The 67,518-nt window shown below is 38.8% G+C and overlaps 2 protein-coding genes and 1 long non-coding RNA gene across 3 annotated transcripts; 1 reads left to right on the forward strand and 2 right to left on the reverse strand.

Annotated features, from left to right (window-relative positions):
• Positions 1-3,209: 3,209 nt before the first annotated feature.
• On the reverse strand, positions 3,210-33,403 carry NUP133 (nucleoporin 133). Its single transcript, XM_023923860.2, has 26 exons — positions 33,052-33,403; positions 31,854-31,972; positions 30,980-31,083; positions 29,823-29,930; positions 28,300-28,431; positions 27,722-27,892; positions 26,947-27,102; positions 26,783-26,853; positions 26,065-26,212; positions 25,082-25,229; positions 24,274-24,431; positions 23,444-23,535; positions 20,998-21,161; positions 19,439-19,533; positions 19,099-19,323; positions 17,988-18,110; positions 17,441-17,540; positions 16,228-16,470; positions 14,966-15,099; positions 13,131-13,289; positions 11,572-11,707; positions 9,663-9,781; positions 8,119-8,199; positions 7,025-7,089; positions 4,579-4,667; positions 3,210-3,567 (listed from the first exon to the last, which is right to left on the reverse strand). Exons 1-26 carry the CDS (start codon positions 33,234-33,236, stop codon positions 3,431-3,433), a joined length of 3,462 nt encoding a protein of 1,153 aa, XP_023779628.2. The 5' UTR covers positions 33,237-33,403; the 3' UTR covers positions 3,210-3,430.
• A 61-nt stretch (positions 33,404-33,464) lies between these two features.
• Positions 33,465-56,984, forward strand: LOC111926889 (uncharacterized). The gene is made up of 3 exons (XR_002863253.2): positions 33,465-33,554; positions 40,138-40,236; positions 56,392-56,984. It is a non-coding gene; the product is annotated as an uncharacterized LOC111926889 (long non-coding RNA).
• Positions 35,647-59,164, reverse strand: ABCB10 (ATP binding cassette subfamily B member 10). Its single transcript, XM_023923635.2, has 13 exons — positions 58,684-59,164; positions 51,232-51,432; positions 50,667-50,869; positions 48,921-49,055; positions 47,380-47,526; positions 46,483-46,618; positions 43,988-44,083; positions 41,343-41,552; positions 41,058-41,137; positions 39,182-39,362; positions 38,901-38,944; positions 37,355-37,389; positions 35,647-36,810 (listed from the first exon to the last, which is right to left on the reverse strand). Exons 1-13 carry the CDS (start codon positions 59,147-59,149, stop codon positions 36,519-36,521), a joined length of 2,226 nt encoding a protein of 741 aa, XP_023779403.2. The 5' UTR covers positions 59,150-59,164; the 3' UTR covers positions 35,647-36,518.
• Positions 59,165-67,518: the final 8,354 nt, after the last annotated feature.

Raw genomic sequence — 67,518 nt, forward strand, 5'->3', positions numbered from 1 at the left:
AGCACACTCTCACACACAAGTCATCTCTGACGAGCTGAAGGTACTATGCAAGTGAAAAGGAACAGTTCATCTCCTTCAGCTACGGGTATTTAACAGAGATTCCATGTGGGACACTCGGAAGATTTTACAGATGCTTGGTTTCCAACTGAAAGAAGAGGCAGTAATGCAAGCGGATTTGCAGCCCCGACACTATGTTGATGCAAATCAACCTTCAAGATCTTCTCTGAAGGCACAATTGGTCAAGTGTAAATCCTTTGAAAGTGTAGGGAGTCGGGCAAGAAAGAATAGTAGGCTAGAAGCACTGTGCTGTGAGGAGTCTCCTTCGAGCAAGCGAGGGTATTTCCTCCACTGCATGGCAGAGCAGCCAGCTCAACAGAGAAGCAACTTTCCTTCTCCTCTGTTTAACTTCTGCATCCTCCAGGTTGGCAGCACTCCTCTTTACCTCTGGCAGCCATTTAATTCCTTCTGCTATAGATTTTGAATTCTTGTCAAATTATTGAATTAAAATGTGCTCTTCTCTTGCTCTGTTCCTCAACTTGTATTATCCTTCAGTTCTGTCATCAAAAATTGGGCAGCACAAAAATCAGAAGCCTGAAAGCACTTAAAGGCATCACAGCCACCAAATCTATTTACAGAACTTTAGTGTTTCACTGTGGTTTCCAAAATACGGTCGGTTGTGTTGAATCAGAAATCAAGTAACAGAAACCCTAACGTCGCTGAAAGATAAACATCCTTAATCCTGCAATGAAACATGATGCAAGCAAAAACCCTCTCTATCCCCCCTGTTCCCTTTTATTTTCTCTCTACCCCAATCTAGTTTACAGCAAAGTGCCCAAATGGCAATGTTAAATCCTCCCACTTCTGAGTGAAATATCATTTTCTGCAGGTAGATCTGATGCTAATCTGGAGTCACTAAATGAATGTGGTTTTTGTCTCGTCAGAAGGCAGCTGGAGTTAGTTTTCAATACAGGGCACAAAGAACTCACTATCCACCATGCATAGCTCCTGAAATCGATCACAAATGACAACTTGTAAACTTTCCTGCTGCTCTAGCGACAGCAAAGGATGCAAACATGTACCTCTATGTGCCTCTCATACTTCTGTGTGCTCCCATTACTGAGAAAAATAACTATTATGGAAACAACGTAGATCCTTATTCAAGAGGAGCTATCCATCCCCCTTAGGCAGTTTTAACCCTCATCTTCTTGTCACAAGTTTGTTTTTGTTACACTTAGAAACAACCTAGAGCTGCGGCATTTGCCACCTTCCATATGCAGTGGTAAATGAAGGCATCCTCCTGGAGCAGTAATCTGAGACAGAGTTCTGCACCAGCACAGCTTATTACATAATGAAGCAGAGGACAAAGAGGAGGAACAGCCCTGAATCCCAGACTCTTCAAACTTTCCAACAGAATAGAGAACCAGTTCAACATTACTAGTACAAGGACATTAAACATCTGTTTCGACATGGAAGTTATTTTAATGAGGCTTTGTTTAAGTAAACTCATTGCAAGTAGCCTTCTGTTTTGGCAATAGTCAGATGGAAAGCCATTGTATAAATGCCAACTGCCTCCCAACCCAGCAGTGAAGCAGTTGAAAATCCTACACAGCTCCTCCTTCCCCAAAAACCTGGAGAATGCTTTTACACCAACCATTAAAAACATCACCAGCAGAGAAGGCAGGTATTTTGAAACAATGGATAAGGGCGATCAGAACCGCCTGCACCTGGAGCAAGCTTTCCAGGGCTTGCCCTACCACTCCTGACAGAACACAGATCTGGCCAACAGCCTAGGAAGATGTGAGATATCCCCAAAGTGATTTATGGTGGACAGTCAGTTAATGAGATTCCTCTTCTATCAAAACTTAAGAGTCTAGGAAAAGTTAAGGCAGAACATGCTTTGGCAGGGGCAAGCAATCATTTATTCTATTAGTCCCTTTCTCCCAAAACTCTGGTAAGTTTATCGGTGTGGAACCACCCCCAAAGTGCCACTGAGGCGAACAAGTGGAACTCCTCCAAGGCATTAAACGAGCAACTCCTTTGAAGCCAGAGCTGGGAGTTATGCTCACACTTCTCAGCCATGCAAGACTGCAGAAGAGCAAAGTTCGCTGCTTAGAACAATCTTAGAAGATGACTGCTAGTGCATTTCTTTCCCATATTAGTTTGAACCTCTACATAAATCTATTCTTCCAAACATGTTCAGACTCTCAGCCCAGCTTACTGTATTAGTACAGGGAGGAGGGGAAGCCACGGAAGGGGAGCTGTGCTTTTAAAACTAGAAACTGGATTCTCTTCAACCAATTTAACTTCTGACCTTCTCAGCTGTTAGATCAAGTTGTTGCAGCAGGCATGGAGCCAGACAAGTAAAACATAAGGGCGTGCAAAGTTGCTCTGCAGTTTCTGGCTCTTGAGCTACATGCAAAAGAAAGGTGCAACACATCGGATTGCAGTAACTTTTATTGAAATACTAAATTCTGCTGTTAATCAGGACAATTGAGAAACTGATTTTTTTTATTATTATTATTCCCACATCAGAGATAACTAACTGAGGCAGTGGGGTTAAAAAGGAAAGTAGCGCCTACCAGCAGAGACCAAGGCATGGAAGGAAGATCATGCTGTACTCCCACACTTTCCTAACTGCTTTCGAGGTTTCTTCTGAGCCTAGGCACAAGCAGTTGTGAATGACTGCATGGTGAGCTGCTAATCCCATTTTACATGTATGCTAGAAATAGCTTGAAGGGAAGTTAAATGGATACAATACGAAAATGCTTGGAAAAAGTTTAATTCAACAGACAGGAACTGAAAGAACGGAGTTATTTACTGGACCAGAAGGCTTTGAATGAGAGCTGCGCTTTATTCCTTTCTGTCACAGACAAGCTGAAGGATCAGTGACAAGCCAGTTACTGTTTTTGTGCTAGTAACCTTTAATGCAAAAACTGAAATAACCTAGTTTCTACAGCAGGAAGTGTTGAACAAAGAAAGAGTGAAGGTACCTGATAGAATAACCTGTTTCTTAAGTAATGAATGCAGTCACCCCGCATTAGTGTGCTCAGTATTCTCTCTCAACTGAAAGCACAGCCCCAGTGGTGACAACACAAGTCTCCCACCCTCTGCAGGAGAGGGTCCCGGCATTTATTTCACCCTGTGTGTCTGCATAGCTTTGAGTCTCAGACAGGAAATGTTCTAAGCAAAATACAGAACAAAACAACAAGTTTATGAAAAGCACAGAAAATGAAAACTTTATTTTTACTTTGCCTGAAAACACAACTTTGTGTCCCCTGACTAAAGCATCAATGTCTATACATTTAAGACCAAGTATTTTACTCATACAGACTTTATCACAAAGTTTTAGCAGAAAACCAAATGGAATATAAAAAAGTAAACATGAATTTAACAGTTCTTTAAAAAAAGTATTTTAAAACCCCAGTGAGAATCATGCTTGTCCCTGAACGTAGAGTTCATAGTTTGCTTTTAACACAAATTCAAAGTAAGCGTTGTACTTCAAGTTGCCGAGTTCATTTGCTTGAAGCAAGTCCTTCACCTCTGGTAAATACTCACTTAACTGAACTCCTACAAAACAAAACCATTTATTACAACACTGATTAAGGTACTTTGCATTAGCAGTTAATACATTTTTAAGTAAGCACCTATGCCTGCCTCACAGCTAAATTACTCTTTTGGAATTGGGAAGCATTGATTCTATTATAAACGTCAAGAAATACAAAAAAGCTTAAGTTGCCTGTAAAACAGAGTTAATATTTTTTTATCCAGAGCTCAGTAATTTAATGATTAAACCAAAAATTCAAGTCTTTAAATAACACTTCACCAAAATAAAAATAAATATTAAATAAAAGAAAGAGAAAAGAAAGCTCAGTTCTACAATAACTATTATCAGTTGCAACAGTTCCAGCGTAGGGTGTGCAAGTCTTAAAAATGCAAGGAAATTAATAGGATCGAACACACAAAAATGGAACTGTTGAGAAAAACTTAAGTTTTATCTTTTTCACATGAAACCTTATGTGATCTGCAAAAAGTTCCTATGCAGTAGTATTTAAACCAGGCTTTGACCCTCAGTTGCTTCCCTTCTCTCCCTCCCTCCTCCAGCTGTAAATTCTATGGCCATAACTACCCACTAGCTGTAAGTGGAGAATGGGAGGTGCATTTTTTTGTTTTGGCTTCTGGAGAGGAAAAACAAAAGAAAAAAAAATGCCTAGAACAGATTAAGTTCTACTGAACGACAGTCAATTAGTTATTATCCTGTATCTTACAGAAGAGACACATTTACCACCAGAAGACCTACTTTACTGTACAGTAAGCAACTGCTAAAAATCTGTTGAGTGCCCCACTGAGCAAATAACTTAAGGATACTAAGATTATAACCAAAAAATCTGCTAATCTCTTATTCCTCTGAACAGTTTACAGAGATAGAATTAGCTCCAGATGATTTTAACTGCCTAATGGAATGATTTTCTTATTACTCTGAGAATTTAATAATGCTAATTTTTATATGTTGATGTTCATCTTAAGCAGCTTTTGAAACATCAGTTTCAAGACATTTAATTATATTTAAGTACACTTTACCTTCTTTCAACAGCTTTTGTAGTATTTTCACAAATATACTATCTTTAGATGCTTCAATTGGATCGTCTCTACCATCTGAACAGGACCATCTGCAAGTCAAAGAATAATTTTGGGAAAGAATTACACAGACAAAATAACAGGAAAACTATCAAGGAAAAAAAAAACACAGGAAGATTAGATAAATTATTAAAGGTGATTAATACATGTCCTTATGGAAGCATTATGTGCTTGGTTATAGCTCAAAGCAAGAGGTTTTTTTCTACCTTGTGTTCATTAGTCTTTATTCCAAAGGCAAAACTGGAATGAAACTGCACTACTATAATGTACTCTAGTTAGGAAGAGAACAGCAATGTTTCCCATCTTCTGAATGGTTAACAATCCCAACCAAACAACATTATTTCTTTGATAAAATAGAAGTATTATCCACTGAGATAAGAACTACCTATTCTCAGCAATTACATTTTACAACTGAGGTGATGAAAGTGTAGATTTAGTTTTTTGGTAGAATAAAGCAAGAGAAGAAATGCTCTAAGGTGGAAAAAAATCAAAACAAAAATCAAATACTGAGAAAAGAAATGGGGAAAAAATTTGCAAAATCTAAGTTGCAGGCCTGTAACAGCACACACAGTCACAAAACAAAAAGTTTATCTACTTTGTGATTTAATGTGAAGACTTATGAATATCAGTCTCATCTGTGATACCAAAAAAAAAAATCCCAAACAGATTTTCTTAAGAGGATGATTGTTTTAAATGACAATTTTTCATCCTTGCAGAGCTTTATATTCACCAGTTTAAAGTCAACACCAATCTAACTTATTTTGCTGTGGTTCTAACCTTTCAGTTGTTAAAATTTCCTGTTCCATGTGCTAAGCTGTCAGACAAAACTGGTTCTCATATCACTCCCTAAACTGCCACGGGCCCGTGGGACATACTTGTAACAGATCTGGACCTAGATCCAGAAGCTATTATTGACAAATCCTCTGTACATCACTGGTTTTACCCTGGATGTCTCTTCAGCTCCTAAATGTCTAGGATTACATCTTTGATTCCACTGAGAAAAATGTGAGGAAAGGAGGGAGGGAAGGGGGATTTTCTCTTTGGCACAGAGGAGGATAGTGAGGACACTAGCAGAGCATCAGGAGCACACTCAGCCAGACTCTCCATCCTACCTAAGAACTTTATCACCATCTGTAGCCCTAAAGTTAGAAACCACAGGTCATCCTAAAAGTAACTTCTGTCACATCTTGAATGTTTACTTTTGCACACAGATGAAAGTTAACACCACCTCTCTGTAAGCCTTTGTGAGCCTTGCTGGACTGGAAATTCAGCTGGGATATCAAGATTTCTACCCACTATTCAGTGTAAACTGTGCATCTCAAATTGCCCCTGGTTAGTGACCAAAATCTTATCAGCATTGTACGTGTCTGAACTGTTAAAATGCCAAATTCAAAATCCCGTGCTTGTCCAGGGTAGATAGATCATAAACCAGTAACTGGACAGGTGCCATGTAGGAGTTCTGAATTCTTCTGTCTTTAAAATAACAGGAAGGGAAAACACTTGGAATAGTGTGAACCACTTTCTGCTTATTATTTGTGTTATATGTGGACATAACTTAGTCATGCAATTAGGAATTACTTCCTAGACACCACAGCCATTTGGAATCTATCCTATGCGTCAGCGTTAATCCAAATGCTGCTTATTTCCATTCTAATCACAAATGGCATAGTGCACTTGGAATGTACTCTCTCCTCATCTTTTTTCCCTTAGGTCCCTCTTGGAACATAGGTGGGAGTTAGGAAAGCCTGAAGACTTCTGAAAGTTAGAAAGGAAAGGGAGGAAATGCCATTTGCATTATTTAACCTGGGAAAGACCAGCATCACTGATGAGAAGATTCTTGTGACCAACTGGATTCTGCCTCTATTTGGTTCTGAACATCCATAAGAGTGGCTCTTCTAAGCACTATTTAGGCTTTGATCTCTTACAGCCAAGAATGAAGTTTTAACTCAAAAAGGTGATGAAATTGCCAGTGTGGTTCAATGGCAAAACCCAAGTGAAATAAAAGCTGGCAGGAGTGACCTCTGCCTATGTTATCTTATTAAAAAGCTTCTATTTGAGATGCTTCAAAGGAGAAAAAAAAAAAAAAAGTTCAGCATTGGTCACTTCTTTCACCTCAGGAAAGGGTACAAGAACAAAAGCTGCATGGGTTCACTTCTGTGTCAGATGCCAGGACTGCATAGTAGGTTGCCAGTGAGATAAACCAACAAAGTACTGCAGATTTTTTTTGCTGTGGTTCACTTTACAAATAAGAATACATGTTCTGATCAGACACATTATACTTTACTAACCTTATCCTGTGAAATTAATGTGGTTTTGATGAATTAGAGAATAGTACACTAAAATATAGTTCTGGAAAAGCTGTGTCTCAGTAACTTGTATTTATACTTACCCATCTCTTTGGAGAGCCTTGCAGAGAATTTTAAGTTTAAGATCATTTACATCCACTTCTTCTTCCTTCAATTCATATAAGGAGAAAATATAGGCAAATTAAAATTTTTTTACAAAAAAATAATAATGACTCTGTCACACAGATTGCACCAATGAATTGGATTCTTCAATCATCAAACATTATTTTAACACATGCTGTTTTAACAGATGATCTGATTGGACAGTTGAAAGACCAAACACTACTTGTTTCCATCTGAAATCATGGATTCAGATGTTCTACATCACCACTTGGCTGCTGAAGACCAACTAACACAGTTTGTAAAAGGGCACATTTTAAAATACCAACTTTTAAACCATTGTATTCTAGGCAAATTTTATTTTACCATGTGCTAAATGATGACTGGAGTCAAAGCTCTTTTTTCAGTATGGCCAAGCTAACTAATGTGCATTAGTAGCCATGTTAGGATATATGTTTTATGAATGTATCAGTAAATGTTTTCAAAGATATACATTTGATTTGAAAAGGGCAGTTTCGTCATTGCATAGAAACTACCACCTCCAACTTGTGCTGAATGGTTCTATACAAGTTGTTAGAAACTTTAATATCTGTGGGGAAAAAAAAAAATTAAATTGCATGGGCTTAGGGTAACATTCATTTTATCGAGACAAAAAAAAATACAGTTGAAAAAAAAGTAGATGGTAAATCTGTGGTTCAAAGCTATTTACATGTTAGAAAGTGGTGACTATCCCACAGTGACAATTACTGAAACTGTCAAAAGGAAAGACACAAGAACTAAACTACTAAAACAAATTGATCTTTGTCCTGTTTGGAGACAGTCTGTAGAGAAGCAGAGCCCTAAAAAGAAACTATAGACTGTAAATGGGAAGTGAAGAGTGTAATTTTTCTTAAATTATCTAAACCACATTTGGTATTACGTTTCCAGTGACTTAAAAGCAAACTGACAAAATACATCAGAGGTTGCTTTAATTACCATACACTAAGCTAATGTGTCAATTAATTACACATGCACTACTCTAGCTTAAATAATAATAAAAAAGTCTCTAGATTAGAAATCCTTTAAAAAGTTTTTCTACCTCATCAATATATTCCAGCAGATCAAGTGCTTTCTTGAAGTCATATTCATTGGCTCTTCTGTTCTCATCACATATGAACATCTATGAAATCAGAGATTAACATGGAGAATTATTTTTAGCCTACAAACTAATGTAACTGGTATCAGGGACAACCCACTATGGGAAGACCACCACGTACTTTCTATTTACATGACCTTCTCATGAAAATATGTCTTGATTCAAATGCTAGTATTTTTATAGTAAGGAATATACTTAAGGTTTTAGAGCAGCATTCCACCTACGTGACAATGGTCTGTGGACAAATGATACTGGATACAAGGCTGTTGGGTTTCAAATTTAAGTGCCATTTAAGGCTGTAACATTCCTGGACTACTGTAGCCAGAGCTCAGCTCCACAAATAAGCTCTCTGAATTATTTCGGTAATTAAGCTCAAAGCAGGACTTTAGCACGTGTGCTGCCTTTCACTCCTTAAAAACAACAAGTTTGTTGGGGATATTTAATATCCCCCAATTAGAAATTGGTACTTCAAAGAAAAATTATCATTAACACTCTTTTAATTTATACTTTCTGAATTTCATTTTTGCATTACAAGTAGCAAATATTATCACTAGTTTGACAATAAGTGAGAATTCCAAAGGAAAACTGTTGTGGTGCCAGCACTTGCCAAGTCATGACTGACACTTCCTACCCTTCCCTAATCCTACAGACAGCCTTACTTAAAGAGACACAGGTAAGAACTTCACAATCTGCTATTAGCACAGTTCTAAGAAAATGATGAGAATGTAAACAAGCATGCTTGTTTACATGCTAGCTTTTGATTTTCCACAGGATTACAGAAAATTACAGAAAAATTGACACCCAGACTTTTTTTACAATGTATTGCTGTTATTCATGGAGTATTTTTTGTGTGCATCACTGGATGGTAAAAAAATGGGGCAAACAAGGCAGAATCAGTAAGGCTACTGGTTCCTGGCTGATACCAGAAAGGAGTGGGGAAAATGGAGTCAGCACTAGTACTTATCCTAATACTGGAACAGTTCAAATTTTTGTTTCTTTACAGGTTGGATTTTTGCAAAAGAGAACAGAAGTAGAAAGACTTCTGGTGCCTCTTTGCAACAGGTGACCAAAAGCCTCTTCCTGCTTCTAGTACTTCCTTCTTCTATGTTGCAGCATCCTTCTGCATTAAGGTAGAATTGTTTATTCATTCTGCCTTCCAAGTTCTGCCCTACCAAGAGTGTAAAGGAAGGTAAAAACTATCTCACATCCAAAAACTGGTTTAGACCAATAAATCAACTTCTGGCACTGATCTGATCTGCTTTTTCTCACAGCAGCACTCCAACAGAAAAAACTAGGACTAAACCCATCATTCTGATGTTTGCTGGTAGAAACTAAGTGAAGTTAAACTCATATGTCAGATCTTTAGGTGCTTAGCAAGTCATATAAGGGATAAAGGCAGCTGTGACCTTCTCCTTTATTTTATCACAAAGGGGCAGAAAATATACTGGAAGTTTACCTGTGTAACGAAGAAAACATGAGACACTTACATCAATGAGCTGAGATGCAGACAGCACTGGCATATCGTTGAGGTTCAACTGTTTCTCTGCCAGGAGCTGTTCGGGAAGAGTCTCCTGATGTAACAAAAAGCGCTCCTGCTCTGATATTTCTTGTAGTCATTTAAGGAAATGAATGTTTCATGTTATTAAAATGTAATAATAAATTTTGTGGCACAACAATAACTGTCAAGTCACAGTATTATTCAAGCCTACAAGCGTTTGTTGTGAAGCATTCTATTTAGGCTCTCATCCACGTTCCCAAAGCACAGAAATACTTCCACTTCAGTACTGCCATCCCAGGGAACCAGTTACTTACTCTCCACTCATGTTCCCGGTGTAATGAAAACACATAACTTATTTTGCCCCAGAACTTCAAAATTAATAGAGAGGATTAGATGGAAGCTGTTGCACTGTGCAGGAAAATGAGTTGGTTGCAACTTTAAGGAGCTGTGCCACGGACATGCTCCATCTTGTGAACTGTTCAATTTTTGACTGTTTTATACTTGCCAGTATGAGCTGCTTTAGGATGAGAAATTTTGCTAGTCTGAGACATTCAAAATGGAATAATATCAACCACACTTTATGAACCCTGCCCTTCCCAACAACTTCCATTGCATATTAGAATAGGGAAAATAATTCTGTGGAGCATTTTATCTGTTTAGAGAAATAAGCAAAATGTGGCAGAAATAATTAGTCTTTCCTTATCAATAGGAAAGTGATACACAAAGATTTTAAGTTTTAAAAACTACATCATGTGCCACACAGAAATGTGTGGCAGAACAAAGTCCAGAACAGTTTTGACAGTCCTCTAGCCATTGTAATAAAGCTTTGATTATCTCATTTGTCATTTTTAAATTTTCCTATTGAAAGGTGAGATTCTTCACATCAGCAAAGGCATTTTCACAGTGATAAAAAACAAATTTAAACTTCAAGATTTCATGCAATGCTATATAAGTTAAAAGGCAGATAATACACTATTATCATGAGCTAAAAATAATTTTTAAAGCCTACTTAGTTAACCTAATTATTAGCAGGCTTTTTCAATAGGACTTAAGAACGATTCATTACACAGATGGATAAATACACAGATAAACAGAAGTAAGCTTGAGCAGCAACCCTGAGTCATATTCCAAAGCTTCCCCCTGGTGGCCAGAATCCTTTAACCAGTTTTCTCAAACCCACAGCACTTGCGCTGCACAGTGTTTTCCAAAGGGACAGGAATGGCAGAGCAGTGGAACCATTGCATTTGGTAATGAGGCAGGCTAGATATTTGTACTTTTCCTGTTCACATAATTTCAGATAGAGTACAAGGAAACACTGTCTTGGTAATCTTCTTAGATACAGAAAGTAAAATCCTGAGAAAGAACTTCTTGATCACGGCTGTATTTATTTGCAGCTACATTACTGCACTACAACACAATTACCAGATTTCCTTGTACAGCCTAAGAGCCTCATGACTAGAGAAGAATTCAACAGTGAAAGCAATTCTATAAATGGGCCCTAAGAAATTAATTAATTTTTACCTTGCATCTGAAATATAAAATGCAGATTCATTATAATAAATTCAGTGTGAATAGTTGACAACTTTCAGCCACTTCTCAAAGTACAGGTGCAGCTTGTTATTTTTGACAATATTTTACATGTTAGTAGAAAAAGTGGAAAGGTACAAATTTGCCATGCTCATAGTCCTAATTCACATGTGAAAGTGAATACTGAGGTTAGCATCTCATGCTGTCTTCTTTGTGCTTCCTAAAATGAGCAAAATCATCAGCCTATTTATTCTTACCACACTAAGTCAGCACCCTCAACATAAAAAAACAACAATCTCCAAAATCAATGACATTCCAATTCTTTAATTTAGTAAGTCTTTTCTTCACTTTGCCCTGTTTTTATTTCTCACCTTCTATTTTCTCTTGTAGTATGTCTTCTGAAAAGTCTGATGCTAGTGCAGCTAATTTGCTCAAGCCAAGAAGTGTTTTCTTCTTTGCAAAATATCGTGTCTCCATATTTGCTAAAGTCTGCAACGTTCTGTGAGCCTAAAATTAATAAAGATGCTAGAAATCAGTTCTGTAAATTAGGATCAGAAGGTTAACAGACAAGAATTTTATCTGAACAGAAGTCTCACAGCTATTTGTAATACTATAACCCTTAATTTTAAAAGCTGTAGAATTTGCACAGTAAAACTCTGCATTACACTCCTCAAGAAGAGGCTCTCTACTTAAACAATATATTTTAAAAATCTTTACATTGCTAATCAAAAAAACCTACCTCATTCTCAAAGGATAAATTGCAACTTCACCCATTGTGTCTTTAGGATCTAATTCAATACTTTGCAGTAAAAGCCAGGCAAATATGTTTTGACAGAACACTTCTGCATGCAGGTTGATTTACCGGTTAATTCAGGAATTTGAAAAAAGAGAATTGTGTATACCTGCTGCAGTAACCAAATACAGAGGCAAGAATTGGTTTATCAGACAAAGGAACAGTTTCTGAGCACTTACTCAGAAATGAACCATCTACACTGAATTAACTGTGTATTTTAGAATCCCTACCCCCTCTTCAAAGTGCTTTGCCACAACACAGAAAACCTCAATTACCACAAATGGAATAATACAATATTCTCAGAGTGGTTTTTGTTTGTTTTGGTTGGGGTTGGTGGGTGGGACTTTTTTGTTTGTTTAACAATATGGCATTGTAAACCTAGAATCTGCAGTAAGAGAAATGTTTCCATGGTTTTCATTCTTAGCAAACAAGTATGTGGATTGAAAGAAGCCATTTCTGATTTGAAATACTTTTAACTGTTAAATGAAACGCATTTTTAAGTCTAGCAGAAGGATGGAAAGACTGACCAGCAAGAAGAAGGGATGTAACTGGAAAGCCCAGAAGGCAACAAATAATTATGTTTAAAAACAATGTCACATTAATCTATCCACATACACATTTGCTACTAAAAACACTTCAAACTATGAATGTAAGCAATAAATGTTATCAATAGCTTTTTTACTTTCACGATACCACCAAATTCTGTAGCTTTAAGGTGTTAGTCTTGAAAGAGAAGTTTCATTTTTCCCCTGGTGGGATAACATTAAAATGCTATTGATATTCACTATAAATCCACATATATTCCAATTCAATTTAAATTCCAAAAGAGTAGTGATCATGTAGGCAAACCAAACTTCCTCAATAAAAAGTACCAGCCACCAGCCAGGGATGAAAAACAGCCCTGATTTCCATTATGTGGTGCAGCGGCTTACCTGAGATACCAGATGGTGCCTGAAGGGAGGCAGCTTTTGGTACTCCAAAAGTACCAAATTAATTACCTGCCACCCTTTCCCCTAACTCACTTGGATAAGCTGTCTTTTGACAAGTAAGAGTCATAACTCAGTAAATTACCTACTTGAACATGTACCTGACCTGCTCAACATGTGTTCCCACTTGGCTGTATTTAAGAAACCCTACCTTTTGCAAATCCTGGCTGTTGATGTCATGTAACCAGCTCAGATGTTCATGTGCTTGCAAGAAACTAGCCAGCTGTCCATGCTGAGCAATAGGCTGAGATAACAGCTTTCCTCGCTTTCCTTTTTCCAAATACCAGCGAAACAGGAAATCTGAGAAGTTCTGAACATAACAGAAATATGAACAAATTTTAAAAGTTACATTGGAGTATCTGGTTTGCCTTCTAAGTGCTTTCTAAAATAATAAAATAAATAAATTTATAAAATTTAATTTATAAATTTATAAAATATAAAATACAGTTGGTAAGAAAATAGTAAAAACCTGCTTGAGAAAGCCAGACACCCACCCACATGACACAAAATAGTGTTGATAAAAATCCCAATAAGAATCCTGGTAGGAAGTGTTTAAAACATTCATGAGCTCTCTACAACAGATGCTGATAAACACAGAATCCTTCAGTTAAAGTGATGGAAATGCCAAAAGTAAATTCTTCACTTCATAACACAAGAACAAGAATCACATCAATCACAATTTTTCTCATCTCATTTTCAAACCTGTTCCTTTGCCCCCACACTCAAAACTCCATGCTTACTATTTCCTTTCATAAACAAGTTTACTTCAGCTGTCACTGTTTTTGAAACATTCCCTCCTACCTGCAAGTTAACCTGCAACTTTCCTTCTCTCAGACATTGTTTAAAAAAACCTGTCTTTTTATGAGAAAAACCACCCTATTTTATCCTCAAAAACTTGAATGTGAAGTAACTAATCAGGACTTCTGTTTGAGATTTAATTTGGTCTTTTCAGGACAATATTAGAGTAACATTAAATTTTAATTGCATTAACAATTTAAAAAATGAAGTCTGAAGAAGCCATCAGTCTACCCATTAGACTAATATATTCAGCTCTACATTTGCCAGAGTAACTTCTTTTTGGGAAGTTTTACATTTCCCCTTTAAAATAAAGCATGTGAAGATGGGAAAAAAAAAAAGAAGAGATAATTTATCCCCTTTGACAGCCAGGCTGAGCATTTAAGAGGCACTATTTAAAAAGCTTGCTATAATTTCTGTCTATTACTGATACTTCTGTTCATTTGTTATTAAAACAACATTTATGTATTCTCTTTACTAGGAAACATGTAGACTGCAGGATTTCTCTATCCCCAAAAGTTGTGGAAAGCTAAACAAATTCATCTCACCAATTGTCAAATTAAGACCCTTTTGTTCCAGTCCCACACATTTCAAGTAATCTCTACCACCTTTTCCTTAAGCTTTCTAATATTCCAGTACACCTAGTTATTACATTAGATTTTAACAGACAGTGGGAAAACTGTCCAACATATGTGTAGCAGGGCAATGCAAAAAACCCCAAAGTAACAGCCCTACCTTCCTACTCTTCCTAACTACTTTTCTATTTATACACTTAACAATATCATCTCCTTTGGAAATTATCCTCCATTTTATATTATGTTACTTTAATGAAACAAGAATGTGATGACAACAGCACCTGAGTGAAGAAGTCAGAAAATGCTGAAAAATGTTAAGAGTGAGATAACATTCTGGAGCACAAAAAGATCCCATGAAAAGGCACTGTCTATACAGGTAGCACCTTTATTTCTGCTGGCTAGCTTTGCCTTCCTAATGTAAAATGTTCCATTGAATACTTTACAGTGAATAACAGCTTCAATTTTCCATGTTGCCCCTGTATGTATACATAATTACATATGCATTAAAAAAAAAAAAAAGGGGAAAAGAAACCCCAGAAAGAAATAATAAACTTTGCAACATTTCAGGTGCAAACTTACAATAAAACACTATCTAAAATAAACAGAAGAGACTTGCCTGGTCTGCAAACTGAGTCATGTAGCGTTGTAATCTGGACTGGTTGTCTGTCTGCTCACACATTTGCACCAGGATATCAAAATCGCAGTATTTCTCTGCTAAAGCAGCTGCCAACTGGTACTGTCCCAGGGAAACTGAGAACCAAGCAAAAGAAGTTTTATTGAACAAGTTCACCTTCGTCTGAGACCAGAAAAATGAAAGCAAGTGTCAAGTGCTGCCATCAAGGAGATACTCACACACTCCCAAAGGAACATTCCCCTCCTGCATACATCTCACACACACTCACAGAACTACCTCCTCTGTCCTACAGCACAAGAGGGAAAAAGTGAATACTAAATGGCATCATATTTTCTATTTCCTCTGGAACTTAGCATCATCTGCTATTTGCACTGGGGGAGGGAATTCCACCCATGACTTAACCTCTACAATAGCAGTCACTTAAATAAAACCAAGCAAAAAAGCAGTAGGACAAATAAGGACAACTGGGCTTGCATTAAAGAGAAACTACTGAAAATCTTCCTTTTCGTTCAGTTAAGTATGTAAGAGTCAGTAGAAGACTTAGTTTTGTTTGTAAGGAATATGAACCTTAGGTAGAACATAATGATACGAAATGTATTTATAAGCTAACAGGGCCCATGAATGTCAGGAAAATGGACAATGATAATTTTAGCTTTTTCTAAGAATGCTCAAAAATTATCATTAGATTATTCTACTTATATAATTTACTTAAGTAAAAAAATTAAACTTTCCAAAGTTACTAAAATGCATTTACACCAACTCATTTCCATTTTAAAAGGGAGTTTTTCTACGGCTTACTCATTCAGGACTTGACCACTTCCAACACGTTAAACAACAGGTACAGTTACTAAATAATTGGGATTCAAAAAGTAACTATTCACTGATAAACACCAAACAAGCTTTCAGGCAAACAGGTTTATCTCAACTTGCAACAATATAAACATTTAGAATCCATTTACAGGCTGCTTTCAGCCAGGCAGTGCAAGATAAAATCTGCTAACAAGTTAGCAGTAGACACAAATTCAAGCGCGCACATGGAGTGTGGTCCTGGATGTTAACTTGTAACCTGCTTTTAATTTGTAATTATCTCATTAGATCATACACCAGTCATTTGTACTCCGAAAGCAGCTGGGTAAAGCAAGCACAATTCATACACAGATGCCATTTACTTTATCAAATCGGTGTCATTTCCTCATTGAACAGACCATTTAAACTTTGAGCTAAAGAACACGGAGAGCACTCACGGAGAGGGGACAAGAGCTCCGATCTTTTCTGGACGTATTCCATTTCCACGCTGCTGTACCGCTCCTGATCAGCCAGACGATCCACAGACTTCAGCTGAGCCACGTAGCCATCCAGGAAGCAATCCAGGAGCGCCACCAGCTGCTCGGCCACGATGCTGCGGAGGTTGCTGTCCACCTGGGGATACACCACCTTCAGGATGACACCGTGCTGACGCGCTATTGCCGCGCGGACGCCACTGGAGGCTTGGGAAAACAACACAGGGAACGTTAAAGCAATACTCCAATCACCGCAGCAATCTATGGCAAAGTGTAAGAAAAACATTATTGTGTATAAATTAAAAAATAAAAAAATACAAGGGAAAAAAGCTAAAGAATGTTTTTGTTTTGAAAATCAAAGTAAGAACTCCACCTCTGCAATAAATGACTACTCTCATCTACTTTTACATAGTAAACTGGGCCAAGACATGGTAAACAAAAAGCCTGAGCAATGCAGATCTATGCTGCCAACTACCAACATCAGCTCTTTTTCCAGAAGAAAATAATTACTTGCACCATTTCTGGGCAAAGTAAGAGAATACACACAAGGAAAAAGTAACTTCTGTTAAGGTGATGTAAATACTTTGATATGGTCATCAAAACACAAGAGCAAAAGAGTTTGCATGGGTCCTGCTTTTGTGAGGAGGAATATAGATTGGAAGATTTTTGTCTTGGAACCACTGAACAAATGCATTTTACATGTAGAGGCTACAAGGAAGCTTAAACACCAACTGGAAAGTGCTTGCTTCTAAGAACATTTGTTCTGATAGTTTTTCACACTATTAAACCATCAAAACAAAACACATTTAAGCAAGTTAGGAATCATCAGTCCTTTTAAAACAGCTACTGGTCATATTTGATGATTTATTTTAATATTATGTACCCCACAGATCTGCCAACCAGAACCAATGCATTAAAAAAAATTAAAAAAATTCTAAAATTAGTTTCCCAAACTTGTGATTTTATAGCCAAGTTTGCAATGCAAGTTTTAAAAAGCCATCATCAGTACTGGACAAACTAAGTTTCATTGATTCATCCCATTTCACTCCCCCAATGAAAACCTCATTTTCACTTACTCTCACTGACAACCCTGTGGCAGCTTTTAACAGTGAGTTTAAAATTCCAACTTAAATTCATGTGTTCTGAAGCTTATGAACTTGTAATAGTATTTTCTCACCTGTCCATGGAATATATTCAGGTTCTCTTTCTGGAAGTTCTCCTGTTTTATATAAAGAGGCTCTAGACTGACGATACTGACAGGCAGCTTGTAGCATATCCTATTGAAAGGTAAGGATGTGAGAATTTTAAAGTCTACCTCAGTATACACCGACCACAAAAGATGCTGTCTTTTGTAATTCTGAAACCTTCTTTTAATATCCACACACTTTCTACACCACTTTCTCAGTTGGACAGAAGGAACATTCTGACTGAGGAAGAAACCTCAGTGCTCAAACACAAGCACTTAACATTTTGCTACATATTCATGACTTCACAACTTCCAACAAAGCTGCAACTTCTCAATTACCTTTAACAGTGGCACAGGAGGAAAAGGAATGTCCCTAATTCTGCCCAAGGCTGTCTTTTCTTTCCTACTGTATTTGGACATGTGAAAACACATTCACTTTTCTTCTCATGTCAGTAACTCGGATGTGCTACACTTGTTCTGTGCTTTTTAATGTTTATTTTCCCCTCCCACAAACATCTTGGTGAAGACAGTTCTGTACCTTAATGATGTTGTTCACATTGACAACTATCTGGGCCCACTCAATTGATTCAATAGGCATATCTTTCAGGATTTGTTCCTCCTCTTCTAATAAGCATTCAAAGATGGAATCTATCTGGGATACCTTGAAGACAGAAAGAAAAGTTACACTGAACACAAACATGTCCATTATCAGCTGATACCTAAAAGCCAAGAGCTGTATAGAAAAATAAGAACATTAGTATAAACCACATAAATAGCAAAAAATATAAAAAAGCTAGCAACTACCTTAATGCATAATGAGATCATCAGCTTATGGTTCATACAATACTTAAAACTACAAACAAATACCTTCTTTCTGGACTTAAAACTAAAAGGGGAAAAAAAAAAATCCTCATTACTGGAGACAACTCCATACACTCCATTAAGCATATTCCTCTATAATTTTCTGGAATATTTGGCAGTAGAATCTTTGTTAGATAAACTATACTGGATAAAAAATCTGCTTTAAAATAGCAGACTATTATTTCTGTTTTCTTTTATATTTATCTTTCTCCCTTAGCAACTATTGTTCTCTGCAGTAAAAAACCTCCTAAGAATAAATGTTTTGTGCATAGTTCTTCTTAAGAAGGAAGAAAGAAATAAAGACGGAGCACTTGACTGGAACGCAGCATAAACTGAGAACTAACTTAGCTTGACTAATGCTAGAGAAGACAAAAATTAGAAGCGACTGAATTAATGTAATTCCATCCAGGATAGCTCATCAAAGCAGCTCTCCTATCTGGAAAGCTTCATACTCTTCAGTAAATCCCTTAAAAATTATAGTTTAGCATGCATCTTCTTATGTGTCGGAGAATTTTAGTTGTCTTTTCCATCGCTCATCCATGTTGGGTAGTTGGAAATTGTAACAACTTTACTTCTACTAAAATTTGTCGAAATTCATGTTTCAGCTGCAGACACCAAAAAGTGAGGACAACACTATCACATTAACCGTATTTAAAGGGTAGTTGTGTAAAGTTGAATTGATTTTTACAGTTCCACAGGGAAAAGTTTCAAAGTACACTTCAAAGCATTGTAATGTTTACCACATGCAAGGCTATACAGTAGTAATTCAGGAAGGACAGGTTTCTTACCTCCCTGAAGAACACATCCGCAGGGGTAAGGCTTGGTGGAATATCACATTCCCTTTTGTTTAATGCAATCAGAATAGCAGCATTCACCAGCTCAGGCAGCCTGGAGTGGTGATTCTTGAGAACAATAGCTGCTGCCAGTTTCTCTGCATGCTCACAGAGCAACAGTCGAGTGGCCATCGGCATCCCTCGCACTGGAAAACTGCCCAGACGTTCAAATACACCAACCTTTTATTAAAAAAAACAAAACAAAATACCCCGTGCACTTTAAACAGTGTCCTAGAGGAATCAAGACAAAGTAATAAACTATGTGTGTTAATACCAACAGAACAGTAGGATTTACCTGATGAAGAAACTCAATGAAGAAGGAGTGCGCTTTTGTCTTATCCTCTAGCTGATGAAGAAGAATTAGAGATGTGTTGCTGAAACCAGCTGCTTCTGAAAAAAGTAAAATCTTAGGTCAGAGCACTTGATATCTTCATTTCTGGACAACTGTATTTTTTGCCTCTGAGGTGTCAGTTTTTACAGTGGTATCACACTGGTACCTTTTACAGTAGATGCACACATTTATATACTGCTTACCACGCTATTTTTAATCAGGTTTTTTCAACTCTATCATGGCTGAGGTAAAGCTTTTAGAAGAAATAAAGTATCTTTAGATTAGTACTATTCTGAAATACCCAATATGCTGTTAAAATAGCAGCTCATGAGCATATTCTAGTTTTAGTAGGATTCAGACTCATATTTCTATCCTCATAGTGGACTAGCTATTGTTAAATTTATTATGCCCTAGACCACAGCTACCAGAAACTAGTAACTAGCGTTAACAGGAATTTGTATCTAATTAACTCTGCATCCAGATTTTTTTTTATAAACTGTGTGCTTATAATATCAAGATAAAAAACTTGGAAGAACTACCACTGAGCAAAATTAGCAAGACAATTTCCAAGAAGCTATCAATTTTCATTTCTGGCTTTAGTCAGAAATAAACACAGACAGGCTGCCAAATTAAAAATAAAGTTGATTCAGAAAATAGTAAGGATGTGATGCCTGACAATTTCCAACTGGCTGCCCCACACAAACAACAACAGGAAACATCATCCATCTGCAACTATTTACATGAATTTTCGAATTAGGCCTCTACTCTAACTGGCAACTACCACCTAGAGGCTCAAGGCCAATTTCAAATTAAAACTGGTAAGAGACACCAAAGCTTGAACAAAGAAGTTTCTTGCTGAAAACATGCCTGCTTTAATCCTTTATGTACAACAAATACTTGTAAACCAACTTCTCTAGTTCTTTTTTAGGCAGACATAAATACCAAAGCCCCACAGGAACACCAGCTCACTCTACCCAGGAGCCAAGGTGAGCAGAACCTGTGCAGTTACACTGACAAAAGGGCTAAGAATGAACAAAAAAGCTCTCTCTTAACACATCTATTTTTTGGAAAATGATTCAAAACTACTCAAGGGATCTTGGAAATACTGAAGTGATCTGATCCTTGCACAAAGTACTCTTCTCAGAAATATATTTTCCTTGTTGTTTGTGCTTACCATATGAAGTTAAGAACTAATCACAGCAGACTGCAAGTTTATCTGGTAATATCATAATTAATCATCTTTAAGTCTTTCTGGAAATGTATCTAGTGGTGACAGAGGGCAAGGGACACCTATTCCTTCTTTGCAAAGCTTAAAGTATAATGTTATTTAGAATATTATAGATACTGTTTTCAGGAAAAAAAAACAACAAAACCAACCAATCCCCGCACCAAAAAAACCCCAAAACAACAACAACAAAAAACAAAACACCCAAAACCCTAACCCACAACCAAGCAAACAAAAAACCCAAACAAACAAACCAAAAAAACCCCAAAAAGCTCAAAACCCAACAAATTACATTTACCTTCAGGTACAGATTCAGCCCATCTTGGATCAGAGGCAGGGTAATCATCCATTAAGTCCACACTGATCTGAGTCACTGCTCTATCCAGTTCAGCATCAGAATCCATATCTGCATTACTTGGAAAGACCTCAATTACCATGCTTTGTGCATTGACAATATCTTTTCTGAAATAAATGAAACACAGTATGCTAAATAAAATCAACTGACAAGATTATTGAAAAAAGAAGCCCTTAGTTAATCAGGATTTTCTGATACACTTTTTGTGAAGTGCTTTAGATTATACACATCAAACATTTTTTGCACTCTCTCTCTAAACTAAGTGTGGATAAAAAGCATTCCAATTCTTTAAAAGCAAGCAGGCTGCACAACTTTTAAATCAAAAGAGCATAAGCCAGGAGTCAAGGCACATTTTTTTTTATTACCTCTATTATTATTAAAGAGAAAAGACTCATCACACAAAGCTAAGCCTGGATGTATCTGGTAGTTAAGTCACTAAATTTCTACTGCTTGCTTTAAAATTTTCTCCATTTTCTCAATCACCCCCACTAATGTACTAATGGCACGCTTGGGGACGCTTGTAAAAGCTCTCAGGAAAATGCTTCAGCCAGTAAAATGCATTATTTTTATTTCCTATAAATTCAAAGAATCCTCTCTTATTCATATCAATAAGTAAAAGAGCAAGAAGCAAGCAAATACAGATCTCCAAGGCATGAACTTGTACTTCTATGTAAGAATTACGCAATATACACAAAACCCAGAGATTTGATTTTGTGACTAAAATGTTACAGTATTCTGACTAAGAAGGGGTATTGTGAGTCCAATACTGGAAGTATTTATATTTTTCCTGAAACTTTCAGTTTGAATGCTCACATGACTAAGATGTCTACAAATTAAAAAAAAGCAACCCAGCAGTGCATCCAAAAATTGCACAAAGATAACTAAAGCAAAGGATACTCTTGAAAAACTGGAATATACTGGATCTTCTGTTGAAAATGAAAGTCCCATCTTTACTACACAACAGGATGTGTTTCCAAGGAAATTACATGGGACTTTATTAGCTCCTTCAAATCACGAAGCACCCTCAAAAAGGGTCAACTTGATCTTTCCATAGAACTTCCTACCCCCTCTAAAGACCCCTAAAGCTCTAAAGTAAAGCTGCCACAGCTACTGTACAGCTGGAACACTTGGCACACTTTACACTTCCAGTGGCTGCACAACCTTCCATTATTTGGTCTGCATCAACTCACTGGCCATCTGGATAGGCCACTGCTACACCTGTTCTGTGCAAGACTGCTCCATTCATTTTACCAGACTATTTTTTTCTGAAAAATAATTCAGAATAACTATTATATACATAAAATTATTATTTTCTTCTAGTTTCATAAATATAACCCAGATTTTTATTGAAATAATTTCCAACTCTCATACTATTTCACGCTGTTTTCCTTACTACCTCCCACTTCCTTTTGTTTTCAGTTCCCTTGTACACATCCTCAGTGAGATCATGTTTGTTAGCTGTGCTCTCAGACCACAGCTATTCCAGCCATCTTCAGCAGCACTTCTGTTTAATGACACTTCTGAACACATGCAGAATTTGTCTAAATTCTGTGCCTGTTTACAGATCTTGTATTGGCATCCTCTATTCTCTGTGCCTAATCCCTTTCATTATCTTTTACCTCTATGGCAAAAGGCATCTTGTTATCTTAAACCTGTTCCTTCCAATTTTTAAGACCATTTTAGGAGATTAGTCCTAAAGAGGGTTTGGGGGTTGCTTGTTTCATTTTCTAAACACAAAAATAATGAAAACAATCCTGTCTAAATATAATTAGTCTAAGCCTACAGATCTGTTTATCTTCTTTCTCCTTCTCCTCCTTTGTTTACATCACTCAACATCAAACCTTGCAGGAGCATTGCATGCCTCCCCACACTCCAACTGTTTTAATCAGGATAGTTTGACAAACAGGGTATTTTTTTCCACTCATTCTTCCATATCAGCCAATCTGAAAAAAAATATCATCCTGCCCAAAATCTGCCATAGCAGTTAATCTTCATGGCCATAAGTATATTCAAAAGTAATACTGAAAACAACTAGGCAAATAAAAATGAGGATGAAAGTTTTTTCAACAACAAAACACTACTTACTAAAGAATAAAGAAGACAAAATGAAAAGGTGAAAGTTGTTTCACTGGCACAAATGTACACACAGAATTTACACAGAGTAAGTGACAAATGATTGAAATTACAGAAGTCTGCTTCTTTCTAGCACATCTCCCTTCTTCACTAGCCCAAGGTGTATTTAACACTTTCCTAATAAAGATGTGTGTCATTAAAATAGCTACAACTAAAATAACACAGGAATATCCTACCCAAGACAATCTCTTACTCAAATGCAACAGTGCCTTGAAAAACAGCACACAAAGTGTCAAAAACAAAGTGCAATTTCTACCTGCAGTATTGTAGAAAAGCAGCTTTCAGTAATTTGGTTTTATCTTCTTGAGCTATGATTTCTAGCCTACCAGCTGCATCAAATGCAGGACTCTGAAAACACAAAATAAAAACATCAGCTAAAAGACAAATACTAATCTTCATTACAAAATGAAAATAAAATTTTTAAGTAGTAATGCCACAGATTTAAAATAAAATCACCACCAGGAAGCAGTTGTGTTTATTAAGTCAAACACAAACCTCTAAGATACATTACAGTCAAAGTCACACAGAGGTTTGACCAAAATTCACACCATCTGCAAAGGAACTTACACCAACTTTTTCTGCCCATCAGATTTTTTAATGATAGTTATTTGAAGATTCAAACACACCATTTTTGATAGGATTTTAAAGGTATTCCTGAATACTATCATCCACTAAAACGGTTTAACTGCAGACAAATTTAACTAGAAATGAGTTTGTTAAGAAAAACAGTTTAATCAGAGCAATCACACAAAGGCCTTCCACTAAAATCCTAGTTAATAATAACAACTGATTATAGTGTTATATTAGGCCTAGTGATAGACAGCAACACACCCACAAGGAAAAAAATTCATGGAAACCTCAACTGTGAAACAAAGGAAAGCAAAAAAAGCTACCCAGACTGGCAGATGTAAAAAATTTTCTCTTGAAAACTACCTTCATTACAAGTGTTTGAGTCTCTATTTAAAAAAAACCCCAAAACTTTAAAACCCAAACAAGCCAGGATTTCCACAGTGATAATTCAAAAGTGACATAAAAAACCACTTTTCTTGTACCTTGTTTTCAACCAGGCAAGCAAATAACCATTACCTCACTTCTTGGTCCAGCAATAGAAGAGGACAGGGCATCTTCAAGGTCTTCAGGAAGCACAGAAATATTTTCCCTTGACAAGATAGTGAGAAGTCCACTTTTTTTGGCAAAGAAGATGGGAAGGCTATTACAGGAACCTGCTCCTAAAATACTATCTCCTAAAATAAGGAGAGGGAAAAAAAGCAAGCACATAAATACCACTACATTTTAAACCCAAAACTTAAGAATTTCATAGACAATTATTGACTTTTGTCATTAATCAATCAACAGGAATGGATAACTGGACCTGACTTGGAAAAATTGTGGAACTATTTGCTACTCTAGATGTAGACTTCCAGATACTGCAAGTGTTAAAGAAAAAAGAAAAAGGAAAAAGAATAAAAAATTGAAGATCTGGTTAATTCAAATTCTACCTAAGGACCAATGTTCCTGCCATACTTGAAAACACCTTTGAAGGTCATGGATGACGTACTTAGAGACATCTGGCACTGAGTTAATTTCAAGGAAAAAAATCAACCTACAGTGAATGTTGGAAAAGAGAAAAAGCAAGGAAAAAGCCCCACAAGCAAAATTCCCCATTTTTCACATATCAAGAACAGGGATCTGTTTCATTTTCATTTGAAACACTGTAGAGTAACAATAATGGATGTCACATCAACACTTCTTCATGCACTTAAGAGAAATTCCCAACTTGAAACATTTAATAAAAGAGCACAAGTATGACACTGCTCTCTGAGATATCTAAATACTGTAAAATACTGAATTAGGAGGTACCAACAAAATGTGACTTCCCTCCACAGCAAGTTACCTTGTAGGCCAAATATGATTTTTTCCTGTGGTAAGGAAATTCTGCCAGTTCCAGTGGAACAAGCAAACACTTCATCTTCCTTATAAAGGTAAGCAGCATGGCTGAAGTAATCTGGGACTACCAGGCAGCACAACACTTCATCTTCTGACTGAAAGTGTTGAATACAAACAATATCACATATATAATCAACTCCTTAAACATTTAAAAATTTTAAATGCTAATCCATGTTGCCTGAACTTGTTTTAATTTTTAACAGTGAGGTATGGATGCAACTTAAAACCTAAAAAAACTAATAAAATCGTTTTTAATTTGCCCTAAAATTTTAGATCCTGGGGTTTTTTCCCCCCTTCCATATGCATTATATTCTTTCTAATTTCACAAGGAGCAATAAGTAAACAGATCAATTATTCAACAGTTTTCACATTCTTCTTCCACCTTTGAGCTTTAAGATGCCATTACAGGCAGTGGGGAGAGGGGGAAGAGTGGAAGAAGTTTACCAAAGAAATCTAATCCCCAGCTTTATGCTTCCAGAAGACACAGCACAGGCAATCAATGTGTCCTCCCCTCCCAGTAAGCCAGCTGTCTAGCAAGGACCAAAAAACAGATCTCTTAATTCCTTGTCCTGCAATAAGTCTCAGAGTTTGAGATCTGTTCTAAATGGATTACAAGAGCATACAATAAAATCACTCTGTAGAAACTTTCACAGACAGCACAAAAATGAAAATAAATCAGCAGGAGTTAGATTAGACTTATTTTTGGGGGTTTTTTTCTTACACCTTAAAAAGCAAAGCATAAACTTTACATACAGTTGGTACTAAACATTAAGAGATGCTGGTACATATTTTCCTCAGAGTATTACAAATACATACTTGCAAGGGAAACTGATTTTCCTTTAGACAAAAACCTGACATATGATTTATGTACAGGAATACTCTGAAACACTGAACTTTCCTAAGCTGGTATCTGAACCTCCATTAGCATACCTGAAAAGATGGATTATACTGTGTGACCTCCACAACAACATCATCAGACATCTGACAGCCTTTATCTTCTACTGTTATCAGAGTGTAGTAGACAAGACATGGACGATCTCCAGGATGCCATGCTGCAGCAAGTATGACCAGTCCATCACTATTCAACAACAGATATCACACCATTGAGAGATGATTATTACATATTTTACTTGCTCAAACACTAGCACTCAAAAGAAAGATACCTTACTACAGTCTCAACTAGATATTGGTCAATCTTTAATTTTTTTAGAAAGAAAAACTGCTATTGGTCTTTCAAGTTACTTTATTAACAGTATTCATATTGCAGTACAAAACTGAACCAGGGCAGCTGTAATTTCATGCAATTAAATCAAATGCAAGAGATTCTAAATTCTCTGCATCTGCTGGAACAAGTTACCGTGCTTATTTTTTGTCTTTGTAAAATCAAGACTAAACAAATACACAATCCTGATAAAATGACACTAAAAAAAGTAAAAGGAATTATTATCAGGTAAAGGATTTGTAATGCTAAACAGATGATAGCATGAAATATAGGATAACCTAATCACCTAATATAAGGTGCTTACTTTATCAACAGTTCCACTCTAGCAAAATTAAACTGCAATTGCTTACATAAAGTTTTTCAGGAAAACAGAATAGATTTATGTCATTAATGAAGGTCTTACCAGATGCAAACATACTCCCTTACCGGTTCTGTTGCAAATCCATGTATTGTATATTTACTCCTCCTTTAATATCTTCATAGTTACTTTCAGACCCCTAAAAAAAGAAATACATCTGTTGTGTAACTATATAAACAGACTATCAATTAAAAGGAACACACTAAACCTTTCCAGTTGAGCTGGCTCTTACCCAAATTGCATCTGTAATATGTTCTTTCAGGATCCTGTTGATATCCCAGCTGAGAATGTAACGTTCTGATGAATCATCAATCTCCCATTTGTTTAGATTTGAACTTGTTAGCATGTAAAAGCTTGATCTCTCTCTATCCCAAAGAACGCTAGAAATCTGCATTTAAAAAATGAAAAAGCTAAAAAGGTTAAAGGAAAGCCTGAATATTTGGATAGAATAATCTAGACCACTCTCAATCACAAGAGTCAACTTCCTTGGGCAATCTCCAAAAACTGCACTCAAGATGAGCATTATGATAATTTCCAAGAGAAGCCTTATTTTATAGATAGAAGAGCATCTATACTAAATACATTTTTTGTACTTCCTGCAAACTTCTGTGGAGTTCATTAGCAAAACACAACCCAATCATCAACCCTTGGCAGTGCTGAATCAGAAAAGAATTACAGGTTGTTTCTTCAATTAGTAATGAGGCTATCACTAGAAAGGGGTAGGATATGCAACCATTTTATTTTCCCTAGGAAGGAGTGTTATTCCAAAATCTCCTTTCATTCAGATCTAAAGAGCAAGCCAGCATTTGCCTTCATAAAACATACTGATTTATTTGGTTTCTGTCTTTGTTTCAAATTTCAAAGAAATATAAGTAACATAAATGAGCTGAGTGACTCCTGTCTTTTTTTGTCACCACACATCCTTACACAATCTTTTCTTTTTCCTTTCTTAAACACAGGCTAGAAATTACAAAAAGAAATTAAAGATCAATGTTTCTCAAGCTTACCACAGCATCATTTCCAGGAGACAATATACCCAGGAGAGAAGAAACCTTTCTACCAATTCCAGAAAACATGCCCTGTCCCTGTGGCAGGGCGTGTTGATGAATTCTGCCAGAACTATCAGGTATCAATCGGACTAGTTGACCTCTGGAAGATGATAAAATAAAGCTTCCTCCCTAACAAAAAGAGAAAGCAACTACATTAAAGAAAAATAAAAATCACATTCTAGAAAACTCTACTGTCAGCTAAAATTCTTCACGTCAGCTCATATGGGTAAACACGGAACAAGACAAGGCATCCTTAGAAAAAAAATAAACATCTCACAGGTACTTAGCACAGGCAGAGACTCATTTTCTTAGCTTCATATGACATTTTTATCCATTATTTAAGTTTCAATTAGTTTCAGTTAATTTCAGTTAAACAACAGAACTAAACTCTCATGTAATCCTTGGAATTTAATGATAAAAAATAGCATTACCTTCACAACATTTATTGAGATTTAAGACAATTAAAACTGAGCATACTTTTCCATCTTTAGATTAGGAATAAAACAGGGATTTTAATATAAATCATACTGGCTTACCTTTACTGCTGTGAGGTAACTGCACAGAGAGCCTCCAAAGTCTGTGAAAGTGTCTGTATAGGATCCTTCATGTGCAAGATTGGGCCAGTAGCGCACAGAGCCTTCACTGGTGGCAACCATTATTGCCAGAGACTTGAAGTGAAAACGTAATTAAGAGAACAGACAAGATGATGATGATAATAATATTAAATCAGACTGCAGCTTAACCTAAAACATGTTATTTTACATATCAAGATTGTGGGTGACAAAGACACAAGAAAGCATGACTTGAAAGAATTTCAGATGCCAAGAGTTAAAAGCTACTATGGAAGACTTCAAATGCAGACTATAATTTAACAAAGAAACTGTTCTAGTGTCTTTAAGAGAAATATCAAATCACATGGTGGCTCTTCTCTTCAAAGGCACAGGCATAAGCATAACTCAGGAAATCACAGATACCAAACTAATAGTGTGAAGTAAGAGACTTTTCAGGTAAGAGATTTAGAGAAAAGCATTGTACTTTATCTACTGGTTGTTAAAAAAAATGTAAAAATTACAGAACATTAGAAGGAAGAACTGTAGCTGGGAGTTATTGAGATCCTTGGATTTTTCTAACCAATTTTTTACTAGACACTGACTTTCAGTTACCAAGCTAAAGGACAGCAAAATTTTAAAATACAATAAAAAGAAGTATTAAAATACAATAAAAGAAGTATTAGGGTTAGGGGCATTACTTCCTCTTAAATTTCTTTGGATATGACTAAGAACATTTCAGGTTTCATGAGATAATCCCAAAATACTAAAATTGTTTTTTGTCGTCTGGAAGAGTAACACAACAAATCAAAAGAAAAGATTGCATTACATATTCTGTGCTGCTCCTTACTTCCAAGGAGAGCTTCTTAGCCAGTTTTATCAGAGCATCACATATATTAACTGAAATCTAAGATGAAAATGAGAGGTTCTTCTTGTGAATGATAGCATCATCATTAACATACTTTCAGAACAGAACCCATCTTCGAACCTCATTCTCTAGCAGAGTAACTAACAAATTGCCACTTAGGAAACCAACCAGTCATGACAGATTAAGTCTATCCTTCCAGTGTCAGCTTCCTTACAAGGACCAGCCAAGGGAGGGTGCTGGGGTTTACCTCTCATCCATGGATACTGGAAATTAATCCACTGAAAAACGTTTACAGCCAGCACTTAAACTGCACTTGGTTAGACACCATTTTTGACTGCCCTGGTGTTTGTTAACCTCTTGGTTTACAGTATTTTTGTTTGTTATGAAAGCACATCAAGTAATCTTAAGAAAAACTATTATTTAATCTGATCCTGTAAGATGCATGTGGTGCAATTTAAAAGGACTAGCAGAAGTTTGTTTACTTTGAAGTTATTTACTGTCAATTATCAATCCTGATCTTTTGAATAGATAACACACCACCAAATGCTTTCAAATACTTTGGATATATCCTTTTGATAAAGAAGGATATATTCAAAGTTATTCTTAAAGCGCTTTTAAACACCAAAATTTAAAATGTGATCACCTGAAGAGAAGGTGCTTCACCTGAAGAATTGAGACAAAATATAGCTGCTAAATTAGAACTCCACTGGAAGTCACTGGGTGGCAGCTGCAATTCCTTGCACAGAGATAGCTGGAAGAAAGAAAGAGATGTCATAATAAATATGAGACTGGAAGAACTTATCCCACTGCCACAAAATCTTTAGACTTTAGACTGTAGACTGCTAAAAATGACATTTCAACTAACTGCGTAAGGGAACCAAAAAAATGTCATGAAACAATTTCAACAAGGTTGTCACAACCAGCAAACAGCTAAAAAACATCTTCAAATATCACTGGTTTTCTTTAGTTATTTTTGCGTGCTTCTCACAGCACTACAATATTGGATTATTTCCACTGGAGATTATTTGACTACTTCTTAATAAAATATTCTAAAAAATTAAAGTAGAAATGCTTGAGAAAACTTATTAGGTACTAACAGTGTAGAGTGGGGAAATGCTCCTCACTCCCTTATGCCTTTGCAGTTAAACAACCAGAAAAATTTTAATTCCTTGTAAAATCTTTCCAAGGGTCAGAACGTGTATATCTGACACTCCCCTGGAAGTGCAGGACCTTTATAAACAACATGCATTGTCCTGACTGAAAGAAACTGATTTTGTAACTACAGTTTTTCTCTGGCCATCTCTGAAAGTAACACTGTCCAGAGGGGATACAAAAATTCTTGACCTAAGAAATCAAGGTGAAACATATGTTCAGTACCTCTGAAATTAACCATGTTGTTGGGGTTTGTTGCAAGTTGAAAATTAGTCCCAGAGTAATCTAAACCAATCTGTAATATATCCATTAGATTTTAATTATCAAAGTAAGCTTTATCAGGACTATCTAACCTAAGAGCCACACCCATTAAAATACGAAGAATTAATCTTATTAATTAACAAGGTGACAATTAAAACGGAAGAGAGGAATATAAGAATTTTAAGCTCTCTCAAAAGCTTGAATTTCAGTTTCTTACTTACATGAGTAACAGTTGTTAGCATGACTTCATATCTATCCTCCTGGCTTTTGGGGGAAACCAGACAAACTCCAGTTGAAAAAAAAAAACCCAACCCCATAACTGCATAACCAGTTCAAATAGCAGAAAATACTTTCCATCAAGACTTTCCATCTTGACCCTTCAGTTACCTTAGCTACTGCAGACTGACCAATCTTCCAAATAATCAGCCTCTCTTTATGAACTAGCCAGGCCCATCCACATTCATCCACTTGAACGCTCAGCTGGTCATCAGCTGCATAAAAAAGTTACTTTTTTAAAGCATTCAGATTTTTAAAACACTGCAGAGTAACCTTTAAACCAATAAACTTTCACTCTTATACGAAAATAAGAAATATTTTCTATTAGATTAGTTTCCATGTTAGAATTTCCATCTATTTGATTAACATATCGAATTACTACATCTAGTTTAACAATCCATTTGATAAACCCTCAACCTTTGAGAATGAAAAGACAACCCTAAAATCCATTTCCATCCATTTAGAGCAGATTATAACAGCTTTGTAAATTGCTCAACAATTATTGTTTTTAAGATACATATTTGGTTCCTCTTATATCTACTATAAAGGAAAACCTTATTCACAGAGAAAAAATTGCATAGGAGACCAATTTCTTGAACTCAGGGAAAAGTTTGTATTACTAGGGCTTTTTGAAAGAGATAACAAATGGGAATTGAAATAAAGAAAAAAATTAAGCATCCACTTTAGGACACAGCAAAATCAAAACAAGTAAAAAAGGTGAGAAAGAAGCAATAAGTAAATGTTACTAAAAACCCTTGGTTTTTTACAATAAATTGCATAAGCAGCACCAGAATGGTATTTCCATGCATTCACATCCACATGAGTGGGTAATAATTATTGTTATATAGATAACCAGACTGGATTGAAAGCAAGGCACAGACATTTTAGCTCCCCCTGTAAAGTCAGCATTTCAGTGGCATCAACGACACATTAAGAATTCTCTCACCTATCAATTTTCATGGAGAAAAAGAACATCAATTCTTACCATCAGCCTTCTTCAGGGCTTCCATAACCTTAACAGGCAGAGAGGATCCAAAAGCCTTAACATCATAGTTAATAGTCTCAGTTGCTGTAGGAAGCTGGATAACTCTGGTAGGAGTCGCTCTTAAACAAAACAAAAAGTTACAGTTAACTTTTTATTGCTCCTTCATCAGTTTCAGCAGACATTTACTTCATGAGTATCTATTTAGAAACAGATTTATGTAAAATAAACATGCCTCCTCTGGGAACACCACCTAAAGCAATAATTTGGTGACTTCCTTACAGGCTGCTAGCCTGTAATCATCAAATCCTTTATTTTTAAAGAACTGACCTTGAATAGGCATTACTCCACCAGCAACAAACTCAACTTCCCTACACTCAGGTTACCAACAGAATAAAGACATCCACAACGTCAGGAGAAGCTCAGCAGAAGCTCTTCCCTGACTGCAGGGCCCACTTCCATCCCTAACTCTGGCACAGCTGGGCAATACACACCGTGCAACACTTCAAACACCCACAGCAGCTTGGATCCAACAGCACTTCTACCACCCTTAGTCTGCTGTGGAGACTACACTGCCTACCTCTTTCACAGTATCATCTATAAAAGCTGCTTTGCATCTTTCCTCACCTTCTCTCTCTGGAACAGCACAGTTCTCTGCTGTCTTTTGAACACAATTAGGTGGGCAAATTTCTCTGCTTTTAGAAGTTAATGCCCCCGTTTTATTTCTCCTCACAAGTGAAATGATGTCTCAGACCTTCCCGTGTGAAATGGCAAAAGCTGATACATAGCTAGTAGACAATCCTCACACACGGTTTGCAAAAATTAAGTAGACTTGAAGTAAAAGTTCCCTAAAACTGAACATGGGCAATCCTCTGTATCTCAACAACACGACAAATTGCCTAAGAGATTATGAAGCCTGAAACTGATCTGGGGCTCATGCTGTATCTCAGTTTTGATCCATATGGAAGGGGGAAAACAGGGGAAGAAGCTGAGGAGAGGGGTGAAATGCCTGAACTTTGCTTATTTTATCTTCTTTTTAAATACAGGAGTTCTTACATCTCATATGATATAGGAGTTATAACCTACAAAGAGATATTCATAACGCTGAACAGGAGGTACCGTATATTTACGGCTTTAATGTACAGTACTATAATGTAACCCACAGTGGCTCCAGCACCTAACAACGAGGGGAGGGACTCACCGCGCCGAGAGGGAGCCGCTCCTCCGCGCCGCCGGCGAGAACAGCACCGGGGAGGCGGCTGCCGCCACGACGGGCAGGCCCTTCTTGCCGCCCGGCCGGGAGAGCGGGCTGGGCGCGGCGCTGCCGAGGGTCCTGCGGGCCGAGCCGCCCGGGGTCCGCGGGGAGGCGGGAGCCGAGGGGAACATGGCTGTGGATGTGGGACCGCCGCCCGCCCCGCGCTCCCGCCAGGCGCCCGCTGAGCGCGTCACCGCGGGGCGGGGCCGCGCGCGAGCCGTCGGGAGCCGAACGAGCCGCGCGTGACCGAGAGGAGACGAACGGCACCGGCTGGAGCCGAACAGAGCCGAGCGGAGCCGAGCGCGGCGCGGCCCCTGCCGGCGAGCGGCGGAAACCCCTCGGCAGGCGTGCAGCTGCTGGTGCAGGGCACCTGCCCCGCCCCTCAGAGGGTGAAGGGATCCCCGCGCTGCTCCCCAGTGCCGCCGGCCCTCAGAGCCAAAGTGAAGCGAGTAAGTAAGCTGTAAAAAAGTAAAAAGTAAGCTGTTCCTGAAGCTGTGCTTGGTCCTTCGGGACGTTCCGCGGAGCATTCACAAGAGTGGCCTTGGGTACTGCTCCTCACCGAGTTCGTGCGATTAGCTGGCACTAACCGGCTGGAGCAGGGAAAGGCTGGATATGATCAAAAAGCAGCTGTTCACAGACCCTTTGGAAGGATGTATTTCCACTAAGAGTTATCTTTAAAATAGCCTGTGTGTACCTGTGTTTGTCCCCAAATTTCTAATTAGTTTAATAAATAGATACGCAAAACCATATTCCGTGCAAACCTTGATACGTTTCACATCTATGGTAAATTACAACCACGCACTACAGCTATTTTGTGGTATAAAAATAGATTTTAGCCTTCAAGGGGAACTAAATGCTCAATGACATCGTTTTGCATGAAAAAACTTTCAGAAGGTATGTACCACCCTCTTGGGGAAGAAGTTGAGTCGAATGTATATTACCAACAAAGCAAATTGCTTAAGATAAAATTAACTAAAAATAGAATAATAAGAAGAAATGGCATAACTTTTCAAAAACATTTTCTTTGATAATAGATTCAGGACTGTTAGGCTTTCTGTGTGGATTGTGGTGCCCTATGACTGAAACTAAGTGCAGATGAGAAAAACTTGAGACAGTTCATCTGGCAGGACTGAAGTATGAGGCACCTGTCAGTGTCAGTGCTTTGTCTTTTTCATTCAAATAAGCTCCTTTGGCTTTGATTTTATGCAAAGAGCAAAATACAAAAATTTGGTGGAGCATCCCTATATTGTTAAATTAATATAATATCCTTCTATATAGCCTTCTTTATACATATATATATATATATATACACACACACACATATTCTTTATACATGTGATGCTAAATCATCATATTACTGTCACTTCATCAAGAAAAACAAACAAAACCAAACCAAATCAGGAAATGCACACAGAAACAAGCAAATACAGAAGAAAATTCAAGCTGATATCCACATTTCCCAGCATTCACCATTGGTGACATTCAAATTATTTTAAAAACTGAAAGCTCCTTTTCACAGCTCATTCCTAAAACATTTAAAATGGTGCAGCATGAACAGTTGTGTTTTGCTGGTTGAACCCTATCTATATGCAGGCTACACTTCCTCAGAGAATTAGTCCGCTTCCTTTTGCTGTCCCAGCCCTGTAAGAGCTCCATCTTCAGGAGAGATACAATTCAACACTGAAGTCTCATTTTCGACACAGAAATATATTGTACTGATACCAGTTAGAGACTTAACCAGTTCTTGACTGTCCCATAAATATCCCAAGGAGTTTTTTGAGTGGTTGTAACTCAACATCTGCTAACCAATGTACCTGTTATGACAAACGTTTGCTTTTTGGTAGACTAGAGCTCTCGTGCAGCTTTTCACACTTCTCTGTCAGCTGCAATACCTGACAGGATAACTAATGGACAAAAGACATGAAACACTCACTCAGCTCAGCTGCAAGTAATTCCTGCAAACCGTGTACATACAGGAATAAAGAGGCTCGTTGGATCTCACGTAAGGAGAAATTACATGAGTGAGGATTAAAGATGCAAACCCCTTTAAATACATTGACTAATAATCAACACTGAAACTGGATCAGGAGTATTTTTTGCATATCTTGACTACAATATATGCTTCTAGGCAAATTTTATCTGAAGTTAAAACCACATCTGGATGTAATTTTATTTTCATCCTCTAATACTTTCACTATGTTCCACAAGGTGCCATTAATGGCATTAACATTTTAAGCTTGCCCAGCACTAGGTATTTCAGCTATTGCCAATGAGGTCTTCCAGCAACAAGTTTTCCTAGCATGGATGGATTTTAATGTGACCTGGGAAGTTTGTAGCTTTTTTAAATCCCCTTGTGGGGTTTTGCATCTTCAGAGATTCTGCTGAGAGACTCTTCAATCAGAAACATGAGGCAAACTCTTCAGTGCCAGACATATCCCCCTGCAGTTATTCAAATTAACGTAACACTGCTATTTTACTAGTTGTCCTTGAGAAGATTGTTTACTAGTTGTTTCTAATAAAGTAGTTAGGCAAAACTCATGATTTCTGTCACTGAAATTTTAATTAACAATACAAAACTTACATATGCCTTTAAAAAGGACAAAAACATGGGAGGGAATGTTCTTTCAGATGTCATCTTAGGAAGGAAGAAAAAGAAACTAAAGAAATGGGAAAATAGAAAAGGGAGGAAAATGCATGCAAATTTTAGATTTTCCTATGTGACTTCATATAGTAATACACTTCCTTTGTCCTTATGCAAACTAAGTTTATTTTGTTTGGTTGTCTTTTTTTTCCATGGGGTTGTTTGTTTTATTAAAGAACTTTCCCCCAACTCATGCTTTCATACTCTCTAAAACATGTTTTCATGTGTAATTCTCTACAAGAACTGTAGATGGGGATCATAGTCAAGTTCAGAACACATAATCACACTGGAACAAACGGTAACTGGAAAGACAGGGCAGTGGAAGTCAGACAGAACTTTCAGCGTGTGTTAGTGCCATGCATTTTTGAATTCCAGTATTTTAAGACTACTGACAAGGACAAAACATGGAAGTTCCTTGGAAAGAGAGAGACAATGATATGAAAATTAAAATATTGTAATTTAATTACCTTTACAATACTGAACTTACTTGAGAATGGAGCACATCTTCACACAGTGCATTACAGCAAACAAGATTCTAGACAGTCTCAAAGTAACACATGGAGAAAAATTATGCACTGAAATAATCTCAGTTTGACAGACACTTTTAAAAGTTACAATAGTTATTAAAAAGCTTTCAATAAAAAGTTTAAACACATTTAAATTTCAAAAGAATATTTTGTACATTTTGGAAAAATATAACATTTACTTTACATAACTGAAACATAAGTTATAGTCTTTGTCGTTTATAAGTTTCCATCATTCATACATTGTCTCATACATTTTCTTTTAATACATCCTTTTCTCTGGATTGTAAATCTAATGCAAAAGTATCATTATTTTGAAGAAAAGCTTGTTTCTGCATTAGTTTCCTGAAAAGTCCATTTGGATTTGCAAGTAGTTCCTCACGTTTCCCACATTCAAGAATTTTACCCTGGCCAAGGACTGCAATGCAATCAGCATTTTGAATAGTAGACAGACGATGAGCAATTATTAGGACTGTCCTTCCTTCCATCAGCCGGTCCAGAGCTTCTTGCACTAGATACTCATTTTCAGCATCCAAAGCACTAGTAACAAATGGGGTAGGGATGGAAGAGAGGGGAATATTTGTTATTTATCGTAGGATAGGTTTGTTTTGTATGCACGAGGCTTATTTTGCCAAAACTGCATACCCTCTCTATTTGTGGTGAAGAAGAACCTCTGGAACTGCAAGAAAAGTTTTATGAAAGTGCTCAGTGCTCACATCCAAGTTACAAGTACTGCACATTCCCATATGCAAAAATAAGCATGGAGAAAAAAAAAAACCAAATGAAAACAAATTTTTTTCAGCAGAAAAAAAAAATCAGTTACTGCAGAATAATCCTAAAAAATTAACTTTTTATTGAAAAATTAAAAAAACACAACAGCTATCATTTCTGCTTTGCACGAACAGCTTTTATTTTAGGTCTCCTAACCAAGTCATACATTCTAGAAGGCACATTCTATTTTGTGAGTAGAAAGCAGTAAGGGGCTAGATAATGTATAACAACATGGAGAGAAAGAAAGAAGAGAGAACAATTCCAAATCTGAGTTTTACAGGTACATAATTTCTAAGTTTCTATTTCTTCTTACCTTGTTGCTTCATCTAACAGAAGAATTTTAGGATTCTGAAAAGGAAAGTAAAATTGATTATAGTAACAATTAAACAAGATCTGAATATTAGTATCAATAGAGAACAAGATTCATGTAGCTTAAAACTCCAAGTTAGAGTACCTCCTCCATCAAAAGAACTGAGCGTCATTTAAAAAGCATTACTTCTAAGAAATCTAAATGCTAAGAGGACAAAACAGAAACAACTTTCCTCCATTTTCAGATTTTCCAAACTAAAATAGCAGAATACTATTCCTGGATAACCATTTGAGAGATATAAACTAATGGGGGGAGATGATTTTGCCAAGGCATTCTTGGCAGCACTGTGATCAAAAGTTCTACATTCTTATGGGGCTCTTTCACAGAGGCTCAGGTCCCCTCTGCTTGCAGTCAGTGTGCTATATAAAACTGTCTTAGTAACTGAACGTAACAAAGCCCTACCAACAAGCAGTATTTCACTCTCAGGTAGAACACAAGAGTACTTAAGAGCCAGAATTTAAGAACTTCTCCTAGTTAGATTATTAAAAAAAAATAAATTGCCAGCACTCAAATCCTTTAGAAGAATTCACTACTGAATTACGGAAAATAACCCAAACTTCCTTGACAAAGTTGAGAGAAAAAGCTTTAAACTTTATCTGGGACAGACGGGACTCCCCTGTACCACCAGCTATCCCAGTATATCAACTACTCATTTATTTTTTTCAACCTTTTTACTTCCACAAAATAAAGTCTTAATCCCATGAACTGTATAAAATGCATGACTTGGAACAAACTCAGCTTTTCAGCATTTGTGGTAAAAGAGAACTGGTATAATGGAATTTCTATTAATCTAGCAGAACTGGGATGCTACAGCCACCTGTGTGGCTTAACATAAGGTAAACTGCATTCAGCAAGGATCAAAACTTCCAGCATCAGCACCAAACTGCCTCCGTGCAATGCCCAGAGGCTGTCCCTGAACCAAACTCTCTGTTGTTCTGATCCTCAGAAAGCCACTCATATTGGTGCAGCACAGAGCCTGCCCTGAAGCTTGACCCATACCAGTCTTTGAAGAAAAACATGACGCTACATTGTGCCTGAAATAACACCTTGTCCCAAATCTAGGCCTCCTCCCCTCAAAACCAAGATAAGGCATCTGAAGTACTAGCAAACTGCAACCCAGAAAAATTAACCCATGAATGACAGAGATCTGATCACAGACATGTCATATATGTGTTTTAATAGCACCACATTCTTAAAGTCTTCCTTCATCCTTGACCTCATCTTATGCAAGTGGGCCATCATACAATGATTTAACATCAGTCTTGGCAAGAACTACCAAAGAACATGGCAGAATGATAGGAAGAAGCACTGACATTAAGTAAAATTGTCATTAGGTAAGCCACTCAGCCTTTTCAAATTCATTAACATAGAAGATACAGTTTTCCCTTTTTAAAATATTTTCCTACTTCTCCCATTGAAATACCTCCTCCTTGTTAATCCTTCCTGCCTTCCCCCAAGTAGTTAAATAGCTGTTTGGGTGCTGGCTTACCTTGAGCAGAGCTCGAGCAATTGCAATTCGTTGCTTCTGTCCACCTGGGGAAAAAGAATCAGTAAATTGAAATAGGAAAACAGATGTCAGGTAATTTTAACTGAATGCCTGGACTGAGCAGAGTTAGACCCATATACTTTAGTGGGGAATGGAGGTGAAGGGTGGATTCTTTTAATACTTATGGCAGGCTATAGCTTGGAGGAAAAAGTGGTAACAAAAAATGAATTTTTACATCACTCAGTAGCATCAAGATTTTTAACATAAGCAACACAAAGACATACCTGAAAGCAAAATGCCTTTTTCTCCAACTACAGTGTCAAATCCTTTTGGAAAATCTCTGATAAAACTAGCAGCATTAGCTATTTCAGCAACTTTCTGAATCTCCTCTGCAGTCACAGTAGAAGGATCCTCTGCACCGTAGGCAATATTTTCAGCAATGGAACAGGAGAAGAGAATTGGTTCCTGACAAATGCAAACACATAACTAACATGGTACATCTGTAATTGTATGCACATGTTCTCTATTATGTCAGATAACATAAATCCTACTTACAATATCCATACAAAGAATATACAAGCTAGAGTTAATTGAATTAAAGACTAATAAAAAACATCATCCCCTAACAACAAAATGAACAGCGAAAACAAATTAAAAATTAAGTTGCTTTTTTAACTGCAAAGAACTAGCTCTCAATTCCTAATATTTTAGAAAGAGCTATACATTCAAACATCAAAAGCCCTTCGTTTGTGCTTTGCCACATATCATCATAATGGAAGGGATGGAGCACCTGTCCTGTGAGGGAAGACTGAGAGAGATGGGGCTGTTCAGCCTGGAGAAGAAAAAGCTCCAAAGGGACCTGACTGTGGTGTTTCAGGACTTAAAGGGGCTCTATGAAAGATGGAAGCAGACCTTTTAGCAGGGCCTGTTGTGACAGGACAAGGGGTGGTGGTTTTAAACTAAAGGAGGGTCAGTTTAGATTAGATATAAGGAAGACTTCTTTACAGCGCAGGTGGTTAAACACTGGAAGAGGTTGCCCAAAGAGGTGGTGGATGCCCCAGTCTTGGAAACATTCTAAGTCAGGCTCATTCAAGGATGGGGCTCTGAGCAACCACATCTAGTTGAAGATGTCCCTCCTCAATGCAGGGGGATTGGATTAGATGGCATTTAAAGGTCCCTTCCAACCCAAATTATTCTATGATTTGCAACAATGATGACTCTTTTCTTAATCTCTACACAGATTTTATGGCATTATGTACATTTAATTTGTACTCAAGCTTGCAACAGAGAACTGTGAGATAGGACAAGTGATGTACAAAAGGAAAATGTCTGAAACAAGGTAAGTGAGCTCTGTTTAAAAAGTAGAGTCACGTTCTTTGAATACCAGTATTGACCTCCTACTGGTAATTTAAATGGAATAGATTCTTTCAAAAAGAAAAGTGCTAATGTGCCAGCAGGAAAATATTTTTTGCTGAAAAGCTTTTGGTGGCCTTATTACATAAAGAAGTTGTTTTGAAATGCAACAAATACTCAGTTACTCTTATGCTTTTAACCAGAACATCAGCCTAAAAGTTGATTGCACTGTGAAGTATCTGGAGAGACGAGGGAATGAACATTTTAATTGATGAAATAGTTTATTTTTAAAACACCTTTGACTTCCAGAATCTAGAGGTTGCTAGGAAGGTGGCACTATAAAAGTAACTGTGGTGTATTTTCATGCTTTCCTAATGGAATTATGTTTTCCTAGAAACTACTCAAAGCACAGAAGGTCAGTTTTTTAAATGGCTGTGTCAAATATGATTGTGTGACTTCCATCAATACAAAAATTAAGAGTTAAGATCTTTGTTAAACAAATTATAGCAAGCATTAGGTTGGTCATATCTACAAGATTTCCAGTAATTTACCTTCCAGTCTCCACATGAACACTTTCCTAAACTAACATTTTGGATGTCTGTGATTATGTAAAAACAGATACAAGAATACTGGAACTAGCTCTAAATACTTATTTTTAGAAAAAAACATGTGCAACAGCAGTTATAGTGAGATGAAAGGATTTCACTGAGAAGCAAGATTATGTCTTTTTAAAAAGAAGGAAAGTAAGGAAAAACTAGTTGATCACAAAATTATCTCATCCTCCTGGATTTTTTTTTTCTTCCTTACCTGACTTACTGTTCCAATCTTTGTCCTGAACCACAGTGGATTTAACTGACGGATATCAAAGCCATCAACGGTGATAGTACCTTAAGTTAGGAAACAGGGAAGTCAAGAATCATGCAATGTAGTGGTGGATCAGAAATGCAAAGCTATGCAGGCACCACCACAGTGTAGCCATACACCCCCAAAAGGAAACATGGACCTCAAGCACAGGAACCCAAACTGTTTATAAGGTATATCTAAGATGCAAAGGCCTAATTGTTGCAAATGAGAGCAACACACAAACCATACCTGAGAGAGGATCATACAACCGCAGCAGAAGGGATACAATTGTTGATTTCCCTGTACCACTTGAGCCAACGAGAGCCATAACAGAGCCAGCTGGAATGGAAAGGCTGAAATCTTTGAAAATTGATGTTTCTGGACGTGTTGGATATGCAAATTCAACATCTTTGAATTCCAAAGCGCCTCTGAATACGTCTTTGTCTAATGTGATTCCCTCTATATAACAAAGAATAAAATACAGAAATGTGAACAGAAACAAAAATTAGCTCAGCCTGCCTAGAACTTGCTTTACAGACACTAAATAGAAGTATCTATCTCCACATTCAATCTATGGGTAACTTCAAGCCACAATTCAGGACCACAGTGGTTATGTTTCAGCCATGACTGAATCAGTGTGGTATACCATTCATTCCTGAATGTCAATTTAAGGTTGCTCACCAGCAATGAACCTGTAGGCTGCCTACAGCAAGAGGGAGAATTTGCATCTTGCTAATACCTAACCACTAACAACAATCACATCTCATAGAATTATCTGAATTAATGAACATACTATGAACAATTTAAGCTTTGTCAATTAGGAGCAATGAAATAAAAAGACATTGGTGAAGGCCAAAGTCCCGTTACCACAGAACACAAAAAGATAAACATTGCAAATCATTTACTGCCCTTTCACCAAGCCACAAAAGTCACCTGAAGCACTCTGAACAAGAGCAGATCCTGTCACTGCTATAAAGCTGCTGCTAGGTTTGTTGCACTAACAGACAATTTTTGGTTTTATTATCTCCTTTCAGTGGAAAGCATATTTAATAAATTCAAATACTAATCAAGAAGCCTATCTCTTAGGCAACAGTTCACTGAAATGAAAATTTCAGTTTGAGAAATTTTCCATGAATGAAAAACTACCAAAGTTAAATAAAACCAGCTTCTTTCTGGAACACAGCACTTGACTTAAACAAGTATCTTAATATCATTACTAGAAAAAGCTGATAAATAGCTAAGACAAAGAAACAAAATTTCTTCAAGCCCTGTTAAAACCCAGTGATACATATCCATACAGAGCAAATTAATTGGACAGTGGGGCTGCATTCCCAAAAGATGAAGTTCCCATCGAATTTGTGAAAACTGGCAGTACTAGAGCAATACCCGAGTCATGTTTGTTTGTGCTGGAGAAGCACAGCTCAAACTCTTAATTCTTTTCAGATGCAGCACTAAAGTAACTCCCAACCAGCCACAGCACATGGTAGAACATGCCAATGTTCGGTTAAACGGTAACTGTGGATAAGAAACAAAGACACCCATCAGTAGCAATCAAGATTTCACTAGTTCTGCTCTTTTTTTTCCATGTTTCCATTTCTTCAGGCTTTCAGTTTAATGATGGTAGCATTAGAATTGAAAAGGCAAGAGGATACAATTCCAGATTCCTTCCTTTACTTTAACTTATGGGCATACACATTCTAATGTTTCCACAATAGCCTGTAAACCTCCTTTTGGGAAAAGAAATATATTTGCTAAATCCTGTTTTACCAGCATAATCCTTATTATTACCACGGTAACAAGTAATTACTTATCTTAAGTATCAGTTCCAGTCATTGCACAGTCTATCCATGGCTTGAAACACTGAATCTACTGCAATACAGGAAGTCTGCTACCACAAGGCTTCCTCTATATATCACTATAAAAATATCTAAAAGCTACATACTTGTCTCTTTGTTTGGATTCTAGACACAAGAAAAAAGACACTATTATTTGTTCCTGAGATATTTGTTTTCACCAGCAACAACCAGAGTTCTGCAAAAATAAAATCTTTTCCCCCCAAATAAGGAAGAAATGTGGGTACTGTGAGGAGAAAGGTGCAAATCATTCCAAAAGCAACACCTGCTGTAGCTGCACATCCACACTATCCCAAGAATCAGAAGTCCCCCTATCAGCCCTACCCTTTACTTCCTTTTATTCCCCAGTCATGGCTCAGCCCACTCCTATGGCAAAACAACTCAAAAACTCAGTTTAGTATGTGTTTCTGAAAGGCCTCAAACTGTGTGTTTGCAAGTTAGGATTCATATCAACATGTCTTACTATGGGCTGATTTTCACTGGCTCAGTATGAAATGTTTAAGCATGCAATATTCTTTAATGAACAGCACCTGGTTTTGAAAGCTTCTCTTATCATTTCTTAGCCATTCGAGATGAGCACAGTAAACCTTTCAGTGGAAATATGAGATACTGCCTTATCAGAGCTCCTCCCTCCTCTCTCCTTCTTCTGCTTTCCACTCTTTTCTCTCTAAAGCTGAATCAAGAGGAACTAGTGATGACATCAACAAAAAATTCCAAAAAGCTAGAAATGACCATGTCCTCAGTCATGTAAATTAGAAAGTAATATGATTCAAAATCATATTATGAATTAAATAAATAAAAAATAATTAAACCAAAAGTACTTAATTAAGCCAAACTTTTGGGTTCTAAAATTTTTTATTAAAGGAATTTTTCATCATCTGTTTCATACTTAGGTAAAGTCAGAAGGATTATGACTATATCTAGTTTTTTTGAGGAGAATCTAAGTCAGTACTACCTTTAAGTGTTACACACATCCTTCTAAAGTATTGCTGACCCAAAAGAGAAAATCAACCTTTAAACAGTAACAAACCAAGAACCCACCATTAAATGGAAGTTTGGGCTTCCTTTCAATAAGTTCCCAAAGACGTCCACCAGCACCTAATCCTTTCATCAGCTCAGAATAAAAGGAACTTAGACCTAAACAGAAAGCAGAACAGTATTATGCATCTATATGCAATGGAAGACATAGAAGAAATAAAATTAGCATTATACTTTTCAGCAGTAGAGCTGAAGAATCAGATGTGTAGGGGATCTTTTATTCCAACAAACTGTTAAACGTGTTAAATCCTATCTAGTCTCATTTGAGAGCTGCCAATAATCCCTATTCACCGTTCTTATTTATATCTGTAAAACAAATGACTTTGAAGGAAAGAAAATGTTAATACACTTCAGCTTAGGTATGCCCTTTTTCATTCACCTGTCAGGAAGAACAGCATCCAAATTTAGGAAAAAAGCTTTGCATTCAACCAGCTATATTTCCAGATCATTCAGCAGAACAGAGCATTTTGAATGCTCTTCTTTGTCAGATAGGTTCACACTAATACAGGGGAGCATGACTGAGTCAGCCAAAGAGGAGAGAGGGCACAAAACCTAAGGCTGAAGTGATGCTTGAGAAGGTATGTGGAGAGGGGACAATGGAAAATAAATTCTCCCATGCCAGAATACTTCAAACAGTACTTGAGAAAACAAAAGCTAGGAACAAGGCCTGTACACAGTACTGGGTCCCAGCTCTTGGCACTGCGTGGATCATCTTGAAGGTAGCTTGGCCGAAGGGCTTTTCAGCTAATATAAACACAAAAACCAACACAGAACTAAAAATTGAGTAGTACATAGATAGAAAATGTCCAATTTCTTAAATAATTGTCTGCCTTTCAAAAGAAAGACACCAATTTAATGATCTTTAAATCCAACAGAATAAACACACACTTCAAAGTGTTTACAGTGTTAAGAGTTGTTTCAGGAGGGCAGAAAAACCAAGGTGCATATAAAAATACGTACATCTATCTATCTACCTACCTACCTACCTATCTATCTATGGATTTACTGGTTTATTTTTGAAAAGCACGAAGTTCAGCTCAAGGTCACAAGTCTATAAGTGTAGGCAGTGTATTTCATCATGCTGCTGCTGAGGACTATCTGAAAGTTTGCAACACTAGCCATGGCGAGAAGCTGTCTGTTTGGAAAAAAGAGCCAAAGCATCACATCCTAGAGCAGGGCATAGTAGGGGAAAGCATAAGCCTCACAGAGCAACTTCAAACTCAAACACTGAGGTGTGCAAATTCACTCATTAAAAAAACATTATATAATAGGGACAGCAAATATAAATTAGAAAATGTTTTTATTTTTCATAACCCATGTTCTGTGTTTGGAAGAAAGCACAACAAAGAGGGGCAAAGTCACAGATTATGTAGTGAACTTCACCGTTGCTGCATCGACTCCTATATGTATTGATGACATACACAGAGAAGATTTAGCACTTGGAGGATTTATATGCCTTACAGGCATCCAGGAAGGCCTCTTGTGGCAGACACCTCTGGCGTGAAGACACCTCTGCTTCAGAGCCCCCATGAGAACGAGCTCTGTGCAGAACTACATTCTACAGTAATATGAACTAGAACTTAAAAATATCTTTTTATGGCAAATAAAAGTTAATTCAATTATATTTTTAGCAGTGCTTCTAATCTTCATTTATTTAATATTAACTTGTCCCATGTTTTCAAAGTACCGGGTATCTCTCCGTTGACCAAACTTCAATGACTTAAGCAGAGAAGAAAGGGGGCTGATAGTTGGAATGGGTGCCACTGGAATTTTGGCATACAAGGAAGCAGGTTTGTTAAATTTTGCCCTCAAGCACATCTTTGTGCTCCCTGGGATATCAGGCCTAGTCTTAAAAGGCTGCATCGCCCTCCTAGTTTATCAGAAGTAACAGACTCATATTAAAGAAGAATACTTCCAGTAAGTTGTAGAGTTTCAGAGCAACTTATCTTCATTTTTGCCTGTATGCCATGAAGACAGCTCTGTCAAAAAGATGAACAGCTTGTTGCTGGGGCAGTAGATTACAGACTGTGAGCTTCTAGGAGAAGTCAGCGAGTAAGGAAACCCAGAAGGTTAGCACCAAGTGCAGTATTTTGGTGGCACTTTGTTTACTCTTCCAGCTGAGGACACTCTATACTGAATTACAGCTAAATGTTACGTGCCTTTCTAAATAGAGTATGCTTAACATAGACCCACATATTTTTTTTGCTTTACACAATACAGCAAGTATCTTAATTAGACATAAAGAAAATTAAAGTAATATATACTGTCACATGCACACATTGGAAAAAAAACAACCTTTCTTTTGGAGAAAAAGAAGGTTCATATTAAATTATAGATGAATATTTTCATTAACTCTTCAGAAAAAAAAATTAATTATGATTTCTTGAGAAGTTCATTTGGAAGACTTTTTAAGAAAGTCAGATTTTTAAAGTATTTCTTTCCTCCCGTCCCTATAATGAAGCTTTGAAGTGAAGAAAATCTAATTTCCAGTTCCATACCTCCAATGCTTATGCCAACCCAGAAAGCATACATTAGGAAAGATGAGAGTTCACCAACTGTCATGTAGGCACTGCCCATTAGTAATCCTCCTTTGTATAACACTGACAGGACAATTAAGTTCCCAGAAAGGCCAGTCTAAGGAAAAAGGAAAAGGCATCTTACATGTTACGTACATCTTAAATTTCATCCTCTAAAATGTTGTTTCAGAACTTTCCTTGTAATGAAAAGAACTCTCACATTATAGGTGTCCAGGCTTTTGGAGGACTGCAGTAAATTCAACAATTCTAATATAAAGTCAGCCAACAGCCAGCCAGACATCCAGTGGCACTGTGCTATCCAACAAGTGATCAAAAAGCAAGCAAGTCTTTTTTGGCTTTTCTGTTTTCTCCCAAGGTGGAAAGGAACATTAAACATTATTCTCAGCCATCATTATCAAGGAAGAATTAGATAGTTTGAAGTTATGTTCCAGTTTTAGAATTCAATTAGACAAAAAGTTATGGAAAAATCCAAGCCTCCCTTCTGTACCTGTGCACTCCCCACCTTCCTATGCATTGATGCTCCTCTCACTGGGGAGCCAAACCTCTAAATGCTAAGGGTAGGGGAAGGTTTCCACAGGTTTAATTCCTTAAATAGAAGGTATGACCTCAGATAAGGAGTCCCCAGCTATGGGGCGTGGTGCAGAAACAGAGGCTTAAGATGTCTTTATCATACTGTTTTATCTTGAGAAGCAGTTTCACAGCAATTTAGACTGATTTAAGTCCAGTCTTCCCACAGTTTTATGTAGCTTCAATTTATTCTCAATCATTTACTTGCAGATTTTTAAGTATCATTGGGAGTTTAAAAATAATTGACACTTTGCATAACATGGCTGGCTTACTTTCATTAAATATACTTACTGCTCCAAAGAAGCCTGCCCGAGCTAGTGCCTCTTTTTTAGCCAGCTGTAGCACATAATCAACTTTATTTGTATACTTCTCCATTTCAGCCTCTTCTTGCCCAAAAGCTCGAACTGTTCTGATGTTTCCAATACGTTCTTCAGCTAACTGCGTTGAAGCAAAGCATAAAACAGATCCACAGAGACACACAATTTGAAATGCTCACATTACAGAACATTTGAAAGTTAAACCTAATCACTAATCTACATATCTTTGGATAGCACTAGAAATTTTCTCATGCCTTCCTCTCCCCACCCCAACCCCCTTTTTTAAAATTCTATTAAGTTAAAAGCAAACTGCATGCCCAGGCAGTTTTAAAAAAAACCTCAAGATTGTCTTAAGTGCTAGCAGAGACAGAAAAATATAAAAGTAGGGTTAAAAAATTTGGTGTGAACAACACCCATAGGGAAGTTACTATTCACAATATGCAATAACAACGTGGGAAGGGAAAAAATAAAGAATATTCGGTTTTATACTAAGCCATGCAAAAAAGCCTGCAGTTATTTCCTAAAACAGTTTCACTCATTTATCAAAGCAATGCTGGAAATTAATTTAGCCCAAATACTAATGTCTCATTTCAACTCAATATTTCAACTTTTAAACAGAAAAGTATTAATTCTAAAATACCTTAATTTTTATCAATTACACTAAGTTGTTAATGGACATTGTGATGGCCTTAGAAAACACAAGTTCTCCTTTTGTAAGTAAAAGTATAATACAAAAATATAATTCTCCTTCTTCCATCTCCCTTTCAACCTGAAAATTTGAATGGAATACAACAATTGCTTGTTCATATGAAGTCCCACACCTGGTTTACAAAGGCATGAGCTTCCCACCAATACAATCTAAAGAGGACAAACAGAAGAGGAATAATATTCCTTTTGCACAGTTCTAAAAAGGACATCCCATGTTTATAACAGCTAACATCTGTGACTATTTTAACTAGAGCTTTCCTAATTATATTTCTATGCTTTATAATAATGTTTCCCCACCCTAAGCCTTTGAGGAAAATGTTTAAGAAACAGGCCCCATAAACTTTTAAGAGCTGACAGTTAGGTCAAACATCAGGGATGCATTTCAGAAACAGGCTTGCTAGCAAAGGAAGCATTCATCTGGGCTGCTTCTGAAAGCTTCAAGCTCAAAACTGTAATCCAAGAAAAGTGATTTTCAAATCTAGGTACCAACTTACACATGACTTCATAGGCTGATTTTTTTTATGCTCTCACAAAGCTAAAGCCTAAGCTCCTTGTCATTTCTTATATTTCCAGATTCTCAAGGCTTAGTATCTCTGTATTATACTGTTATGGACAAAGGAAGCATGGTTGTTTTTGAGATCTGTGAATAAAGTGTTACTGACATTCACCTTTCATACTACTCACCTGCAAAACTACAGGGTCAGAACTAACAGTAGAATGTTTTCAGAAGATGTATAACTTTTAGAGATACTTAAGTATCTCTAAATACTCTAATGTATTTAGGTTAAAGTTAACTAGAAGGCTTACCTGTGTTGCTTCTGCAAGAGAATCTTGAGTAATTTTAGTAAGCTTTCGCAAGTATCTGCCATAAATCACAGCCACGACAGCCAACGGTGGCACAACGCTCAGAACAAATGCAGCAAGGCTAGGGGAAACAAAAAACTAGAAGAAAAAGGTATTGTCAGAGTTTAGCATTCAGATTAAAAATAATCCCTGGAGTACTGAAGTGCAACTTCCCTTGCTACTTTTCTAAAACTAGTAGGGATTTAGTGTTTCCATGCTTTATCATGTTTTAATTTTTTTTCCAGGCAAAATATCCATTCTTCCACAGCATTTGGGAGGTTAGAACAAAGGACTATAAACAAAGCTGTCTGGATTTAATTTCTGGTTTTCTTACTGGTTCACTGTGTGGTCTTAGTCAAGCATCTTAACCTGCCAGTAAACAGGCCTACCAGGAAATCTCTTGGGGATGCTGAAAGCTATAAGCTATTACACAGTTTCAAAGTGTTTTCACAACTATTAAATGGATTGTGTAATACAGAAACTCAGTAGAGAAATATCATACAGTACTTCTGGGTAACTGAGGAACAAACAGATGGAGTCACCAGTACTCCCTAGCACCCACAAATGGGTGGAACAGGGTATTTGATTTATTGCTGCACAACTTATTGCTTGTAATGATCATCATCAAAGCACCTAAAGAGGTTCTATTACTAAGATTTACTGACATTAGATCTAATGTGTTTTAATTTCAGCTGGCTTTCTGTATTGAAAACAAAAATCTCTAGAAAGATTCAAAATCAACATAATTGACAGGCTTTACAATTATTTCATAATATCTTCTTTCTTTTCTTGGCAAGCTTTTATAGTTCACCTCTTACAACCATCTCATGGCAGTGTTTTGGAGCAGAATGCATTATATAAAGTTACCTCATTTTATCTGTGGTAAGATAAAACCTCAGACTCCCTTTGTAAGACAGTACAGAAAGCCATTCTTATCAGCAATTCTTATCAGTGACAAAACAGTAAAGCTTTAAAGTTTCATAGTGGAAATTCTTAACACTTTCTAATAATGACAATATTGGATGCCTATTTTTATGAGGAGACTATTTGCTGTCCATGTTTAACTCCAGGTAGACAGCAGAAATACTACACCTTCATTTAAGATAATTGCATCCAATGCAAAACACAAAAAAATTAATGCCACAAAAAAACCCTCAAGAGAAGTCAGATGTTCATGTAATCCAACTGACCACCAAGGAATATTAACTGATGCCCTACACTGAAGCCTTCATTAACAAGGCTCCTACATAAACATATTTTTCACTGACAGACTAAAGCAGAAAGACAAATGCTTGTAAAAATCCTCGGCATTAATTAGATGTGCAGTGCTGCCTTTGCTCACCCAGGCTTTAACAGAACCTACCAATTTCATACCGTATTTTACCTACAACCATGGGAATGTTGTCTTTTTTTTTTTTAGTATCATCAGTAAGAAGGGAATTCAGCAATTAGCCTACTACATTTTGCTTGATAACTTTGGGCAGCAACAGTCGTTAATATCAATCCATCATCCTCCAAATTTTGCTTGTGAGTAAACATCAAGTGGCTGACTATAGGCACATCACCTCTTGCAATACTCTGCATCTGTTGTAGACAATCAATGAAATACACCCAAAAGCACACAACTGTTCTTGGACTGATTCACACTCACCTAATAGAACTGAAACAAATGTGAAACTACAAGAAGCATCAAGCAAGAGACCACCATACCATCATTCCAATCCCCACAGATGCTTGTGCTCCTGCCCTGAGCCCATCTGAAAGGTTTTCAGTCACTGAGCGGCCCAAAAGGGCTGTATCTGAAGATAAGCGGTTTATCAGCTCTCCTGTTCTGGTCTTGTCAAAGAAAGCAATTTCTTGCTTCACAATAGAGGAGAACACGGTTGCTCTCAAACGCTTCACAATTCTTTGTCCTGTCAAAAACACAAGTCAGTCAAGCATGACACAAGGGACCTCAGACATCAACAATATAAAAATCACAGGCTTGCACAGCACTGTGCAAGAACAAGGCACACTACAGGGAAGAGAGTTTGATAAGATGTGTTAGATGAGATCTTTAAGATCTCCTTTAAGATCACCTAAGAGCAAATAAAAATGAGAAACCATTCCAGCAGACTTATCTTTGCACTACTGATTTACCTCTGCTCTGGTTAAAATAAGCTACCAATTCCAAAATCATCTCTTGGCCATTGCCAAGAATTTGTTTAAGATTATTAGATATCCTAGCTGCGATAAACAAGATGACTCCAAGTACCACTTTTGCTTCTGTTTTTACCTGCAGTCTGCATGAGGTAGACACGTGTAGCATTGGCAGCAGCACCACATAAAAAGATTCCACTCAGCAAGGCACACAGGCTGGTCAGGCTGTCAGTGAAATCCTCACTGGGATTTGTATAAATAATGTCAATAACTTTCCCCATAAAGAAAGGAGCTGACATGGTAATGACACTGGAAACTGCCAGAAAGCCAACAGCAGCTGCAAATCAACACGAAAAAGGAAAGTTATTCTGTACTTACAAGATCGTTAATAGTACAAATTAAATGATTTTTCACTTGAAACTTCTATTAAGCTGGCAAGTGCCAATTGAAATAATAAGCACTCTTTTGCACCCCGTTCTGAAAAGGGTATTTTAAGCCACTGTATAAATTAACTTAGGCAAGACACATTTTAAAACTCTGAAAAGCCTCTGTATACAATCACAGTCCTGGAATCACTTCTCTCATCTAATCTTGAACAGCATCATCCAAAAAAAACTTTTCACAGGTGTCACCCTTAGAGAGCATTGACAGTTACCAAATTCTCACACACAATCCTTCAACTCCTGTTTGGTTTGGGTTTTATTATTCATGGTTGTCACTGTATGGAAGCTTCCAGTTGTCTGGTTTTGAGATAACAATGGACTGAAGTGAAGATCTGATCTGAGAATCAATTAGCCATGCTATTTTATTGGGAAAAAAAAAACCCAAACAAACCAGAAACCAAAAAAAACCACCCAAATTTGATTTTCTCTTAAGTGATAAATTTTATAAACATTCATTTTGTTTTACTCTTTACAATTGTTGGTCTAAAAGATAAATAGTGTATGTCTTAATTGGAAGTACATTTGCTGATGAGCTGAGCTCTTGAATTCCATTTGTAGGACCACCCACGGAACAGCCCGTGTAGCTTTTTGAAGGTATATCACAAAGTATAAAACTCACACTGGACCAAAACTTAGTCTTTTGAGCTTAAATCTGCAAAGAAATTTCTTGAGCCAAAACCACAATTTATTTCTAAAAAGGCAAGCCAAGCTTGGATGGCTGAGAGCTAGAATAAACCACATCTTAACTGAAAAGTGAACAAACTTGATATGAAAACCACTGAACCACAAAAACAATGACATTTATATAGCATCGTTTTCCAAGAATCAACTACACACTTAAAGCAACCATTCATAGGATTGCTGCAAAACTATGAACAAATAATGCCTTCGAAGACAAAACTATACTGTGCTGAAAGTCCTGAAGTTCCGTTCTGTTCTACTGAGCTTCTTATATCACTTCTATGACAAAGACAGCAGCCAGCCTCCCTTTTGCACACTGCTGTAAGCGGTATTTCTAACACCTGACACAGATGGTTTGATGCCTCTTACCACCTTCACACACGTGGAAAGCTTTGTTTCAGTTTTTACTTGAAGTGTAAATACAGCTGTGCATTTATAAGGAAGAATTCAGAGTACAAAAATGCACAGCTGCAGCCTGTGCTTCTTAGTCAAGGTTTGTTTGCAATCTTTCCCTTGTGTTACAGTCAGGCCAGGAAGCATGTGAAAGATACAGGATCTTTAACTTGAAGCTACAGAAACTACAAGAAACCAAAGGAGAAAGTGAAAAACTATCTAGTGTAAACTTACTGATCTATGCCATAGGCACATCTCATGAGGATATTACTTATTAGCTAAAAATTAATGAATGACCTTACTAACATGCTGGCAGCATTGGAATATTCAACCTCTGAAGCAGCAGGGAAAAATCCAGCAAAATCCAGAATATTTCCTGTCAGTAAAAGCTGGTTGGTCTCCAAGGCAGCTGGAGATGGACAACAGCATTGATTATAAGCACAGTACTGCATGGCAACTCAGTCTCCATTAGACCAGACAATTTCTCAGTTATGGATGGAACAGTACATATGAACTGCAGATAAAAATATTCACAGACTGAAGAGGACTATAGCTAAACCCCCCATATGTTTCTGTCTAGTGGCTTGACTTTATCTTCAGCTCTTCCTCATTGAAGAAGCATGGGTTTCACTGTAATTACTTCCAACAGCCTTAACTGAATGAAAAGCAACTACTAGTACCTAAAGCAAACTGAAAACTACTGAACTAAGCAACATACATGTCTTTGTTAACTTAATCGCAAATCACATGCAAAATAAGGTTCCCAAATTGAAACTCTCACGCTGATTATGCCAGCAAACCCACTAAAAATAGCACAGTTGCCAAGTGGCTGCTCTGTTTTGTTTCTTTTAAAATGTTGACTAGTTGGAAAAATAAGAACCAGCAAACACTCATTGCATCGCCTCCTTCAAAGGAGCTGTCATGGTGATAACTGGCTGAAGGGAGGAGTTCGATGTGTTCAGCAACCAGATATGAAGACACTCCAGTGACACGGAAGGCTGTTGCTGATAGAAAAAAAAGTCAGAGTAAACTCTATAGTATTACTTTCACGTGGCTTACTCTGTTACCCAGAAAATTACATCAAACAAACCCTTTTACTTTTTGAAGTAATTTTTTTTTGTAGGCTATGAGATGACAATAAAGAAAATGTGAGGCAGATCCGTGGAACATATAAAACCAGGACTTCAAAGTGGCAACAGGAGCAATGACAAGGAAAGGCGGCTGCAGCAGCAGCTGAGCAACCCTCTTGGAAAACATTTTGCTTGTCTACTTGCACAGAAATCCAGATTGCTGCACAAAGTGATGCCTTTATCACTATTAAGATCAACAGACTCTCTGTTAAGGCTGACATGGGCTTGCTTCTTGACTTCTTGCAACTTCCTTGGAGGATAAGGCTGCCAACTGATAAACCACTATGTTTACAAGCAATAACTAGGCAGAGCTATCAGAAACCTCTCTTCAGAGCATAGAATAAGTGACTCCAAAGAGTCATAAATTAATTTTCTACACACAAAAACAACACCAAGGCAGTGAATGTTTCTAATTTTGCTGGTTCTTACCAGAGCACCCTTTTCATGCAGTATAGTATATGGAAGTGTATGAAGACAGAATACTTGCAAGTCTGTTTGGTGAGAGGCTGCTTTGAAGACAAATACATAAGGATCTTACCTCAGATGAATTAAGATCATCTAAGCCAATCAGGGATAAAAGACAAAAAAAAAAAATGAGGTATTGACGAGATCTAGCAGAGCACAGTAACCCAGAAACAGGTCACAGTAGCTAGTTTTTACTATTCCATAAGCTATGAATGTTACCTCCTGAAAACTTTTAGGTATTGTACTGGTTTCATTTAAATATGGGGGGCTGGCAGGTCAGAAGCAAGCTTTGGATTTGTGAGAAATATCCTTCTATCAGTAACAATGAATGTCTGTCTTTTACCTCTTATCTGTGCAGTTTTATTTCATATGTAGAGAACTTTTAAGCTTAACACTGACTGGCTTTCTACAAGGGCATTTGGAGTGATCAATGAAACCTACCACATTATCATGTGCATTCAGGAAGATTGGGCTCTTCAGCTGTTCTTTTATGGGAGAAAGATGCGCTGGTAAATTTTATATTTGCTGGTTAAATAAAGTTAATTTCCTTTCGGTGGACCCTGGTCCACAATATTTTTGGGTATCAACTCTGCTAAGAGTCAGCTCTGCAAACACTTACTGCAAGATAAAAATCTTCTTCCAGAGTACACTGTGTGCAGTGCTTTTCTTTCTGTGTTAAATTCATACATGGCATCTGCACTGCATCTATTATTATGCAAGAACCTTTTAGAACCACCCTCCTTACATTGTTTAGAACAACTGTGTAACTGTGCTCAGCAAAAAAAAAATACAGTTCACAAAATGCTAGAAAGTAACAGAATAACTCTAGGTTTAGAGGAGAGAGTATGGCTTCTTTTTCCTATCGTGCATTTAACAGTAAAGCATTTAACTTGTTCATATTTACCTTATATAGGAGAGTCTTTATGTCAGAGCAACCTAGCTATTACTCCTTCCATGTCCGCAGCTCACACAAATAATGCAGCAACAACATCCCCCAAGGAAATTAAGGTCCAACCACCTAACTGATCACAGTGATAAGCAGCTACAGTTTCTGTAATGTCTTACTTAAGTAGCTTCGTTAACAGCTCACCACCAGTTTAAAATAAACCGTCACCAATTAGGCACAGAAAAACAAACTTTCTGCGATAAAGCTACAAGGCTCCTTGGACCTTTTGTGAGTTTCATACCAAACGTTGACAAAATCGGAAGAAAAACTTGGGGGAGAAACAACAAAAAGCACCTAGCCTATATTTTATTGGTGTGCCACATATGAGAAAACACTCAGTAAGTTACCTCTACATATATATATATATATATATGCATGAATTAAGATTTTGAAACCAGAAGAATTGCCTTGTAAAAAATCAAAATGTATCACCTGGTGTAATTTTAAAGTAAAAAAAAATCTGATTATGAATAAGGCAGTGCTTTTCTGGCTTAATTGAAATTTTAATCCATAGGAAAGCAGCTATTACAAACTTGCCAAAAATTACCAAATAAAACGTATGAAGTAACATTTCTTGAATGCCTCTAAAGAGGACAAAACAAACCTTCTTATGCGGTACACAGAAAGTCTAATAGAGGGATAGGGCACACTTTCCTATGGGATTAAAAATTTCAGAGTTCCTTGTGCTTACTTTACAATTCAATACAACTATTGTTTCCTTCGAGTGTGCTTCGGATAAAGTGCAACAGACAGATTCGCACGGGGAGAAACAAGGAGGCAGGAGGATGCAAAAAGGATAATTTTGAAAAGGCATTTTTGTGGTCTCACACACACAGAACAGGATTTAATAATCCCAACAACGGCCCTGTCCTCTTCCCCAGGGACTGAATTTAACTGAAGATGCAGGTTTACTTTATCTGACTACACCAGACTGGACAAAGAATTCCTACAACTACTCCTCTCCTTTGTTAAACCAGGGAGGTATTACGGGATTTACAAACTCCTAATCACTACACAGAGCCATGGTCACTAATAGATTGAATTCCCACCACAGTATTTGGGCTTCCTTTTAACACTTTAATTGCAAACAACAAAATTTAACACACGTCTCATTTCAAATATATTCATAGCTCTACCCTGCTGTAGAAGTAACTGGACAGGAAACATATTACACTCATACTTTTTTTTTTTTTTTTTTTGGACAGTGTGACATTTGATACATTTATTTTCATTCCCAGGAACCTCCAGAGAGTCAGAAGCTCCTTCTGCAACAGGTGCTGTGTGCCAGCACACGGGAAGTCCGAGCCAGAGCACATTGCCTCTTCCTGAGCCATTGGATGGTGAAGAGTCCCTGCACAGAGCAAGATGGAACCTTCTCCTCTGGTGCCAATCACCAGGGGACCAGGTCACCTTCACCTCTGTACTTGCACCCCATCAGCTGACACCACTTCCCCAGCGCACCAAGATGGGTGAAGCTTGTCTTGCTCAACTTCCTCATAAATCATCCTCAGCTCCCAGTGTCTTCCACTGTCCTCACGCCAACTGCTTCACCTTCTGTGACTGCGAATTTCAACTCTCAGCTGCAAGGAGCAGACAGAGACCATCACAACTCCTGGGCCAGGTGGAATGCCAGAAAAGGTACACAGCACTCCACACTGGTACTGCTACACTCCTATCTTACCAGACACCTGTTCTATAAAATACATAAAATCTGGAAGAACTCAACCTTCCTGCAGAACTAAACAGCACCTGTAGACCTCTGAAGGGATCTCACATCATTTGCTTAACGGTTATATGAACTTGAAAAGGAAATTAAATGTTTTACACTTGCTTCATTGTTTCTAAATCATTAACCTTCCTCTTTCTTTTTTGAATGGAGCAAACCCAGACATACTAGGTTTTTAAGGACTAGTTTCTCAGTACAAAGCTGCAACAGAAACAAAATGCGACATATTTTAGATGCAATTTCCCTACAACCACCAACAATCCATTTTACCCATATTTGTTATCCCTGTACCCTATAATGACCAAAAGCATTTTCCCCATTAGCTTTTCCATCAACCCACCTAATTACAACTTAACTACAACTTTTCCCTTAAGCAGGGTGTTAATAAAGAAGAATCTTACATAAATTCACACCTCTCCCAGAATGAGGGCTAACTGAACACTGAAAAGCACTTATTATATTTCCATATTTTTTCCATCCTCATGACTTGATATCATCAAGTTGTTGTGTTAGGGTTTTTTTAAACTTTAATTCAGGCCATTTTGTTATCTCAAAAGACAAAACTGCATGTAGCTGGTTTTTAGTAACTGTGATAGCCAATTACTTAGATAAAACCATCAGCAGACTGCACAGATTAAGGATACTTTGCTCTATTTCAAAACATAATTACAAACAAGAATAACATACCCTGCCTGTGATAAACAAGCTGGCAGCAAGTGCCCAGTAAAGTGAACTAAATTAAATTTTCAGTTATTTAGAAGCCTTGGGTCCTAAAAGCCAGCTTTAAAATAACTGATTTATTTACTTGATGAAATTTAAATGGGAAAACCACGGACTTTTAAAACTTCATTGTACAACCAGGAGGTAGTCTAAAATCTATAAACATTTATTTGGATCCAAATTATGCTGGCTATATAACACCAACATGTAATGAAACTCTGTAAATATCCACTGTGAGTAAAATACCGTGCAAAGTGTTTTGTATTCCACAAATCACCTCTTTATATGTCTAACTACCCCACCTCTCCTCTCATACACCATTCACCCATTCTATGGGAACTAACCTAAATTTTTACAGAGGAATACAGGCCTCTTACTCATGAGACAATGCACATGCTGTCTACCAATAAAGATGCCTTAAAAACCCAAGGCACATCATAATTTCACATTGTTTTCTTACCAACAGCTATTATCATACTAACCCATAAGAAGCAATGTCAAGAAAATTCAGTTTATAATGTCGAAAATACCAGCGTTAAGGGTATAATTTATACAACCAGTGTTTTGGTTTCACCGTATAGACACTAGAAAATAAACAATTTTCAAAACATCTTACAAAAGTTTCAAGCAAGAAAGTTACTTAGGGAAAGAATTCCAGTTTATTTTTAAAAAGTAAACGCATCAGGTTCCCCTTTTTACTTAATTTCATATAGTCTTGGGCCCAAATTTATTGCAGGCAGATTGTGAAGCCAGCGCTGAACATGCACAGAGATATTAAACAAACGGAACCGAGTTCTGTTAACTTCCAAAACTTTTGCCTACCCTTCAAAAACCAACAGATTAAGAGATGGCAAAGTGAGAAGAGTGGGGAGAATGTATGTTTTTAGGTTTTCACACGTATGGAAGGCTCGCTCCAAGATTCCGCGCTGCGCTGGGATGCTGCCAGCAGGGCCGGTTCTCCCGGCAAACACGACCTTCTCCTTCGCCCCGGCGTCCGGGGGCGCATCCCGGCCGCGCACCCCCTCCTTGCGGGGCGCCCGCCGCCCCCTCCCGCTCGGGCAAAGCCCCGGGGCGGCCCCGGTACCTGTCAGTCTCCGGCGCTCGGGGTGCGCCAGGGCCAGCAGCCTCCGAGCCTCGAAGCGCGGCGGAGCGTCCGCAGCCCTGCGAGGCGGCTCCGCTCCCGCCGCGGTGCTCAGAGAGCGCGGGGAGCCGCCCGCCACCGCCGCGGCGGGGAGGAGGCGGCGGTAGGACGGGGAGGACGGGGAGCCCGGCGGCAGCGGCTGCGCCCCGCACCTGCCGGGCGGGCTCGGCGGGGCGCGGAGCCCGGCGGCCGCGGCGGCTGCCCGAGCCCAGGGGGGCGGCGGCGCCCGGCGCAGCAGCGGCAGCAGCCAGGGCAGGCGCGGCGCGTAGCCCGCCATGCCGCCGGCGCGGCACCCGAGCTGCTGCTGCTGCTGCTGCTGCTGCTGCGGTCGCGGGTCCGCGCCGCACGGGTCTACGGCGGGAGGAGGAGGAGGAGGAGGAGGCGCCTCCGAGCAGCCGCCGCCGCCCATGGGCCGGTGGCCGGGAAGCCGCGGCCGAGCGGGCCCGGCCCGGCCTGGCCTGCGGCGCGCTGATAAGGCTGCGGCTGTCGGCCTCCTCCCGGCCGCCCCGGCCAGCGCCCTCTGCCGCCGCCCAGCCCGGGGAAGGGACAGGAGGGGGCCCGGGCCTGCCGAAATGGCGCCCGAGGAGACAGAGGGGATCTCGTTAATGCGTGTAAATGTATCTCAAAGGCAGGTGCCAAGAGGATGGTGCCAGACTCTTTTCAGTGGTGCTCGGTGAGACAGCGAGGAGCAGTGGCCGTAACTGAAAGCATGAGAATTTCCTTCTCAGTATGAGAAAGAACTTTACGTTGAGGGTGGCAGAGCACTGGAACAGGCTGCCCAAGGAGGTTATGGATTTTCGCTATCTGGAGACATTACAAACCCACCTGGACGTGTTCTTGTGTCACCTGCTCGAGGTGACCCTGCCTTGCCATGGGGTTGGACTCTTTATCTTCCAACCCTGACAACCCTAACAAGTCTCTGGTTGTTTGAGCCTGCCCTGCTCTGCCCACTGATGGCAGAGACTCACCTGTGAGGGGACGGGAGCTGAGGCAGCCGATCCCCGGAGAAGCACGCACGGACTTGGCCCCCTCCTCCTATTCTTTGTTTCCAGGCCTGCGTGGGTCACAGTTATCTCCAGGCATCTCAGGATGGCCACTGGCCCTGGTGGCCTGTGTCCATGGATTTGTTCATGGTCCAAACAAGGGAAAATGTCCATTCAGAGGAGAGCTGCCTTTTGGGGATACCATACGCCTGGTCCCATGCTCAAGCTGGTGTCTACAGGATTGATATAAACTGGCCTTATGTGCCCATGCTTGGGCTAGAGCCCCAGGATTAGAAGGACTAATAGGTTCAAACAGAAAGAGGAGAATTTTAGGACAGATATTAGCAAGAAATTCTTTACTGTGAGGGTAATTCTTTACCGTGAGAGTATGCTGAGATACTGCAACAGGTTACCCAGAGAAGTTCTGGATGCCCCACCCCTGGAAATGTTTAAGGCCAGTCGGGATGGAGCTCTGGTCCAGTGGGAGATACCTCTGCCTATGGCAGGGGGGCTGTGTCTAAATGGGCTTTAAGGTCCTTTCCTATCCCTTAACATCACTATTTTCTTTGCATATTGCTGCTCAAAGTGCAAACTATTTACCAAAAATCTACCCCAAACAGGGAACTGACTGTCCTGTTTTCCCCACCAGAGTGCCTAGTATAGGGATACTAGGGATACTTAAATTTAAAATTTTTGGGTCGTGCTTCTGTATAAATTAGTTAACATTGGTTTGTGAGACTAGGTTTGCCACAGTGGTTTGAACAATCACTTTAAAGTCTACAAATGAGTAAAACTTTATTAAAAGATCATGAGAAAACATGAACAGTCTTTTGCTACTGCAAATGATATAGCCAAATTCCCAGTATTTAGGGAAATCAAGGGGTTAGCACACCCAGTGACAGTGCTGAAGAATGGAGCCTCATCCTGGGAAAAACACCAGAGCACTTTCCCTTGATATTTGAGTGAATTAGCATAAACCTCCCTTGATACTTGAGTGAATTCGCATAAACCTTCCTTGATACTTGAGTGAATTCGCATAAACCTTCCTTGCAGGAGGCCTGTGGTTCTAGGACAGTAGCTCCACAGCCTCACCCCAGACTCTGGGTTTCCTTCTTTCCCCAGCCAGCCTTCCTGCCTTCTGTAATGCTGCTCTTAGGCACTGCTAGGAAGGTATGGTGTATATCCTGTGTATTAAATCACAGAATAGGTCAGGCTGGAAGGGACCACAGGGGGTCATCTGGTCCCACCTCCCTGCTCAGGCAGGGTCATCTTGGAGCACCTGGCAAGGGATTGTGTCCAGATGGTTCTTCAGCATTTCCAGCAAGGGAGACTCCATAACCTCTCAGGACAATCTCTCCCATGCTCAGTCACCCGCACAGTGAAGTAGTTCTTCCTCATATCCAGGTGTAATTTCCTGTGTATCAGTTTCCGCCCGTTGCCTCACGTCCTGTCGCTTGGCACCACCGAGAAGAGCCTGGCTGAATCCTCCTCAAACCCATCCTACAAATATAGCTACTTACACACCTTGCCGCGGCCCCCTGTCAGTGGCGGCTAGAGCCGCGATCCCGTGGGCCCTTCCCGGCTCTGGAGGGCCCTCACGGCGGGCAGGCCGCTGGAGCTGCGGCCCGGGCCCGCCAGGGGGCAGAGCTGCCGGGACTCCTCCCTGGCGCTTCCCGGGGCTGGGCTCGGAGCAGAGGCGCGGCCGATCCAGCCCTCGGGGGGCAGCGGGACGGGCCGAGCCGGGCGGGCCGTCCTCCCTGTGAGGGGCGGTGGGGGGCTCCGTGCGACCTGGACTGCGCTTGCCCCGCGCCCAGGCTTAGGGCGATTTTTTGGAGTAATTGTCTCCCGTTGGAAAAGGCAGTGCAGAGCGTGGCCGCTTCCCGCGGACCAGGAAGGCGGGAGGCGCCTTTCGGCGGGATCGTCCTGACCGAACCCGTGTTTCGCAAACAAATCAGTTGGTTTGGAAAAGACCTCTGCCACCATCAGGTCCAACCCATGACCAAACACCACCCTGTCAATTAGACCATGGCACCCAGAGCCACGTCCAGTCGTTCCTTAGACACCTCCAGGGACAGTGACTCCACCACCTCCCTGGGCAGCACATTCCAGTATCCAATCACCCTTTCTGTGAAGAAATTCCTCCTAATGTTCAACTTTAAACCTCCCGTGGCACAGCTTAGGACTGTGTCCTCTTGTCCTGTTGCTGGCTTCCTGGGAGAAGAGGCCAACTCCCACTTGGCTACAGCCTCCTTGTCTTGTAGCTGGTTGTAGAGAGCCGTCAGGTCACACCCGAGCCCCCCGTAGGCTAAACAACCGAGCTCTGGAAAACTACCGAGGCTGTTAAAGGGGGAAAAGCTCAAAGAGTGGATTTTAGTGAGAGGGTTGGTGAGTTGACCGACCCTGTTGGGCCAGCGCTGGATTCCCCACTCCAGCCCCAGGGTGGCTGCCCCCCGTCTCTGAGGGCTGGGGATTGGGACACAGGACAGAGCAAACTCCAAACCTGGGTGTGATGCCAGGGCAGGGCAGGGCTGGTCCCTGCCTCTGTGGGGTGCTGGAAGGTGCAGAGAGGAAACCCAGTGAATGCAGGGAAGGATACAGGTGAAAGCACCACAAGAAAGGCACACACAGGAAAGTTTGCAGAGATGAGAGTTTATGTCTTGCAGTGAAGCTTCTGGTGCTGTCAAGCCTGTACTCTCCCCAGGTTATCTGGCTGGATGTATGAAAGCTGATGGGGTTAGATGTTGGAGATTAAAATGAAAACATTAAATGTCTATTTAGTTACTGTATGATACTGAAATAGTTTTGTAGCCTCTCTGCATCTTCAGGGAGAAAAAGCCAGGCACTTCAGGACAAAAGTCTTTGCATTGAGTGAAGCAAGCACTACAAAAGCAACCAAGCATTGAAATCCCATAATACATATTCTTTCAATGTGCCATTTAAAGGAAAATGAAACATTTCCATTGTGAAATTAAACCTGAATATACAGTTCCCAGTGCCAGCTGCACCCGAGCAGTGAGGTCTGCAGGGTGTGGCTTCGACATCTCTGCGTGTAGATGTTACTGAGGTATGTGATCTCGCTGTGCAATAAAACAATCCATGAAGACACAAACAGTGCTTCAGAAAGGCAGGTTCTCAGCACTTGTATCTATCCTACTCTGGTTGCTGAGGATGAGATGCTGTTGGAGAACACAGGATATTTTGTCTTGAGAGACTTCGGAGACTTAGCGATAAGTAAGTCTAAAAAGAAAAGAGAAAGCCAAGCACTCCCCACCTCCTCCAGGACAAGGTAGATCTGCCTAGCAAAGGCACCAGAAAAGGTTATGTGCAGCGCAACTTTACACTCCAGTTTGGTTAAGGCTTTGTTTCTGGGTTAAAAAATAAGATATAAAAACACAACCACCTCCAAACTCACAGATGGTTATACAGTCATCCCAAGTGGTCATGAAATATTTGCACTAGTGGAGTGGAGTTGCCAGGGGGGGAAGAGAGTGCCTAAAATCTGGCTATTCTTTTCCAGTCTGTTAATCACATGCAGATTGCTCTGCTGTTGCCTTAAGCAAAAATTACAAAGAGCAGCAGCAGTCCTGCACATCCGCACACGTCTCCAGCTAAGCTAGTCTCCAATTAAAAAAAAAAAAAAGAAAAAAGAAAGAAAGGTGTGCAAACATACCTTGCTTCAACTCTAATAATGGGCTGAAGTTGTGAGGTGTTAACCTAAAATACTACAGTCACATGTGCACTCACAACTCCAGTCCCTGGGAGTGAATGTTTAGGGCTTGGTGGATTCCTGGTGTTGAAGTACATGCAGGTCTGGAAGGATCTGTGCTAGTTCTAGCACAACTTGTGCTAAAGGGCAACTTGTCAGTACTTGAGTTCTGTTGTGCTTTTCTGGATGCTAGACAAAAGGCCATTCTCCACATGCAGTTAGGACTAGTTTGTCCAGAGCTGTTTTACAGCATGACCCCAGTTTATCACTGCAGCAGCACACAGCAGTCTCTGCCCTTATTTGCCCTGTCCCTCTCCACGAATGACAAAGCATCAGTGGCTGTTGCAAAGCTGGGCTGGCCTAAGGCAGACATCAGAGAGCACAGGTAGCATCACTGCTGTCCAGAGAACAAGAAACAACTTCTGGCAGGAGTGGTTTGTTATCTAGCAGCCTTTCTCCCCTTACTGTCCACCTGCCTCATCACTTCCAGGAACTTCCCAAGTTTCATGTACAGTCCAGCCTTTGGATATTTCAGAGGGGTATTGCTGTGTCTCCGAACAGAACTATGGCACTTACTGCTGCCTAGGGTAGCCCGCTTGTCTAAGTGTAAAAATGGAGTCTGGTCTGGCATCTTCCAAATTAGGGGCAGGCTGTTCAAGATATCCCTGAATATCCCAAAGAATATCCCAAGATCAAAGGCTTCTTTGAGATGGAAAAAGGCAATTCAGTCTGCTACAGCCTACCTCTGTTAAATAATTTTAAGCCACAGGAAAAACAAACAAACAAACCAAAACAACAAAAAAGGCAAAAGTCGAACAAACAAACAAACAAAAAACAAACACGAAACATCCCAACCCAAACCCCAGGCTTGATATTTACAGGCCATTTACAAGGAATGCAGGGTAATCATTTTGATGAGCTGTCTGACCAGCCCCACTGCTGCCCTGCCAGGGCTGCTAGAGTAAATGTTGATGCATGATGTGCAGCAAAGTGAACAGAAACATCACTTCTCAGTGGGGGAAAGGAGTGATAATAAAGAAACAGAACTAGACACCATGATCCTGGTCTTGTGTACTGACACTCATAGCTCCTGAGCTGCCCCCCAACCCATTCTCCAGAGCTGGCACAGCAATCCCAGCATACCTTCTCCCTTTGGCAGCCCGGTAGAGGGATTAGGATGGAGTTACTTCCTTGTGTTCTCAGGCAAAGTGTCAGAGGAGCACTGCACATGTGCTGATATGCTTGTGCAGCACCAAACACTATAAAGCCTTGTTGTCAGCTGATCCCTCATCTGTATATACTAAAATATTGTTGTTATCAAGCTTGTCATAAACAGAAGAATATGACTTCATTGAAGATCACAAACCTGTGCAGAGATGAAAATTTTATTCTAAAAGGAACTGCAAAGACCTGGACTAGGTAGGAAATCAGGGCTACTGATAAAACAGGCTTCTGAAATTGCCTCCTTCCTCCCCTAACCCTCAGCTTAATGCAAGAGTAACGCTTGTAATACAAAGTTATTTTTATAATTTCTACAGCTTCCTTGTTCAACAACTTCCTTGTCCCAAGAAGACCAGGTCTTCCTGTTTCTTCAAGAGAGGTTTAAAATTGTTAAAAAAAATTACCAGTCCAGAAGAAAAATTTTATTAGTATTTTGTACTTAAAGTACACTGAGCAGGGTGAACATTGGTATTTCAGTCAGTTTGGGTTCCTATCCAGTAATTTTTTTTCAAAAGAAACCTCATAGCTGATGTGCAGCATGCCAGGATAATCTTTGGCAAGGGACATCCAGGCACTTAATTTTACTGTCACATTGGTGTCTTGTAGTGGTACAGTTTTAGAGCCTAGCTCACCGTAAGCAACTAGACACAACTCAGAAGAAAGGCCATTTCAGGACTTTGTTGAAGAACCCACAGAGCCCAGAGGTCTAACAAAAGGCAGCACGTGTTGAAAGAAGGTTAGCAACATGGCCTGAAGTCCTTTTTATTTTTCTTGGTGAACCCGAAGGACCTGTTAATGGAAATACCATTTCTGTAAAATGTTTTTTGACCTAAAAACACTTGTAAAAGACAGTGTTTTCACAAAATGACAAGAATGGGGAGGAATAGGATGAAGGAATTAAGACATTTAGACTGAACAGTGTGGCAGCACATTGCTTGGGAGATGCCTGTGCTGAAAGTGAGAAGGGCAACTTTAGTATAGACCTATGAATTTATTTATCAATTTATGAGAGCACATAACCTTTCCTTTCCTTTCCTCAGTATTCAGTGGCTAAGCATGGACTTTTTCATGTTAGCTTTGTCTGTACCTGCTGTGGCCTGGACTACCTCACACCCTGCTAAGTTTTCCTCTTCAGTGCCTTTATCAAGAAGTTAGGGAACAGAACAGAATTATCATTTAACAAATGTCAAAACCAAGGAAATATTTTTCCCCACTCATAAAATCATGGTGCAGAACTTTCTGCAGCAAACTGTGGAAACTACAAGTATGTATCTGATTGATAAAAGAGCTGAGTCCGTTTTAGATGAAACTAAATGCATCATCAGCTACATAGTCTGCAGTGACAGTGGTCTACTGTAACAAACCCAAACCCCCAGCACACCTACCTGTGAGAAGACAGGATTGTGTAAACCATGAAAGGACCACTGTCCATTTGTCCTCTTTTCCTCAGTATCTCCTGACAGCCACTGGCTGGTACCATGCAGGGCCTGGTGCCCTGTGCATCCTTCAGGAGGCACATGAAGTAAAAAGTTTTGCAGGGGAAGCAGGACCCTGTTACCCAACTGAGAACTATGTTACACACATGGACACACAAACTGAAAGATCCTCCTATGACGTTTCTTAACATTTTTGAGTGCTTAACTATGTCAACTTAAGTGCTTTTGTGGTTTTTGGTATACATTTAAAATAGAAAGTGGTCCATGCAAGTATACTGATTTCTGAACTAGATAGGTAATAGAGACTACAGTCCAAATTTTGCTAGACTTTATGGTATTTCTTCCTTCTACTCATACTTTCCTCCCAATTCTGCCTTAAAATTCAGCCTGTCAATCAACTGCAGGCATTCTTTATAGTCTAGATTATTTCCTAGCATCCTTCAAAGAGTACCAAAAACTCTCCACACAGTACATTGTTGTTTATAGGTTTGAAGCACGTAATTAATGATTGTTTTTCCAATTAATTAATGTAATTGTTTTACATCTTTTAGCCTATGTGCATGTAACAGGATTTGCTTCTGAAGTCTCTTTACTCTTGTCACTTTTACAAGCAATACTTCAGAGCAACCCAAGTAATAAGCAGCCTAATTCTGTTGTAAGAAGATGTTAATAGGAAACTTTACTCTCTGCCCATCTTGTTCTTATTTCTCCTCCCTCTTCCCCTTCCCTTCCTCCCCTCCCCTTTTGGTTGCTGTTTGCTCTACTTCAGGACCAAAACTCCAGCTGCTCTGAATCTAAAGACTGCTAAGGACATACGGTAACAAACGGCAAAACGAGTTCCAGTGAGCACTGGTGGGCTATATTCTTCCTGGGTATTCACAAAGGCATTCAGTCAAAAGAGTCATTTCACAATGAAATCTTTGGGCTGGAATCTAAAGAATTGAGCAAAACCACTCTAAACAACTAAAGGGATTATTGCAGGTTGAAGAATATTATGTGTTTGGTCTGGTGAGCAGTACTGGCTCAACAGAGCGGATGGAGGTCGCTGTAGTAGAGACCTGCATATCACAACACAACCATCAGCAACACAACCATCTTCCATTCATTTTTCTTCAACGTGCCCAGTCCTGGTCTGGGATTGTTAAGCTGCTTCACACTTCTGACATGCAGCCGTCAGAAGATCAGCAGTGCCATTCAGCTCCAGAGGGGTTTCTGGTACTCCTGGCACTGAGCCACAGCACATGCTCGTGTTAATGTCAGAAAGGTCAAACACTTTTCTGGTAAAAGATTGTTGTAGTTTACTGTTTTGTAAATACACAATAAAATAACGTGGCAACTGTGAGTTGTTGTCTGAACTCTCAGACTGTTTAGATGTTCAAGAGAATTTTCTCATGAAAATCCAGAAGGGCTGAGGGAAGCTGACGGGAATTAT

The sequence above is a fragment of the Cyanistes caeruleus genome, chromosome 2, assembly GCF_971803275.1.
Source record: "Cyanistes caeruleus chromosome 2, bCyaCae1.hap1.1, whole genome shotgun sequence".
Lineage (NCBI taxonomy): Eukaryota > Metazoa > Chordata > Aves > Passeriformes > Paridae > Cyanistes > Cyanistes caeruleus.

Excerpts from the sequence above, each read along its gene's own strand:
- NUP133 (XM_023923860.2), bottom strand. The coding sequence starts at position 33,236 with ATGTTCCCCTCGGCTCCCGCCTCCCCGCGGACCCCGGGCGGCTCGGCC. Across the intron at positions 24,432-25,081 it reads AATCATATTTGGCCTACAAG|GAGATAGTATTTTAGGAGCA; the intron begins GTAACTTGCTGT and ends TCCTTATTTTAG. Across the intron at positions 23,536-24,273 it reads TTGCTGGACCAAGAAGTGAG|AGTCCTGCATTTGATGCAGC; the intron begins GTAATGGTTATT and ends TTGTGTTTTCAG.
- ABCB10 (XM_023923635.2), bottom strand. The coding sequence starts at position 59,149 with ATGGGCGGCGGCGGCTGCTCGGAGGCGCCTCCTCCTCCTCCTCCTCCT. Across the intron at positions 51,433-58,683 it reads CGAGCGCCGGAGACTGACAG|CTGCTGTTGGCTTTCTGGCA; the intron begins GTACCGGGGCCG and ends GTTGATTTGCAG. Across the intron at positions 50,870-51,231 it reads CTACCTCATGCAGACTGCAG|GACAAAGAATTGTGAAGCGT; the intron begins GTAAAAACAGAA and ends TGTTTTTGACAG.